The 72,089-nt window shown below is 35.6% G+C and overlaps 3 protein-coding genes across 4 annotated transcripts; 2 read left to right on the forward strand and 1 right to left on the reverse strand.

Moving 5' to 3' along the window:
* Positions 1-16,120: 16,120 nt before the first annotated feature.
* LOC145123646 (uncharacterized) lies at positions 16,121-23,096 on the forward strand. 2 transcript variants are annotated; one of them, XM_079058852.1, is made up of 15 exons: positions 16,130-16,516; positions 18,436-18,705; positions 18,843-18,922; positions 19,105-19,205; positions 19,816-19,938; positions 20,020-20,089; positions 20,308-20,394; positions 20,488-20,553; positions 20,678-20,770; positions 21,016-21,072; positions 21,493-21,621; positions 21,886-21,976; positions 22,276-22,364; positions 22,450-22,643; positions 22,741-23,096. In XM_079058852.1, exons 2-15 carry the CDS (start codon positions 18,510-18,512, stop codon positions 22,823-22,825), a joined length of 1,461 nt encoding a protein of 486 aa, XP_078914978.1. In that variant the 5' UTR covers positions 16,130-16,516; positions 18,436-18,509; the 3' UTR covers positions 22,826-23,096. The 2 variants fall into 2 exon arrangements, with proteins under 2 accessions (XP_078914979.1, XP_078914978.1); XM_079058853.1 differs by lacking the exon at positions 22,741-23,096 and having other exon boundaries at positions 16,121-16,516; positions 21,886-22,001; positions 22,450-22,588.
* A 94-nt stretch (positions 23,097-23,190) lies between these two features.
* LOC145123647 (uncharacterized) lies at positions 23,191-24,921 on the reverse strand. Its single transcript, XM_079058854.1, has 5 exons — positions 24,469-24,921; positions 23,920-24,099; positions 23,713-23,839; positions 23,520-23,633; positions 23,191-23,428 (listed from the first exon to the last, which is right to left on the reverse strand). Exons 1-5 carry the CDS (start codon positions 24,799-24,801, stop codon positions 23,313-23,315), a joined length of 870 nt encoding a protein of 289 aa, XP_078914980.1. The 5' UTR covers positions 24,802-24,921; the 3' UTR covers positions 23,191-23,312.
* A 10,353-nt stretch (positions 24,922-35,274) lies between these two features.
* Positions 35,275-38,124, forward strand: LOC145126112 (RING/FYVE/PHD zinc finger superfamily protein). Its single transcript, XM_079061526.1, has 7 exons — positions 35,275-35,518; positions 36,078-37,000; positions 37,102-37,165; positions 37,246-37,352; positions 37,443-37,533; positions 37,680-37,727; positions 37,917-38,124. The coding sequence occupies exons 2-7, from the start codon at positions 36,189-36,191 to the stop codon at positions 38,016-38,018; spliced, it is 1,224 nt and encodes a 407-aa protein (XP_078917652.1). The 5' UTR covers positions 35,275-35,518; positions 36,078-36,188; the 3' UTR covers positions 38,019-38,124.
* The last annotated feature ends 33,965 nt before the right edge of the window (positions 38,125-72,089 follow it).

Below are 72,089 nucleotides of genomic sequence, written 5' to 3' on the forward strand. Positions count from 1 at the left end.
GCTTTTATTAAATTCCCAATCTTAGTTACTTTAGGAAAATGTGAATAAGGTGCTAATCCATGAAATTACACTTTACACTTTGTTTAAGTCGTTGGTGGAGCGTGTGTGGTTAACCGGCACACTAACTTGGACTTAACAAGGTAGGTAAAGGGTGACTTAAGGTTTACCATAGCATCGGCGGAGCGTGTGTGGTTTACCGGCACATCGATTGAGTGATAAACCTTGAGGGTACCAAGTGATTTGCATGGTTACTTCACACCTCGTTTTGTGATCCTCGGTATCCCAGTCACAAAACTTGGAGGGCACACTAGAGATTGAAACATGTCTTTGAAAAGTTCATTGAATCTCAAAAGAATCTAGGAATTTCTAAGAACCAATTAAAAACCTAATATCTATATTTCGTTTTTCATGGTGGAAATTGGTGAATCGTCATTCACCTACCTTTCAAATATGTTATAGCTTGGATTACGGCATACCTCTTCTAAGTTATAATATATTGTGATTGGATTCTAGCCTTAATATTACATTTGGGTGTTTTATTAAGGACTCTCTTAATATCTAAACTAATCTTGTTCTCTTCTTTCAGATGTCTTCAAACAATGCTGCTTCTGGCTCTAATCCTAATGGCTCCTTTACCCTTATGAACTTGTGTGGGAAAGTCACTTTTGATGGATCCAACTTCAATGAATGGATCAGAAACATCAGGATGATTACCCGCTACGAGGACAAAGAATATGTCCTTGACAAGGAGCTTAAGGAGATTGGTGAGACCACTGCAACTCCCCAGGAGATCGCTGACTTCCGGGCACATGAAAGGGATGCTACAAAAGTGGCATGCATCATGTTGGCCACCATGACAGCGGAACTCCAAAAGTCCTATGAGGACTTCTACCCTTTTGAAATGCACCAAGATCTGATGGAAAGATACCATCAAAGTGCACGACAGGAGAGGTATGAAATCATATGCTCTATCATAACAACCATGATGAAGGACGGGGAATCCGTCACGAGCCACATGCAGAAAATGCAAAGGTATGTGGATCGGTTGCTGAAGCTTAATGTGAACTTCCCTGAGGAGCTTGCAATAGATATCATTTTGCACTCCTTACCATCGTGCTATGATCAATTCCGCATGACATATCACATGAATAAGGAAGAGGTCACACTCAGCAAACTTCAGGGACTCCTCAAGACCACAGAAACAGGTCTTAAGGGTAAGTCGGTTGTTAACACTCCTACTCCAAACTCCGCCCCGGTTTTGGCAATCGGGAAAGGTAGAGGGAAGAAGAGGAAGATCTCTTCGAAGGGTACCAAGGCTAGGACCCTTGATGGCTCTTCTTCAAGTGGAACCAAGAAAGGTTTTATCACTCCTTCTTCTGACCCTAAAGAGGCTGAATGCTTCTATTGCCATGAAAAGTCACATTGGAAGCGGAACTGCCCAAAGTACCAGCAAGATGTGAAGGATGGGAAAGTTAAACCCAACCATGCAGGTATTTACACTATCTTATCTAATAACTCACCCCATTATAACTCTTGGGTCCTTGATACCGGTTGTGGTATTCATATATGTTCTGATTTGCAGGGACTAAGAAGAAGTGAGAATGTGGAGCATGGAAGAATAAACTTAATCATGGGGAATAGGAAAGCTTTACCTGTCACCAAGATTGGAGTTTATACTTTATCGCTAAGTAGTGGGTTTAGTTTAGATTTGAATAAATGTTGTTATTCGCCAGAAATGGCAAGAAATATTATTTCCTTTCATGCATTGTATAAACAAGGTTTCACCTTTTCATTTGATAATGAAGTTGGTTCGATTAATGCTTTCTTTAATAATGTTCTTTATTTTAAAGCATTACCTTGTGATGGTGTGTATGAAACTGTATATGTGGTTGATAACTTAGGAAATAATGTATTGTGTATTGATTCTGTTAATGATAATAACTTGGATAAAGCATCATTATGGCATTGTCGTCTTCGACATATAAGCAAGAAACGCATAGGCCAACTCCAAAAGGATGGAGTCTTGGAGTCATTTGACCTAAAGTCAGATGATAGTTGCGAATCATGCTTACTTGGAAAAATGACAAAGTCACCCTTCACAGGTTCTTGTGATAGGGGTGAAGGTTTGTTGGATCTTATACACACGGATGTGTGTGGGCCCTTCAAACATGCCACAAGGGCTGCTAATCGTTATTATTTGACTTTTACTGATGATTACAGTAGATATGGATATGTCTACTTAATCAAGCATAAGTCAGAGACTTTTGAGAGGTTTAAAGAGTTTAAACAGGAAGTCGAGAATCAATTGGGCAGGAACATTAAGATGCTTCGATCCGATCGAGGTGGTGAGTATCTTAGTTCAGAGTTCCTCGACTATCTTAGGGAATGTGGGATTGTCTCACAATTGACACCTCCCACGACACCGCAGTTGAATGGTGTAGCTGAGAGGCGTAATCGAACCTTGTTGGATATGGTTCGTTCCATGATGAGTCGAGCTTCGCTACCAATCTCATTTTGGGGGTATGCCTTAGAGACTGCCGCCTATATCCTTAATCTAGTTCCCACAAAGAAAGTTGCCAAAACTCCTCATGAGATGTGGACTGGTAAAGTACCCAAACTAGACCACATTAAGATTTGGGGTTGCGAGGCTTTCGTGAGACGCGAGACTCATGATAAGCTCGAACCTCAAAGTGAGAGGTGTATTTTCATCGGATACCCACAGAAATCCTTTGGTTACCTCTTCTACAGACCTAGTGAGAATGTGGTCTTTGTAGCTAGGAGGGCTTTCTTTCGAGAGAGAGAGAGAGAGAGTTCATAAGCCAAGGAGACAGTGGGAGGCAAGTTGACCTTGAAGAAATTCAAGAGTCAAGTGGTGAAGGAACTTCAAACCCTAGCACTCAACTTGAGGAGGAAACTCCTGTTGAGCCAATTGACAAGTCTGTACCTCTGAGGCGTTCCACAAGGGTTAGGAATGCACATGAGCATTATTATGGATTCCATATTACTGCGGAAGGTGATACACTTATCAGTGATGAGACACTGATAGGTCTGGATGAACCTAACAGTTATGCGGAAGCCATGGCAGGCCCTGAGTCAGCCAAGTGGAAAGAGGCAATGGACAGCGAGATACAGTCCATGTATGACAATCAAGTTTGGAACTAGGTTGAGAATATACCAGGTCGTAAGACTATAGGGTGCAAATGGATCTTCAAGAAGAAGACCGACATGGATGGTAATGTACACACTTATAAGGCAGGACTGGTTGCAAAGGGTTTCTCACAAACTCCAGGAGTTGATTATGATGAGACCTTTTCTCCAGTGGCCAAGATTAAGTCTATTAGGGTTCTGTTAGCCATAGCCGCATTTCATGACTATGAAATATGGCAAATGGATGTCAAAACCGCTTTCCTTAATGGAAAGTTGGTTGAGGATGTTTACATGAGTCAGCCAGAGGGTTTTTTCAACACAGAGTACCCTAATAGAGTGTGTAAGCTCGAGAAATCCATTTATGGATTAAAACAGGCACCTCGCAGATGGAATCTTTGCTTTAATGAGAAAATCAAAGAATTTGGCTTTTCAAGGAGTGAAGATGAATCTTGTGTCTATATCAAGGCTAGTGGGAGTATAGTCAGCTTTTTGGTACTGTATGTGGATGACATACTACTCATAGGAAATGACATCCCAACCCTGCAGGAAGTAAAGTCCTGGCTTGGGAAGTGTTTCGCTATGAAGGACCTTGGAGAAGCTGCCTATATCCTAGGGATAAGGATTTTGAGAAACAGGAGTAAAAGATTAATTGGACTTAGTTAAAGCACCTATGTGGACAAAGTGTTGAAAAGGTTCAACATGCATAACTCCAACAAAGGAGAGTTACCCATCCAGAGTAACGCCAGATTGAGTAAGACACAAAGCCCTAGTACTGAGGCTGAGATAGCAGAAACGGGTCGAATACCTTATGCTTCAGCTGTAGGATCGATCATGTATGATATGACGTGTACTCGACCTGATGTAGCCTTTGCTTTGAGCATGGTTAGCAGGTATCAGGGGAACCCCGACAAGGCACACTGGACTGCGGTAAAGAATATCCTCAAGTACCTACGGAGGACTAAGGACTGGGTCCTTACCCTCGGTGGCAGTGAGGACTTGAGAGTTGTAGGGTACAGTGATGCTAGCTTTCATACTGACAGGGATAATTTCTGCTCTCAGTCGGGCTGGGTCTTTACTCTAAACGGAGGGGCAATTACTTGGAAAAGTTCCAAGCAGGAGACAGTGGCTGATTCCACTTGTGAATCAGAGTATATAGCAGCAAGCGAGGCATCAAAGGAGGCTATATGGCTAAAGAACTTCATCGGAGACCTTGGAGTTGTACCAGCTATTAAAGAGCCAATGGAAATTTTCTGTGATAGTGAAAGTGCAGTTGCCTTAGCCAAGGAACCAAGGGATCACGGGAGATCCAGACACATCGACAGAAAATACCATTTCATCAGACATCGAATAGAAAAAGGAATCCTCGTGGCAAAGAGGGTATCATCGGATGAGAACCCAGCAGATCCCCTCACGAAGGGACTGACTCGGGCTAAGCATCTCCAGCATGCTCGGAGCATAGGGCTGAAGGATGATACTAGTTTTAGTAGTTAGATAATCTTGAAATTTGTAAAATGTAATTGACATTTGATGATAAATAAAAGCTGTTATTTATGAGTAAAGTGTTGCTATCTCTTGTCAATCGTTTACTATTATTTCTTTTTGCATGTTTTGACTTCCAGAATAATTATGTTATGGTTTATATCATATTATTCAAACTCTCCACAGTCGGTCATATGTTGGAAGTAGATATGAATCAAGACTGTCATGGGTTGGCTTGTAGAGGTCTAAGATGTTAGACAAAGCGGGGCTACAACACTCATGAGTGCTCATAAGTTCTGAGTATTGGATTCAACCCACGCTCACTTGTATCACTTCATGGAATTTATCTCGAGTAATCGTGAGACGGTAATATCATATAAGTCTTCAAACCTAGAGATATGATTTGTTGCCTATGAGTTGGTTATGCATTGATTGCACGAAAACGCATTGGTAACTCGATGTTATAAACTGTGCTTTTGTGTGTAATTCAACAAGTAGTAGAGCAAACATATGAGTCGAAGTTTATCTGTTCCTTCTAGGATTAGAAGCGATATCTGGGCCCCTCGATGATTTTGTTTTGACCTATGTATCGGGCCCGGTCAGAACTAAATTGATGTGTTCAGTTAAGTTCTATGTCAAACAAATCGGAAATCGGGAAACAAATGCTGGACAATAAGCAAGACCATGTTCCATGTATTTGTCCGGCTGATATCTAGAACAGAGGATTATATGATCACTTATCTAAAATGGCGCTTCATAGTTCAACAGAGTTTAAAGAGCTACGATTGCTGATCGGTTCCTGAAGTCATACTTGCAACGATAGTTATTAGACTTATCCAAGTGGGAGACTGTTGGATATAGTGTCTAAGTCCATAACTATATTTGGTATGTACTTGACCCGACCCGGCATGGTCCATTTGGGTTGCACTTCACCCAAATAATTTATAGATAATCGTTTGAGAATAGTATAAGTTATGATTTATTAATATATTATAAGTCCTAATATATTAATATAAAATCATATTATTTAATTAGTATTGATCTATAATTAATCTAGAATTAATTTAGAGATCAAAAGTATGACTAATTAAATATGGGCTCTTGTATTTATATAGTGTGGGCTAATGCTTATTTGAAATGGGCTAGGCTTGCATGGAAAGTCCATGGATACTCCATGGAGCTTTAACCCATGGATCTCATGGAAATGAAAAGACATGGGTATTAGGGTTTACATGAATGTAACCCTAATCCACCACACTATATAAAGGAGGCTTTGGTTCTTGAAATCACACTAGTTGTGGTGAGTAAAGTAAGAGGGCCGATTTCAAGAAAGGTGATTACTATTCTCTCAAAATTCCAAGTTTGTGGTGATTTGTGATTTCCATTTGAGGCATCCACACTATTGGTGCTAGGCTCTAAAACTCCAAGAAATCAACTACAACTACAAGGTAAGTAATTCTACTAGCTTTATTTGATTCAAGTTCCCCATGCCATGCTAGATAGGATAAGAACCTTGGAAAAATAATTATTTGCATGTATCTTAGTCAAACATAGATCCAAGGTTTCTAGGGTTGCATGTACACCATAGGAGTGTTAGAATACTCAAAACCCATCAGTTGGTGCTACTCTTTCTTGTAGACCTTCTTAAAGGTCAATTTTCACAAACTATTTACAAATGTTATATTATCAATGAAATAGGCATGCATTTTACTTCATTAAGTGTTGCTATCTGTTATGCAAATTGTTTACTTGTTATAGTAATTTTCATTTATGAATTACTTGTAAATTTCAATAACAATGAGACTTGATACATATATAAAAAGGCATTCCATTACGTAATGCCCGATTCATAACTCTTATCAAAGACTTATCGTCATTCCACCCTTAAACTTTATGGCAAAAAAATGCCACCATGGAAATCTAACAGGCGCTTCAACAATACATCAGCGTCACCGCCACCACCACCACCTCCACAGATGGACTCTGTCGTGTTCTAGGCTGCTGTAACAGTCGTTGTGGTTGCCGCCGTGTCCCAAATCAGCAGTAACGGCAACGGAAGCCGAAACGGAACTAACAGTTCCAATCAAGGCGAAAACCAAGGGCACCAGCGAATATGCTCCTACAAAGAATTCATGAAAAGCAAGCCCATGACCTATCATGGCGAAGGCGGGGTCGTTACTTTGACAAGATGGTTTGAGAAAACTGAGTACATCTTCGAAATCTGTGCATGCACGGACGAATTCAAAGTCAAATATGCAGCGTGTACATTTGCGGACTCGGCTTTGTCGTGGTGGAACGGCCACGTTAAAACTCTGACCCTAGCTGTGGAAAACGCCATGAGTTGGGAGGACCTGAAAGTTATGATGCTCGAGAAAGATTGTCCAAGGAGCGAGATGCAGAAACTGGAACAAGAACTGTGGTAACACTCCATGAAGGCCTCCGATATTGCCACCTACACTGCTCGATTTAACGAACTGGCAACTATGTGCCTAGGAATGGTCACCAAAGAGGCCAAGAAATTGGAACGTTACATTTGGTAACTATCCCCTCAGATCCAGGGAATGGTCATATCCGCTAACCCGAGCACCTTCAACAGTGCCAAGCATTTGGCACAAACTCTTGTCGACCAGGGAGTTCGTCAAGGCATTATAACCCCCACGCCCGAACAACCAAAGCGGTGAGACAACAAGCGGCAGTTCGGAAATAAGAAAAAGGGCCAACCCGCTTAAGACCCCGCCAAGAAACAACAAACTGTGGCCGTCCATGCCATCACCGCCCTTACCGCCCCTGCGCCAGCCAAGCAATAGGTTGGGACTCTTCCGAAATGCGACAAGTGCAATTACCATCACCATGGAGCCTGCCAAGAAATGTAATGTAACAATTGCAACAGGAAGGGGTATACCGCCTATTTCTGCAAAACAACGGCACAACAAACCGCCCAAGCCTCTAATGTTGGGGTAAGTCGAGCATGCTACGGTTGCGGTGAGACAGGGCATTTCAAGAAGGAGTGCCCGAAGGCACAAAATAGAAATAGCGGAACCATGGGATGGGTTCTAGAAATGGGGCATGAGGATGTCGTGAGGGACCCCACCGTGGTTACTAGTACGTTTCTCCTAAATAACTCATACGCATGCATACTTTTCGATAATGGTGCGGAGAAAATTTTAGTGAGCCACCAGTTTAAACACTTACTCAGAAACCCAATCGTTAAATGAAACATTCACCGTAGAAATGGCCAATGGAAAAACAGAAAACATTGAAGATATATACATAGGATGCACTCTAACTCTAAACAACCATTCCTTCCAAATCGACCTAATGCCGGTCACAATAAGAAGTTTTGACGTTATCATTCGCATGGATTGGTTAAGTCCTCACCATGCCAATATCCTATGTTACGAAAAGGTCGTATGCCTTAACCTACCAAGTAGCGAAACCCTCGTCATTTATGGCCACAAACCCGACACAAATCTACAAATCATCTCTAGCATCAAGGCTCAGAAGTATCTACGCAAGGAATACCACGCCTTCTTATCCCACATAGTGGATGAAAAACAAGAAGTGAAAGACATCAAGGATATTCCCGAATTCTGTAACTTTCCCTATGTATTCCCAGAAGACCTTCCGGGAATACCCCCCGTACGCCAAGTCGAGTTCAGAATCGACTTGATTCCTGGAGCCACTCCCGCAACCAAAATCCCCATACCGTTTAACACCGGCTGAAATGCAGGAATTGTCCAGTCAACTGAATGAACTGCTGAGCAAAGGATTCATCAGACCGAGCTTCTCACCTTGGGGAGTGTCGGTCTTGTTCGTGAAGAAAAAGGATGGATCATTCCGCATGTGCATAGACTATCAAGAACTGAACAAACTCATTATTAAAAACCGTTATCCCTTACCTCGAATCGACGACATATTTGATCAACTGCAAGGATCGAGTTACTTCTCAAAGATCGATCTAAGGTCGGGGTACCATCAACTGCGAATCCAGGAGGGAGATGTTCCTAAAACGGCATTCAGAACACGCTACGGTCACTATGAGTTTTTAGTGATGCCCTTCGGTCTAACTAATGCGTCAGCAGTGTTCATGGACCTAATGAACCATGTGTGCTGACCTTACTTGCATAACTTCGTAATAGTATTCATCGATGACATACTAATCTATTCATGGAGTAAGGAGGAACATAGTCAGCACCTACGGAAAGTCTTGGAGACGTTAAGGGAAGAGAAACTGTATGCGAAATTCTCAAAATGTGAATTCTGGATTCGAAAGGTAGACTTCTTGGGACACGTAGTCAGCGAGGAAGGGATACACGTGGACCCTTCCAAACTTAAGGCGATAAAAAACCGGGAAACACCAAGAACACCGACAGAGATACGCCAATTTTTGGGCCTTGCTGGCTACTACCGAAGATTCATACAAAACTTCCCTAAGATCGCAAAGCCGCTCACTACCTTGACACAGAAGGGAGTAACTTTCAGCTGGGAGAATAAACAAGAAACTGCCTTCCAAACGCTTAAGCAAGCCCTATGCAGTGCTTCAACCTTATCTCTCCCAGAAGGGACCGAATATTTTGTGGTCTACTGTGATGCATCCAAGCAGGGCCTCGGATGCGTGCTCATGCAACGAGGGAAGGTCATTGCCTATGCCTCAAGACAACTTAAGACTCATGAGGTCAATTACACCACGTACGACCTCGAATTAGGAGCAGTGGTGTTCGCCCTGAAGATCTAGAGACATTACCTTTACGGCACTAAATGCACCATCTTCACAGATCATAAGAGCCTTCAATACATTCTCAATCAAAAAGAGCTCAACATGAGACAACAACGATGGTTAGAACTACTAAATGACTACGAATGCAAAATTCGTTATCATCCAGGCAAGGACAACGTAGTAGCAGACGCTCTAAGTCAAAAAGAATACTCGGGCCACCGAGTAAAATCATTAACCATTACCATCCATTCACAGCTGTCCACACAGATCAAGGAGGCGCAACTAGAAGCCTTGAAACCCGAGAACATCGCAGGTGAGGCCTTGCGGGGAATGGATAAAAACCTTGAAGTCAAGGATGACGGAGCTCGTTACTTCATGGATCGAATCTAGACACCGAGATTTGGTGGGTATAGAGACGTTGTCATGAACGAGGCTCACAAAACCGAATACTCCGTTCATCCTGGTTCGGACAATATGTATCTGGACCTCAATAAACTTTATTGGTGGCCAAACATGAAGGTAGAGATCGCTACCTATGTGGGCAAGTGCCTGACTTGTGCCAAGGTCAAGGTAGAATACCAAAAGCCCTCGGGTTTGCTCCAGCAACCGAATATACCCGAGTGGAAGTAGGAGCGGATAACCATGGACTTCATAACCAAGTTGCCCAAGACAACGGGTGGACTTGACACCATCTGGGTGATCGTTGACAGGTTAACCAAATCTACACACTTCCTACCAATAAAAGAGACTGGCAAGATGGAGAAGCTAACAAGGACTTACATTAAAGAGATTGTACAACTACATGGGGTGCCAATATCCATCATCTCCGACAGACATAGTAGATTCACCTCACAGTTTTGGCAATCCCTACAGAAGTCCTTGGAGACCAAACTCAACATGAGTATGACTTATCACCCTCAAACTAACGGGCAAAGTGAGAGAACCATTCAGACGCTGGAAGACATGTTGAGAGCATGTGTGATAGACTTTGATAAAGCTTGGGATACCCATTTACCGCTCATCGAGTTCTCATACAATAACAGCTATCATACTAGCATCAAAGTCGCGCCATTCAAAGCCCTCTATGGGCGCAAGTGCAGATCACCTCTATGTTGAGCTGAGGTGGGTGACACGCAGCTAATAAGGGGACAAGTGCCTAATAGCACACTCACTGGCCCGAAGATCATACAGGAAACCACAGAGAAGGTCGTTCAAATCCGTGAACGATTAAAGGCATCTCGAGATCGGCAAAATAGTTATGCAGATAAGCGACGAAAACCCTTGGAGTTTCAGGTTGGTGACCGCGTGCTGTTAAAGGTCTCACCCTGGAAGGGAATGATTCGTTTTGGGAAACATGGGAAATTAAATCCAAGGTATATCGAGCCATTTGAGATCCTTGCCAGAATCGGCCCAGTAGCTTACAAACTTCGACTACCACAAGAACTCCGTAACGTACACCCCACCTTCCACGTGTCCAACCTGAAGAAGTGTCTGTCTGACGAGACTCTCGTAGTCCCACTCGACGAAATCAAGGTGAACGAGTCTACACTTCGTAGAGGAGCCTGCGGAAATCATGGACAGGGAGGTCAAAAGGATGAAACAAAGTCGCATACCCATAGTAAAGGTCCGCTGGAATGCCAAGCAAGGGTCTGAATTCACCTGGGAACGAGAAGATCAAATGAAACAGAAGTACCCACATCTTTTCCCTAGCCCATGAGTACCCACTCCAGTACTAATTTTGGGACTAAATTCCCTCTAACGGGGGGATGATGTGACAACTGCCAATTTTGGATCCACCAGAAGTTAAACGAGCCAACAAAAAACAAGTAAAGTCAACAAGTCAACGGCTTAGAACCCAAACCATTGTGACTTTGGTTGGTACCTAGACCGAAATCACCATGTGATCTCGGTTGGTACATGGACCGAAATCACTAGGTGATCTCGGTGGTACTAGACCGAAATCCCTAGGATCTCGGTGGCTCCTTGGACCAAAGTCCCCATACAATCTCGGTGGCTTCTTAGACCGAAATCACATGTGATTTCGGTAAAAGTTTGAAGATTTCGGATGGAAAGGAGTTGACCTTGTGACTTGATAGATACATCAGTTCCCCATAAGAATTATTAACCAGCATATAACAATGCTATTATCCCCCAAATATCAAAGTAAACATCATTTCACCCTCCCTCCTTATCTTGGCCGAGAACACCCACAAACCCTCCCACCATTTCCATATTTCTTTCTGTTGACTCCATATTCTCTCAAGAATCAAGTCCAAACTTCTAAGGGTTAATTCTACAAGTTGATTGCTAAAATTTTGGTAAGTAGTTCTTGCTAATCTAGTGTTTTTACACACTTTCATGTTAGTTCTATCTTATTTACACACATTATAATGTGTTAAAACTCTTAGGATAATATCATCTTCAAAGATTTCATCAACCACTTTCAAGTGTTCTAGGCTTGGAGATCTTCACAATCATCTCTTTATCTAACCACAAAGACACTCAAGGTGAGTTCATACCCCCACATTTTCGAGTTTTTCATGTTTTAGGGGGGGGGGGATACAAGTAAAGTTTGGTTTATCACACAAATACTTGCATGTTTCATCTCTATGTTAAATATAAAACATTATTTGCATGAAATATTGATATCACTATTTTGTAGACAGTTATTTGTGATATAATGCAAAACTAACAAAAACAAAAGATAAACTATGCTATATAATCATAAGAAAAGTTATTACTACAAAACTACAAGGATTTTGAGACTTTTACCAACATATAGTTTTCTAACAAAAAAGGGTTACATTCTAGTTATTTCACCATTTTGTGGGAAACAACCCAAAAATATGATGTTTTAACCATACATTTTAAAACTAGACAAAAACATCGTTAAAAACGGGGCAAAAGCTCGAAATGGGCTTTTACATACAAATTTCTCATACCTGTGTTGGATGTAAGTTTTTATGACATAATCTTATATAGACACCTAGACAAGATAATTACTATGTATTTATATAAATGATTATATAAATAGTCTTAACAAACAAACATAATAAACTATAATTGGTATAGTTTGGGAGTCACAAACACTACACTATCATTACGGAAGAAACATATAATTATTTAAAAGTATAATTATTTTTACACTATGTAACCACTATGGAAGAGTAATGCATTCATTTACAAGAAAAAGGGTTTTCAGTGCACGTAGACCGGTTGATACAATTTTGTGAGACATTTTGGCTTCATCGTACCCACCAGTACACACTAACTCATGAATTATAACCAGAGTCTCTTGTAGGGAGAGCGTGACACTTGTGTATAGATCTATACGAGATTGACAACCCCGCATATGAGCTGTTAGCTACAGTTAGACCAGCAAGTCGAGGGTGAAAAATATCTAACAGTTCCGACGCCTGAAGAACGTCTTAGCAGGCCAACTAGTAATTAGCATGGTTATGATAACTCACATGGGGTATTAACAATACATTTGGTTTATGTGGTTAACATACATTCAAGTAGTTTTATATAAAGATAAAACTTCATAACACTATTTTCCCGTACAACATTACTTACATCTTAGTCTTGGGTTTAAGATTTACAGTTCATTTTTAAAGAAAATATTTGATTTTCTGAAAGCACACTCTATCATTTTTTACAAGGAAAAGCTACCGATTTCTCTCATACAAAATGCTTATGAACTCACCAACATAATTGTTAACACTTTTCAAAATCACTTGTATTCTCAGGACATCAGTAGACAGGTAACCGATACGGTTTTGTGGACGGGACGTCGCAGCGTTACGTCATTTATTTTTGGTCATATGTATATGGTATCAAGTAAACAATGTTTTGGATACAATCTAAACTTATTATTTATCAATATGATGGTTGCAATGCTTTGATCACTACTATTCATTTGTTATGATACTGTACATGAAAGTCATCCACCCCAGACGTTTCCGCCGTTTCTGGTGTGGGGGTGTGACACACCTAATAATATTAACTTGATGATTTCTTTACTTCTATTTGTAAATTTCATAAACGAAAATAACAATAAAATGAAGATGCATAGTGAGCTGGGGTAGTCCGTCGTCTACAGAAAGTGCACTTATCTGTTGATGTTCAAACCGTTTTAAGTGCAATTGCGTCACAAACCCTTCGATGGAAACGTAACCTAAAAAACAAAAAAACAGGTTAAATATCAAAAAAAAAAAAAAAGATATGTTCCTGGCATTTTCGATAATAAAAGTTAGAATCCTAAATGAATATACAAAGCCAAGCCTTTAGCTTGAATACCTAACAAAAAAATAACTCATAAATATTTGTAAAAAGCAGATCTGAGAAAAACAGCACAACAAAACAACAACGAAAAGACAAATGGTGGTGTTGTATGTGTGTGCTGGTGTCGACGGTGAATAGATTAAGGTGGAAAAAGATGGGTGTAACAGCGTCGATTGGCATTGTTGGTGATGGTGGCGGCTAGTTGTGGTAAGTGGTATCGTTTTTAGGGTTTTCAGAAAGGATGAGCGAGAGAGAGGGCATCTCTGTATCCGGAGATGGGAGGGTGGGTTATTTTTAAGTTAAATAGATAGGGTTTAAATGAAAATCCAAGTTTTATGATGTGTGATGCATTTTGTGTTTCTTTAAGCATAATGGTTTGTAACTATTGCTTAAAACATTATACATGTTTTTGATTGGTTTAAATCAATTTACATGAATCACTAATTATTAATCTAAACCCTTCAAGCTTGATCTAAAGGTCAATAATCTCTCTCTTTGTTTTTAAGATGTAATCTTAAAATTTTATGGGGTCCATAAACATATGTATGCATTATATATATATATATATATATATATATATATATATATATATATATATATATATATATATATATATATGATAGAGATCCGGTAAGAAATTTTTTTTGGTAGGAAGGTAAGAAGTTTTTTTTCTACATATTTTTTTGACGAACAAAATAAATGAATCACTAGATGATTCATTTGTAAGATGATTCACAAGAAAAAATTCCCAAAAAAACATCTTTATGATTCATTTTTAAGTAAATTAAGAAAAAAAAATCATTTTTATGACAATTTTAATGAATAACAACAAAATCAGTGTATAAATGAATCATCGAGATGTTTTTTTGAGAATTTTTTCTTGTGAATTATCTTACAAATGAATCATCTAAGGATTCATTTTGTTTGTTCGCGAAAAAAATATGTAGAAAAAAAACTTCTTACCTTCCTACCAAAAATTTCCTTCTTATTTGATCTTGACTCTATATATATATATATATATATATATATATATATATATATATATATATATATATATATATATATATATATATATATATATATATATATATATATATATATATATATATATATATTGATAGTTATTTATAATTGGGAAAATGTCATTGTAACACAATCAATTACTCTCATTTATCTAATTTGGTCACTAAACTATTTTTTTTGTTGTGCGCAATAGGTCATTATAATTACAAGTTACCTGTCAATTAAATCACTTTCGTTAATTTTTAACGGATACTTGATTACCGAGCCAAGTGGAAGTGTGACGTTTTGAGGAAGTTTAATGACCTATTGGGTAAACTAAATAGTTTAATGACCAAATTAGGTAAATGAAAATAGTTGAATATTCTATAGTGACGTTTTTCTTTTTTTTCTGTTTTTTTTAATGTTTTATCTTTTTAATAACATTAATTAGAGCAGGTCACACCTACATATTCCTAACATTCTTCTTTTTCTAGTGAACGCGACCTTCAACATGAGTTCGGCCAACACCACTTTCTTACTTTCTTTCGTTCATTCTTCCCTTCTTACCGGTTGAACATAGACGGAGAACAAGCATATATGGCCAATATGAGGGAAGACGAAGTAGAAATAAATCAATGTCAGGAAACCCTTTACAGAGTCGAAGATGGGCGGTGACAGTCTCTAGCGACCGATACGGAGTAGAGAGAAACGATGAAAAGAGAGAAATGAGAGAGGCAGATTAGAAGAGAGAAATGAGAGAGGCAGATTAGATGGCGGTCTATAGGTTTTCAGTTGGTTCCAAGGACGATATAGTTGTTCCGGAGGTGGTGAGCTGTGATCTAAAGATTTAGGGTTCTATCTTCTTTAATTGATACGAGAGAGTGAAAGATAACGTGAGAGATGAGAGGGTGAGATGGTCGGGGGTCGGGAATGGACTTATATATCTATTAATTATTTAATTTATTTTTTATAATTATTAAATATTAATAATAATAACTAAAAAAAGAAAATGCATATTGTAATATAGTGTTTTCATCTCTACAAGGGGCGAAAACGCAATAAAATCATAACTAGAACGGTGCGGAAGGCCAAACATGCAATTTTCACCAAATCATAGATATTATTTCAATAACTTATTTATTTTTAAATTAAAAATGTTAATAAACAATGAAATTGTAGGTATTTCATAGAATATGGGAAAATTTTCTATATTTTCTTTCTATTTAGATATTTATCCTTGCTACTCATATAAAAAATTTTATAATTTGATTTCTCTTTTGTATTATGGATCACATACACTCCATAGCCTAAGAATTCATTCCATTAGCTTGTATATATTCTATTCGGTGTATTGCATACCAAACAAACATATCCCTCTTACCGTAGTCCAATAAAACACCTATCAATATAACCAAACGATGCTTCGGTCCTGACGTGGCGAAATGGGTCTGCATCATGAATGTGTATTATTAAATTCGCCATTAACAGTACGGTGGATGGTTGTTGTGGGGGACCCTTGAGTCGCGATAAGTATATCCCTATCCTCTTTCGTCTTCCACCCCCACTCCACAACACCCTGGCCAGCAATTTCTTAGTGTAAATTCATCGATCAATCAACATTTGAGGTTTCCTAATGTTAATCCCATGATTGCGATCGTTGCTTTTGCTACCTAAATTCAAACATTTAAATAATTGAGAAAAGAAAAACACCCAAATTCCCATTATCCTTTCCCTCTGTCTCATCCATCTTCAAGAAGCACCAAAGCTTTAGGGTTTCTCACTTTTTGACCCATCAATTGATAAATCTTCCAAATTTCCAGCTTTCGCCTATTGCAGAGTTGAATTGAATTCTGGGTTTTGGAGTTTTCTGAAATTTTTGTTGCTCAGGTTTGTTGATGAATTAATGTAGTTTTTGGTTTCTTCCATGCACAGTTTTGGTGATCAATTTTACTCGAATTTTGATTAAAGAATGTTAATCATCCGAAAATTAGTGTCACTGATTGTGGGTTTTGAAAATTTTACTTTGATCAATCAGCGATTCACCCTGTTCATTCCTGTTCTTGAATTTATCTAGCTTTCTGGTTTCTTGCATGCATCTTGATCTTCAAAAAGTATATTCAAACTTGACGTTTTGATTAAAAAAAAAAAACTTTGCTAATTAGTTTAATCAATCGCTAGTCTTTTTGGTTTCGTGCATGCATTCAATAATTTATTTAAAATTTTGAAATCAGGATCCAATGATTCTGGGTGATTTGGTGTTTGAATTTTAGTTAGTTTGGTCAATAACCTAATTCGGATTTGTTCTTGAATTTGTGTAATTGTTGGTTTCTTGCACGCATAAGATATTTTTCTATCTTTTTTTTCAAGATTAAGAACCTTTTCGTGATCATTTTTCATGAAAATTGGGTCAAAAAAATAAAATAAACTGTTTGACCTTCCAAATTTTAGTATGGGGTTGAAGGCTTTAAAATTTTGGTTTTGATCAATCACCCAATTGAGGTTTGTTCTTGAATTTCTTTAATTTTCAGTATTACAGACTCCTTTTTCTTTAAAATTATGAACTTTGTGGTGATCAATTTTCTTGAAAATTAAGAGATTAAATTCTCCAAACATCAATTTTCACTTATTCTGGCTGCATGTATCCATATCCCGATTTTCGTCAAGATTATTGACTTTTTGCATGTCGAATTTCTTGAAAATTAGGTGAAAGAAGTCAACTGTTTGATCTCTCATGATTTTGTGTGTGGCTGTTTTTTAACATGTATTTAATTTGATCAATCATCCATCGAACAAGCATTCTTGAATTTCCATGATTATTTATTCCCTGTTTGCATCCACATATTTCAGTTTTTGTTGACTTTATGGTCAAACTTCTTGAAAATTAGGTAAAAGAAGTCGCTTTTTAATCTTTGATGATTCTGAGTGTTTTAGTTTTTTAAAGTTTCAGTTAATTAAATCAATCACTAAGTCCAAGGTTGTTCTTGAATTTCCAAGTTTTTGTATAAAAATATTTTATTTATTATGAACTACGTAGGATCAATTTCTTCAAAATTCGCATAGAAATCTCTTCACTCTACCAAAGCTTAATTTTTGTAATTTAGATCGATCTCACAAATCAAACGTGTTCTTGAATTTCTACAATAATTGGTTTCTTGATTGCGCCCATATTTCCTTTTTCTTAATTTTGAAATCATGAACTTTTCGGTGTTCCAATTTCTCTACAGTGTTCTAGAATAAAGTGATTGATTTGATCCTTTTAAAAATTAGAGTTCATGATTATGCTACTTTCTGTCAATTTTATGGGTCTAATTCTTCACGATTTTTTAAATTTCAGTGATTATACACCTAGGAATATAGGAAAAGGTCGAATTTTTTTAAGCTTTTCAAGGTACTTTTTTAAGATTAATTAATAAATACACAATAAAAGTTAAAACCAGATTCTCTATGAACTACTGAAACTTATGTCCTTTTTTTTCCTAAAACCATGAGCCAAACATGTTAAATTACCATATTCTCCCTTCTCCCATAACCAAAGTCCACATATGACTTCATAAATTCGAAATTTACATCCATATTTTATACTTCATAGCTGATAATATTTTCTTACGTAATACCCTTTTTGTATTACAATGCAAATTCGAAGCTATTTCTCTACAATTAAACATAATCTTTATCGATTTTTAAGTTACAATTCGATCAATTTGACTCTAAAAGTCAAAATAACCTCTACTTTTTAGAATCAATTACTTTGATATATTCCTAAATCCTAATTTATGCCTATATCTTAATCCCCAACTTGTTTGCAGAATTTTGGCGTTACTTAAAAAGGCTCTACATTAACATTAACATTTGTAACTCTACATTAAACCATTCATTGAAGATGAGGAGAGCTTTGATCAAATCTTCAAGACTGATTGACTCACAATTTCACTATCATGAAGCAAAAAGAGTGTTATCAAATGCAAACCCTAGATTATTTTATCTAAAATATGATACTCATACATATAATTGTGGACACTCATCACACATTTTTTCAAGAGCGATGTCTGCTGATGCTGCTAAAGTAAATTATGAAGGTTAGGAAATATAAAACCTACTTTGATTTCTTTCTATAATGTATTCAAATCAATCGAAGTACATTGCAATTTATTGCATTAATCACTTCATTATATGTGATGAAAATCGATTGATAAATGTGTTGTATGAATAACAGAGGTGAAGAGAAGTGGACCTCTTGTGGAATATGAACGCAGAATCAATGCTGGAGAACTTGAAGATGGTGATAATTGTCAGGTACATAGTTTCCTTTTTGGGAAAAGTTCCAAGTTGAAATGACGTATTTACCCTTTATAACTATTGCAAATAGCTTTTATTATGTCGATGTGGCCCAAATTGAAAATCGTGAGATTTCTTTCTTTTTGTCTTTGTTGAAGCGTGAAGGGTATTTTAGGTATTTGACATATATTGTTTTGCAGATTGGAACCTTAAGAGAAATTCAAAGACTCTATGAGGAACTGGGTAACTCTGCTCATGTGTGTCATTTGGATCTTAATTCTGATTCTGGGAAAAAGGCGAGGTATTTTGGTTTTTTCTTATTAAATCATTGTAAAAAAATAACTAATTATAGCATTATAATTTCAATCTTTTTTCTTATTGCCTCATTACACTTTAAAAAAAATCCACCTAATTATAGCCGTGAAAATTACTTTGTATTTATATAACGTTGCCAAAATTGGGTAGATTTTTCAAGGGTCATAAAAAGACCTTATATTTTATGTTTTTTCCGAATTAAACCTCAAATTTATTTTTTGCCTGAAAAAGACCTTGTATTTTTTTCATTTTTTTCCGAAAAAGCCCTTGACTTTGTCTTTTTTCCGGAAAAAACCCTCAACCTTCTAACTCCTTCCAAATAGACCCTCAACTTTTTTACCTTTTCTCGAAAAAAAACCCTAACATTTTACAATTTTATTGGAAAAAATGGCTAAAAGGGCCGAATCGGAACAAATGAGAAAATACAAGGTCTTTTTCAGGCAAAAAAAAATAAATTTGAGGTTTAATCCAGAAAAAAAAAACACAAAATATAAAATCTTTTTATGAGATTAGCTGATTTTTAAAAGTAGAAATGAAAGTAATTTGTTATAAATGATAATGAATGAATAAATAATTTTTTTCAAATTCAATTTCAGGAGTAGGTGGTTATGGTCACGTTTTATGCCTCAGTCTTCAGTGTCACCAGTGAAAGGACTTTATCTCTATGGAGGAGTTGGAACTGGAAAAACCATGTTGATGGATTTATTTTATCATCAATTGTAAGAACAAAATCACAAATTGATAAATTCGTTATGTTGATTTTCAAATTTGAATATTAATATGTATTTGCATATCATTAGGCCTTGCAATTGGAGGAAAAAGAGGATTCATTTTCATGACTTTATGTTGAATGTTCACAGCCGTTTACAGGTCAAATAATTACTTTTTTGCCCTTTGGTGCCTCGAAATTGATGAAGATGCTTTACTTTTCAAGAAAAATACAACAAATAACAATCGCCTTGAACTTTGTAGACGAATATTACATATGGAAAAAAATTTAAGATTCATTTTGATGCAAAAACGATATTGATTTTGATTATTTAAAATAAATTATTTGACTTCAAAATTCAAATTATTTTTGAATACAGAGGCACAAAGGGGTGTCTGATCCCCTTGAAGTTGTTGCAGGCGAGATTTCTCATGAATCTGTTTTGTTATGTTTAGATGAATTCATGGTACGTTACAACTTTCTCCAAAATGTCTAAAATACCCTTAAAGTATTTTCATTTTTTAAGTCGACTTATTCATTTCTTTATTATTATTATCAGGTTACTGATGTAGCCGATGCTATGATATTAAACCGCTTATTTAAACATCTTTTCAGCAATGGTGCTGTAAGTGATTAATATTTTACAAATTTACATTTATCTCTTTTTATAACCATGTGATTATTTATTTATTTTTTTGTGTGAAAATAACTGAAGTTTAATTTATTGTGTGTTGATGATGCAAGTATAGATACTTGTTGCTACATCTAATCGTGCTCCAGATAACCTTTATGAACGTGGATTACAAAGAGATCTTTTTCTACCCTTCATTTCCACACTAAAGGTAAACTCAATAATTTACTTGTATCCTATGAACCTTACAAGGTTTGACTATGGTAACAGTGTTAATAAAATATCGAAAATACCCTTCAACAACGATAAACAAGAGGTTCTCGTGGAACCGAGTCGATATGACCGGTTTTTTAATTGAAATGTTTTGAAATTCTCAAGAGATGTAGAAGTTGTAATTTGTTTCGATTTTTTTGCTTTCTTTTGTGGTAATTTTCATGTGATGTCTCATGGATGCAGGATAGATGCATAGTACATGAAATCGGTTCATCTGTAGACTATAGGAGAAGAACCTCGGTAAAATGCCAACTCTTTTCACCTTAAATACTAGTTTTGTTACACATGATTGGACAGAACAAGTTGACAGTTGACGGTTCATAGTTTGATAGTTTGACTGTAAAAGTTTTACAGTTGACAGTTTGACAGTTGACAAGTTGACAAGTTGACGGTTGACAATTTGACAGTTTGACAGTTGATAGTGACAAGTTGACAGTTTGACGGTTGACAAGTTGACAGTGACCAATGGAAAAAAGTACAATTTTTGTTACACCTAAAAAGGTGGAACAACGTGGGAGAGGGACTTATTCTTTATCTCTCGTATGTGAAAAAAGACGTGAATGCCCTTCTTGTCAAGTCTCATTTGGTCATGTCATGTGTAACAAACACACACCAAATGCTTAGTACTTTCTATATCTTTTTTTTTTTTTGAAAATGAAGGCGGAAGAAGGTTTCTACTTCATACAAAATGGTACATCCGGTTTCCTTATGCAAAGGTTTAAAGAGTTGACAGGGGAACATACGGCTCATCCTCAAGAGGCTGAAGTTGTTATGGGAAGGACACTTCAGGTTGCATTTGCTGAAAATAAATGACTTTTTTGCCCTTGCCCACTTTCACTTTCTCATCTTAGAAAATAAAATCACTCGACTAGTTTAGCATGTACTAGATGATGTAATGCACATTGCTCATCAAGGGAAAATAAATCAAGAAATGTCATTTTTTCCGAAATGTCAAATTCATGGGTAGAAAGTGATCATAAAAATAAATAAATTTAGTGTTTTCACTATTTATGTAAATGTCTAAAATACCCTTTTATCATGTGTGGTGGATAGGTACCTTTGGGTGCTAATGGATGTGCATATTTTCCATTCGAGGAGCTCTGTGACAAACCTCTTGGTGCTGCTGACTATTTTGGATTGTGTAGTAAGAAAAATTCTATAGCATCTAGGTTTGCTTCATTTGTTTTGAATTCAAAAAAGGTATAGTTTGACTTTTGAGGTCAAACTAACTATTTTCGACATTGAAATCGACAAGGATTCTTAAAATTTGAAGATTAAAATAGGCAGCCACATCAAACTTTCTAACAAATACCACATAATGGAGAAACTTGGATTCTAAAGTTGATAGAAAATCTCTATGATTTTTGAAATTGAATGTCAAAACGGTTGACCTCAAAAGTCAAATGTTATGTATAATTTGAACTAATGAAATTTCAATTGTAGAGAATTTTCACACCTTGGCTTTGGATGGTGTCCCAATATTCGGGCTACACAATAGGACCGCAGCATATCGGTTTGTCACATTAGTTGATGTTAGTCTCTCTTTTCTTGTCTTTGGTATCAACTCATGTATACCTAATTGTAAAATGACTAAAATACCCTTCAATTGTTTTATAGGTAATGTACGAGAATAAAGCCCGGTTGATGTGTACAGCCGAGGGGACTCCATTTGAAGTTTTTGAAAGAATCGTGACGGTTGCAGATGCTCATAACATAGCACCAAGAACCTCGTCAAGGTCAAGGAAAAATGACGATTTTGACCTTTGTGTTGATAACGAATTGGGCTTTGCAAAAGATCGCACCATTAGTAGGTATGCCTTGTTATGTCATTTAACATATACTGTAATTTCCATGTCTCACATTGACATCTGTCTCAGTCTCAGTTAAATTTATCAAATTTTTTTATAGGTTGACAGAAATGAATAGCAAAGAGTATCTTGAGCAACATAGTGAAATGATTGGAGACAACAATGAGAATGTGGTGCATGCATAAACACAAATGATAGTGAACATTATTACAAAAATCATAATTGCAATTCAAGATGTTAACTTAGGAATAAAGGTAGCCATGTTTGATCAATATTCGATTGTGTATGATTAATAGGTGGGCCTTTAGTTTCATTTGTAACATTTACATGACCTAATTATGGATCCCATTTACTTGATATGCATAAATGAGAGTGGGATCTTATGTATTATAATACATCATTTGTAATTTGAAGTGTTTTGTTGACGAATATTGTAAGTATGTTTATCCTTAACAACTTGTGTAATTAAAGTCTTAAAAACCCAAACCCCAAATGTTGCTCTATTTAAAGCAAAAACAAGTGATTGATCATCAAAAGTGCAAGATAAAAGTAACAAGAAAACATGATGATTTCAATTTTCAACACCACAAAACATGTAGAAATATCATATCTTCTGGTATAAGTCCTCTTATAAACATGTGGAAAACATGCATATATCTTCTTCTTATTTTTCTATCTCTGAAAAGAGATAGAATATGATCCAGTATTTGGATCTTTCACAGCTTTAAAATTGTCTACACTCATCCCAAATTTTCCCAATATCGAGTCACCCATATCTTTCAACTTCCCTGAAAATTTAATCAAAGCGGATATTTCATATTTATATAATTTGTTTTTGTTAAAATAATAATATATTTAGGGAAAGTTTATAATAAATACCCAACATCTCTTCCTTCATCTTTTCACGTTTTTGTATTGCTAGTGGCTCTAAACGGATAATGGTTCTCTTACATTGGTAGTTCGAAGGATCCAACTCCAAGATTTTCTTCATATCTAACACAACAAACCAAGGGTAAATTTGTCATTTACTCATATTGGCTAGTACAAGGGCTTTTTCGTAATTTGTACTTACCAGCAATAGCCTCCTCATAATTTTCAAGCTTTTCATGAACCTCTCCTCTTCTAAGCAAAGATTTCATGTAAGTAGGATTTATTTCCAATGCTTTGCTGCATTCTTTAATTGTATCCTCATACTTTCCCTAACGTATAATGAAATATAGAATTTAATTTAACAGTGTATAAGAAAATTAATAGAGGATGAAAAAAGTAAAGAATTTACCAGTTTAAAGAAACATGTAGCACGATTATTATGACATATTGACCTAATTTCTGAAGAAGAAGACATCTCAGGTGCAAGTTGGATTGCATAATCATACTTTAATAATGCCTCTTCATATAATCGTTCTCCAAATAACTTGTTTCCTTCAACTTTTGCTTCATTCATTTGTGCCAAAAGTTTCTGCATCTCGAAGGTGATAAGAAGTAAGATGAAGTTATTCAATTTTTAAGGTGATCCAAATGACTGATATAGTAATATCATTGCTGAAATGATAATAAGCTAAAGATCCAAAGCACTGATAACATAGAGCCACAAATCATAATCAGTCAAGTAAATTTAACTGAGGCCAAATACGAATTCGCACATGTAATCTGGGAATGCTTCAAAGCATTGCATAATCATAACATTCTATGTGATAAAATTGAAACGATAAGCAGGTATATAAGAAATTTCTCTATGATAACCTAGTAATTATCGATTTAACTCAAACGAAAGCTTAAACCCCAAAATGAACACAAAACGAGACTTGAAAAGCAAGAAACAACTAACCTGCTTGAATTCATCATCATTGAGTGCATCTTCATAGGTCGGATCCTTCGACACCGTAGACATTTCTTCCGATTTCTGTTGTTGATGTTCATGTTCAACGGCGTACGATTTATCAGAATTGTCAGAAACCGTATCATCATCGCCAACTTCAGTCTCGCTTGCGGTTTCGTACCCGTCGGATGCGTATCCGGCGGCTGTTGCTTTATCTCCACTGCTCGAAACTACTCCATCAACATTTAATCTGTTGCTACTGTTCGAATCTACTCCGGTGGTGGTTGAATTTGAGGGTTTTGATTCGATATCGGTGGAAGGCAAAGGCTCAATCGCGACCATTTCCGATCGTCTTCCGCAAACACACAGACAGCAAAAACCTCAAAAGCGAAATCCGTTGGCGTCTGATCAGTGATCACAGTCACCGGCGCAAAGTAGTAAAAAGATCGAAAATTGCAATAAGATATTTTTCACGATTTTATCAATTTATATAAGAAAATATTCTTTTAAAATACTACACTTTAGATTTTTTTTTTTTTTTTTGAACAACTACAATTTAGATTTGTATCATTTTATATACATGATGTGACTTAAGATATGAAAATAGGTAAAAAGTTTGGTATATAAAATAGTCAAAAATGGAGTAAATTTGATTAAACAGTTAGAAAAAATATATTATTTATATCAATAAAATAATAAAAATGTTTTGTAAATATTTTTGCAATTAACTTGAGAAACATATTGTAATTAATGGAAACCAAAAGCTATTAATAAAGAATTATTTACCTTATTTCCCAATGAAGTGTAAAAAATATTTAGTGGGTATCCGATTGTTTAGCTTATTGTAATTTTATATCTTTAATAAGTTTATGTTTATATTAAATTAACTTTATATCTATTATGTTATGGTTTGATATAACTCATAAACATTATGAATTAGTTGTTTCGATTTTGACTTAAGGGGTGTTTGGATTTTTTTCTATTTAAAACAAATTATGTTTTGCTATAAATAGTTTATTGGCTTATGTGGTACCATAACACAATTTTAAAAAATGATTTAATTAACTTATACAAAATCAAAACACAATAAGTTGGCTATCTATAAGTCAACACCATTAAGTATAAGACTTATATTCTCACACTATGAGGAGCTATAAAACAAGATTCACATTGTTATAAGGAACTAGTAAGGTCATACCACCCTACCATTTGACTTGCCATATTTCCTTCTATAGTCATCTCGCCATGAGACATCATTTTGTTCCATTCCAACTATACAACATTACATATTATATTATTGTACGAAACACATTGGAATTTCCATATTATGTTACACCATGGTATGACTTTATAAATGATCCAACATAATCATACCATAAAACATATGAGGTGGCTAATATTGCCTTGACATCATACCAATCATGTTTGATGTCATGGTTTCTAACTTAATATCCACAACTTATCCTATTTTTTCCTAAGACCTATCTGAATCATCCCCACAATCTTACTACTACTTTCCATCAAAATTTCAATTTACCATATTTGAAAAGGAAACTACTCTTAATAAAATCTTGAAGAAGTCAAAAATATGTTAGAACAACACATTGATAAATGTAACTTTGTGTCTTTTATCACGAAGTTCATAAATAAAAGTTAGTGTTTGACGTTCACAAAAATCAGGCAGAATAAATCACTATTTAGTAACAACAGTATGGTTATCCCATATTAGATGTCTATACATACATGAGATTTTCACACCTTCGCGAGCATATGAAAATTTAGATCTCAATTGTCCTATAGAAGGCATGAGATGCATGAACAATAGAAGTGCGTCTAGATACATGTACCAACATGCAAATGGACATGTAACACCAGCAAAATTAGGGTCAAAAATTTAACTTTTATAAAACAATAATTGGGATATACCAAGTGGTATATATCGTAACGAGGTTTCCAAAAATATAAAGAACACTAAAATCCGAGTTATAACGAAGAAGTTATGATCATTCTAAGATTCCCGACAAAACCGGCAATACGGATAGACGTAAAAACGTGTGAAACATCGATCTTTTGCTATACTTTTCATACTGTTGTTTTAACTATCATATGAAGTTGTTTATCATGCAAAACACCTTACAACACAACTTTACCCTCTTGGGATACAATATGTTTTATAAATAGAAATATGTTTTATTTATACGTTTACATACTACATCATATCAAGGGTAACCATCTTTGTTAAACCATTTTATGCATTCAAAGAACTTATGATTTATGCTTTGTCAAACATTATGAAATAGGATAAGTATTTCATACAAAACTATCATTCTAATATAGACTTAGTTGAAAATCCGTGAGACATCTTCAATGCTACCTTTTTGCGAAAAGGTACAACTTAAAGTCCTGACGATTATAACCAGAGTCTCCCGTGGGAGAGCGTGTCAAATGTGTATAGATCTATACGGGAAGTCATGATCCCGCGCCCTGATTGTTAGCTACAGTCCTTTGGGTGACAGTTTGGTCTAAACGATATGACGCCTGAAGACCGTTGCCACAGGCATATTATGTTTAGTATGGTTATAAAACTCACCGGATAGACAATTATTATGGTATTATGCTTTTATGAACGAGTAGCTATTAAAACTATTCTTTATCTGACAAGTGCGATCTTCGTATAGCTTTATTATATAAAACTATGCCTCAACTTTTAAGCATGTCGGTTGCTTGCGATTTTCGGTCTTAGAGACTGCCTGTTACGTTAGGAAAATAAGGGTTTTTCCTGCATCTAAAACAAATAACTAATAGGAAAATATGGGATTTTCCTGGTGCAACTATTTACAATTCACAACGCGAACATTCATATGCATTTCATACTTTTATAAGAAAATAAGGGTTTTTCTTGGAAAACACAACGAATCATATCTCATCTATTAGGGAAAATATGGGATTTTCTGGATCTAATACATTCATTTTCAACACAACGAATCATAACTCTTTTCATTTGAAAATAAAGGATTTTCTGGAAAACATACACGAACTTTGGAATGGCATACATTTTCTCAAAACCGCTTATGAACTCACCAACTTAAATGTTGACACTTTCTCTTTGAAATAACTTGTATTCTCAGGAAATCGCTAAACCAGGTTAGCAACAACTTTTGAAGACTTACGCTCAGGCGTTAGTTTAATCTTTTGGATATCATATTGTAATTTCTTTTGCAAACATGTAACACATACAATCATGTAAACTTTTCAAATATATTTATATTATGGTGGTGTGTACTTTCTTTACTATTCATTTGTTATGATACTTGACATGACGTCCTCCGCCCCCGAACGTTTCCGTCGTTCTGGTTTGGGGATGTGACAGATTGGTATCAGAGCATTGTTTATAGCGAATTAAGTATATCAAAACCATTTTTGGTATACAACTATAAACATAACTGGGCAAAAACACTCTGAGTAAGAGTCATACTTTTAAAAAATTAAATTTTATTTAATTTTTGGTAAAGTAAGCATGCATTCATTTCATGTTAATAACAGTGTCATAAACAGATCAATATAGAAGTATTATAAATAAATTGTGCAGTGCAGGTATGCCTTGAGATATGTAATCGGAACTAGGATGAATATAGCCTGATCAACTATATTTATCCAAGAGCCGACTAACGTATGCCAGGGAGTGTCTGCAGTGGACAACAAATTTAAAACTTACCAAGAGCATATCATTAAGAATACTATGGGAGTATTTGAGTATCTTCAACCGTCAAACTTAAGGGTAAACCTTACATGCTTTAGCTTATAGTCAATTATTAACCCTATTCTCGTATAGACTCAATGGCTAGATTCCCTCACCCCGACGACCCCTACCACCCTAATCATTAAGTGAACAATTTATAGTAGAAATGGTCAACGGTAAAACAGAAGGCACTAAGGAAATATACTTAAACTGTACCCTAACTCTAAACGATAATCCCTTTTCCAATCAGCCTCATGCCAGTCTCGATTAAGAATTTCGATGTCATCATAGGCATGGACTGGCTAAGTTCTCATCGTGCGGACATTTTATGTTACGATAAGGCCGTTTGCCTTAATCTGCCAACCGGCGAAACACTCATTATCATGCAACCCTCGACCACCAAAACTAACGACCTTCCATTTTTAATTCTTGGCAGCGTGATGCCTCCTCGTCCAAACCTAAGACCCAGGCCGAACACGATACCAACACCACCTCCACCACCAACTTATGATCCGGCTATGGTCCAGGCTGCTATCACAGCAGCAGTAACCGCCACCCTCTCGCAAATAAACTCCAACGGAAATGGAAGGACAGGAAGCAGCACGAATCATTCCAACCATGGCACTGGTCATGGTCAAGTAAGGGAATGTACTTACAAGGAATTCTCCAACGCAAAGCCAAAAACCTTTAATGGCACCGGGGGAGTCATTGCACTGATGCAATGGTTCGAAAAGACCGAAACGGTCTTTGAGATCTGCTCTTGTCAAGAAGCGAGCAAAGTCAAGTTCGCCGCTTGCACCCTCACCGACTGAGCCCTCACCTGGTGGAAAAGCCATGTGAAGTCCGTGACTCTCACCGTCGCCAACGCCATGAGTTGGGAGGACTTGAAAGTTCTACTACTGGAGGAATACTGCCCAAGGGGCGAGATACAGAAGCTAGAGCAAGAGCTCTGGAATCTGAAGATGACTGGGTCTGACCTAGTAGCCTACACGGCCAGGTTCAACGACCTTGCTGCCTTGTGCCCTACCATGGTCAACCCAGAACCGAAAAAGGTTGAGAGGTACATTTGGGGGTTGTCACCCCAGATTCAAGGTCACGTCTTGGCCTCCAACCCTATCACTTTCAACAGCGCTAAGCGCCTGGCTCAGCGACTCATCGACCACGGAGTCAAACAGGGTATTGTTGTAGCTACTGCCGATCCATCAAAGGAGGTACAGGGCCAGGGGAGGCCTTGGAACAAGAGAAAGGGGCAAACTCTTCAGGGGGACCCCAAGAAACAACAAGTGATAGCGACTCACGCTGTCACTGTTCCTGCCACCACTGCACCCACAAGTTCATACAGTGGGAGATTTCCAAAGTGCAACCAGTGCAACTTCCACCACCACGGTCCTTGCAGTGACTTCCAATGCACCAGGTGCAATAAGAAGGGGCATACGACCCGCTTCTGCAAGGAGCCAGCCCAACAAGCCGCCCCCACTGCTAACGTCGGAGTAAACCGCTCTTGCTTTGAGTGCGGAGTCACGGGACACTACCGCAGGGACTGCCCGAAGGCAAACAATAGGAATACCGGCGGAAGGGGCCGAGTGTTTGCAATGGGACAGGATGAAGCCGTTGCAGACCCCACTGTTGATACGGGTATGTTTCCCCTCGATAACTCTTATGCATGCATTTTGGTTATTAGTGGAGCGGAGATGAGTTTCGTAAGCCATAGATTTAAAAATCTACTCAAACAAACAACCTAATAATTAAGCAAAACCTTCATAGTAGTAATAACAATAGACTGAAAGCACTGAAAACACATAAGTAGAATGCACTATCCCACTAACGAACACTTTTACTGATCGACTTCACAATTGAGCGATAAGAAGTTCCCAAATAGCCACTAGAAGTGGATTGGCTTGGTCTTCGCCATACCAATTGCACGTACTATAAAAAGATCCTTCGCGTTAACCACCGACTAATGAAACTCTATCAATTTATAACGACAAACCCGACACAACTCCCAAACCGTTCCTAGTTTCAAAAACCCATAGCACTCATGTGAGGAGTACTATATCCTTCGCGACCTTCCCTAAGTATTATCAACCGACTATTTAGGAATAGCACACGTACGACGAGTCAAGTTAAAACCCGAAGGCTAGGAATGATTACGGTTAACCTATCACTACAAAGTGTGTATGCGATTGGTATACACAAAGCGATGATAGACGGACCAGGTATGAATTCAATTATGAAGTTCAAGAAAAAGCCGACCTATATTACTAGTGAACAATACTAACATTTAGAAGAACATAAGTAAAGAAACCCGAATCCACACGACCTATACCGGTCAAATCAACAGACAGGATAATGAAGGTCCGTTGGAACACCCACACTAGAATCTAGATTCACTAGGGAACAAGAAGAGCAAATGGAACAGAAGTGCCCACATCCTCCCTCAAACAATTAAAGTCCTAGTAGAAATGTGAATTTCGGGACGAAATTCTCTCTAACGGGGGGATAATGTAACACCAGCAAAATTAGGGTAAAAATTTTAACTTTTATAAAACAATAATTGGGATATACCAAGTGGTATATATCGTAACGAGGTTTCCAAAAATATAAAGAACACTAAAATCCGAGTTATAACGAAGAAGTTATGACCATTCTAAGATTCCCGACAAAACCGGCAATACGGATAGACGTAAAAACGCGAAGTTCCGATACAATAGTTTTTAGCCTTAGGTATCTAAATGAAAGTCGTAGAAATCCCAAAACCGTAAACTTACGTAAAAAGAACGCCCAAATCTGACTTCGTATGAGGAAGTTATGATTTTTCGAAGTTTCTGACCTAGCAGTAGACAGCTAAAAACTCGAAATAGAGATCGAGCGGTCTTTAGCCGACACAACCTAAACGAAAGTTGAAGTCCCCGACAATAGGAGTACAACGGTATAAAGTCTGACGAAAATGGACATCAGACGAAGGAGTTACAGAATTTAAACGGACTTTTCCAGGTCCGGCCTGTTAAAAATAATATAACTAAAAATAAAGTCAAAATTAGCCGACCAAGTCTAAACGAGAGTTGTAGAGTATATTCTCACCTACGCGTGCATATAAAGAACGTCGAAAACGGAGCTCGTATGCGAAAGTTACGGATTTTACAAGTTCGAGGCCCGAAATCCGAGGCTGTCAGGTCTGCCACGACGTGGCACCCAAAAATCTACCCTATAAATAGCAGCTTAAGGGTGTCGGGTTTGGTGCTCATCTCTTTCCGTCTAAGTGCTGTTACTCTGCGAAATTACCTCGATAAACCATCCCGAAGCCCCGGTTTTCACACTCAAGTCCCGAAGGAAGTTCTACACTCTCGAGAGTCCCGAGAATCCCGAGATTTTCCCGCGTTTTCAGCTCTTCCTGTCGAAGTTCTGCTCGATTCTTCTCTCGACTACTTCAATCAAGTGAGTTCATACCCCTACAAACACACTTTAAATACGTTTTTAAATGCTTTTAAACACTTTTAAGGGGGGGGAATACAAGTAAACACACGGCTAATATCGTGTGAAACATCGATCTTTTGCTATACTTTTCATACTGTTGTTTTAACTATCATATGAAGTTGTTTATCATGCAAAACACCTTACAACACAACTTTACCCTCTTGGGATACAATATGTTTTATAAATAGAAATATGTTTTATTTATACGTTTACATACTACATCATATCAAGGGTAACCATCTTTGTTAAACCATTTTATGCATTCAAAGAACTTATGATTTATGCTTTGTCAAACATTATGAAATAGGATAAGTATTTCATACAAAACTATCATTCTAATATAGACTTAGTTGAAAATCCGTGAGACATCTTCAATGCTACCTTTTTGCGAAAAGGTACAACTTAAAGTCCTGACGATTATAACCAGAGTCTCCCGTGGGAGAGCGTGTCAAATGTGTATAGATCTATACGGGAAGTCATGATCCCGCGCCCTGATTGTTAGCTACAGTCCTTTGGGTGACAGTTTGGTCTAAACGATATGACGCCTGAAGACCGTTGCCACAGGCATATTATGTTTAGTATGGTTATAAAACTCACCGGATAGACAATTATTATGGTATTATGCTTTTATGAACGAGTAGCTATTAAAACTATTCTTTATCTAACAAGTGCGATCTTCGTATAGCTTTATTATATAAAACTATGCCTCAACTTTTAAGCACGTCGGTTGCTTGCGATTTTCGGTCTTAGAGACTGCCTGTTACGTTAGGAAAATAAGGGTTTTTCCTGTATCTAAAACAAATAACTAATAGGAAAATATGGGATTTTCCTGGTGCAACTATTTACAATTCACAACGCGAACATTCATATGCATTTCATACTTTTATAAGAAAATAAGGGTTTTTCTTGGAAAACACAACGAATCATATCTCATCTATTAGGGAAAATATGAGATTTTCTGGATCTAATACATTCATTTTCAACACAACGAATCATAACTCTTTTCATTTGAAAATAAGGGATTTTCTGGAAAACATACACGAACTTTGGAATGGCATACATTTTCTCAAAACCGCTTATGAACTCACCAACTTAAATGTTGATACTTTCTCTTTGAAATAACTTGTATTCTCAGGAAATCGCTAAACCAGGTTAGCAACAACTTTTGAAGACTTACGCTCAGGCGTTAGTTTAATCTTTTGGATATCATATTGTAATTTCTTTTACAAACATGTAACACATACAATCATGTAAACTTTTCAAATATATTTATATTATGGTGGTGTGTACTTTCTTTACTATTCATTTGTTATGATACTTGACATGACGTTCTCCGCCCCGAACGTTTCCGTCGTTCTGGTTTGGGGGTGTGACAGGACATGTTTCCAAAAACTAATACTACCCTCTGTCCATATCATTTTTTTGGAAATGGGAACAGAAAAAAGGTAGTGGTTCCTGTAAGGTTCACTCGAGTGATATCATTAACCATAAGGTTTAAAACTTTTATGATGATTCAATGAAATCATTGGGTTAAGGATTTGGTATTTGGGTATTGGGGAATTAAGCGGATAGGCTTAATTATGGAGAACTAATGTATGATATATTGTTTTGGACATCCATGAGTACGCTCCATGTTAGGATGTTTTCGCATTAAAAGTAACTTGTTTTTCTTTTTAAAGTCCATAGTTGGCCATGGTCGCTAGTGCAGTCATGATGTTCAACTAATATGTTGTTTTGGTGACATTGATGAGATTGAATGTATCTTAGCTGAAGAACCAAAACCATGCATATTCATTATTGATGAATATTGGAATTGACCCACTCTAAAATTATACTTCATGAATATTTTTTATTAAGTTAATCTAGACAGATGATTATGAGGTGTACATCCATAGGATTTGTTCCTCCAATTATTTAGAGTTTGATATCATATAGGCTGTTTGATGAGTAAATAAATTGAAATGTGCGACCATGCCCAGATTCGACTTAATGCACTCGCAAAAATAAGAACTCCTGAGCATGTTACTTTTCAATCCATGAATTAGAGCTCTATATATAAGAATGGAGGGATATCTAGACTAGGTGAATAGTTGACCACTAAATGTTAGTGGAAGTTTTGTGGATGACAATGTCTTCACATATATTTAGAGACAATGATATGTTTTCATACATTTATTATTGTCGGTATATGTTCTGGTTTCTGTTGTTCTTTTGCATATACGGGAATATGTTAGATTTAATGCTCATAAAAATAAAATAATAAACTTTTGTTTCGGTTTATACGTGACATGTGTCCAATACTTAAGGGGATAAAGGAAACATAAAAATAATAATATGTATAGTGTATTATTATTTATTATTTACCAACTAATAATAAATAAGAATTAAGAGTTTGTTTGTTATTTATTAAGAGACAAAATAATTTAACATTTATTTATTTATTTAACTAATAAAAGGTTTTTATTAACTAGTTATGATTAAATTATTAAGAGTTAATTATAAGAGCTTTGGACTTTATTTATTAGACAAGAAAGATGTTTGAGAAAAAAACCATAACCATCATAAATAAAATCTCTCTCTCTCTCTCTCATTGGTAGTCTAGTGAATATTGTTCTTGCTCTTGCCGTGTCGATCAACCATAAGGGATTATCTATATTGATATTATGTCTATCATATAAGATACAATTCTAAGCACATCATGGGTTGATTAGTTGTTGGTTTATATTGTTATGAATAAATCCATGCCTTTCAGATTGATTGGAAATTTTTAATATGTTAATGTATATGTTGTTTGTATTTTTATGTATGTATTTCTACATCAATTCCCCAACAATATCATTATTAACACAATGATATACAATCCTAAGTTGAATATCTCTTGTTTTATAGTTTTAAAGCTTGATTTTAACTTCCACTAGGAATCACATTAGCTTTATATCAAGATCATGATCTAGACATGAATTGATGCATTAATTTCACCAAACTCGTTTATGATTGATGATTTAAACTCTATTCAATATGCGAATTGATGCTCTAATGAATTAGAAACCAGTCCAATTCAAATCGCAAGTTACAACTTCCATTTAAGCGTTAAAGGAAAACTCATGAGTTCATAACGATTACAATTGGAGTAGGAAGCTTTTTTAATTGAACTTATAACCAACAAATTTAATTCTAACTGATTTGATATCTACTCTTTTGTAACACGCATCCAAGAACTCAATTCTTAACAAATATAAAAGAAATTATATAATTATACTTTGTATCTAAGATTCAGTTGAAAGTTGAAACCACCAAAAACCCAAATTAAATTTTAAAATTTAAATTTGTCAAGTTTGATTGAAATTGAAATTAAATTTCGGTTTGGATAATCTAATGAAACTGAAAACCAATAATTCGGATCAAATAAAAAAAATATAAACACATTAAAAAAAGTAGCAAGCAATCTCGGTCATTATATAAATGAAAACCAATGGCCGAGATTACAAAATGGTTAAGACCACAAAAATCATGGCCATAGGATAAATTTGATTAAAAGCTGTAAATAGTTCATCTATTCACATTTTTTTTACTTTTATAACATTGTAGTTTGTAATTTTGAAATTAAATCTACAAATGTTGATGTGGAAACTTTTGAACAAAAAGAAAGCACCAGGAAAGGGGAAAAATAAATATAGAACATCTGAGAGGTATCATGGGAATAGGAAAGTAACGAGAAGGAGGGGGAACAGAAAAGTACAAAATTTCAAAGTCTAAGAAGAAGAAGAAGAAGAAGAACTAACAAACGGTTGTGGGTTTAAGTTTTGATTCCAGTTTAAATCAATCTCGCCTTCCATCTCTTTCTAGGTAAAGTTCTTCAATTACATCGCTTCAAGGACTTGTATTTTGTTCTAATATCTGGATTTTATTCGAAGATTACATGCTGTTAGTTTCCTAAAGGCTAAAACTGTTTTATTGGATTATTACTGCATGTATTAGGTTTTATCTTAAGATTTATGTACTCGGAATTTGTGTTTGAAAAGGGTATAGAGTCGTGTAGTTTCTTGACTTCATTATATGATTCAACTGATATGATTTCGCTTGTGTTTTTGGTGAAACTGAATCCATGGTAGTTTCGATATTTATATTGAAAATCCCTAATCTTCGATTTCTAGGATAATTGTCTTGAATGTATTAGATTTTGTGGAGGATTCATATGAATCTGGGTTAGAAGAAGAAGAAGAAAAAAGAACCTAGGAAAGAGAAACTCACACAAAGGGCAAGATAGAGAACTTGTTGATTCGATTGAACAGATTCCCTGTTCTTAAATCTGATTAAACATGTATTTCAAATTGAATATTTTGTAGATCTAGATAAACTTTAAAATCTCTTTATAAGTATGATCTTTGTTTTTCTTTATGATTAGGTCACACATCTGGATACAATTGGACACAAAGTTCAAAAAGCTGCTAATTCCCAAAAGACATACTCAAAGTCTCAAATGGATTAAATCAATCAAATCTTCATCATTCTTGTAATGATGTTGATACAAACCTCCATTGATGCTCATCTCTCTTCTCTTCATAACAATGGAAAACAAGAAATCCTATGTGTATGGATCCAAGATAATGATCATAAAAACAAGAATGATAGTTTAAGTTCTTCCCAAATATCAACCGAAATTAACATGTCAGAAACTTCTAAACCTAAACCTAATCTTGTATACAAACGCCGAATCATTCACAAAAATACCATTTCTACCCCTACCCCTACACCCACCCTTGTTTACAAACGAAAAAAAGTTCAAACCATTTGTTGCTCATCATCAAAATCAAACATGGAAATTGGATCTTTTCCTTTAAAACAACAACAAACAGATGATATTGGTGAGTGTTCATCTTCAGTTGTAATGAAAGATACATCAGACACAAATTCATGCTTCAAGTTTCTTGAACACCATTTAGTGCTTCAAAGATTCAAAAGATTGAATGGATTGAAAGGAAGCTGTTTTAATAAAGTAAAAGATGTTGAAATTGAAAAGGGTATTTGTGGTTTGAGGGTATGTAAGGTTTGTGAAAAGTCAACGTTGACTTTGAAGATGCTGATTTGTGATCTTTGTGAAGAGTCTTTTCATATGTCTTGTTGTAATCTAAAGAAGGTTCCTGTTGGTGATTGGTTTTGTCATTCTTGTTTAAGAAAAAAACTCAAGAAAATGGAGGGAAAATCGCCAAAAGGTTATTTTGGTCCAATTGTGGATATGTTAAGAGATGTTGATTGTTATAAGTCGGATGCTCGTATTGGTAAAGATTTTCAAGCAGAGGTTCCTGATTGGTCTGGCCCACTTATCGAGTATGTGTTTCTATTTATTTTACATATTTACGATTTTTCCCTTGTTCTTTGTTTCAACTAGTATCAGTATAATGGAAGATTTTAGCAAATGACTCATGCAGCCAGCTTAATGATTACCACAACTTGTCTTCAGAAATAAACCCTTCAGATTCTGCTACTTATCAAGTAATATTTTATTATTCTTTTCTTTTTCTGAGATAATAATAATAATAATAATAATATAATAATAATAATAATGATTGTAGGATTGGGATTCCAGCAAGCTTTCTAGACTCAACTGTATTGGAAATTGGATTCAATGTAGAGAAATTGTTGATCATGAAAATGGAATTGTTTGTGGAAAATGGAGAAGGTATTCCTAATGCAAAGTATTTGTGTTCAAAAAGGGTATTTTGGTAAAAATACTTACTGGGTCTATTTTTTTTTGTATGAAATGTTACAGGGCTCCTCTTTTTGAAGTTCAAAGTGATAATTGGGAGTGTTTCAGTTCTGTGTTGTGGGACCCAATCCATGCTGATTGTGCTGTTCCTCAGGTATATATATATATATATATATATATATATATATATATATATATATATATATATATATATATATATATTCATTCACAATCATAATCAATTAGGACTTTTTGTTTCTCTTAAAAGGGTAAAATAGTCTTTTTTTTATGCTTTTTCAGGAGCTCAGTACTGATCAAGTTCTGAAGCAGTTGAAGTATATAGAGATGGTATTGATAACAGAACAAGTTGTACTTTGTTTGACTTTGACTTTGACTTTGACTTTGACATGTATCTCCACTCTTGATTTGTTGTCTGTGCAAAAGACGTAAATGCCCTCTACAAACGTGTGTTGATGTATTATGTAAAATCCTTTGATATGAAATTTTTATTTTACTTTTTTTTAAAAAAAAAAATAGTTGAGGCCAAGGTTATCAGCAAAAAGGTGGAAGTTGAGAGTTCACAAGGGTGTAGATGGAGAAGAGCATACAGGGGACACAAGAAATACACAAAAGTCATAGATTTCATGTATCTAACAAATTTTATGCATATATTTTGTTTTTTGCTAACTTTACTTGGCAAGAATTTTGCCATATTATTCAAAGAATGTGTTATATGGTTGATTAACATTGAAACATGCTAACAAAATGTTATATTATAGGTCCCACCTCCAAACTTTTTATGACACAGAATTACTTAAACGGTTTGAAAATTTTTATATAGACATGTTTAAATAGCAGGTTTAGGGTTTAGACTTGTAAACATGTAATATATTGTCGGGTTGAAACAATAAATGGATTGAAAGAGCTTGATGTTTGATCACAATTTTACCCATTTAATTTTTGTGTTGTGTCGTGTTAAAACGTTGTTTAGTCTATGTTTGGTATATGCCACAGTCAGCTTATAAGCTAATTTATTTTTCAATGTTTTTTTTATTATTTTTTTTAAAGTTGTAATGTTTTTAGCAAATCAAACATTTGCTTATAATATAAACTAGCTTTTTAAAAAACTACTTAGACTAGTTTTTTAAAAACTTTGTAGAGCATTTACAAATTGCAATTGTACCATTTATTATTATTGAAGTAAGTGGATGTTTGGTTTGTAGAATGTTTTTGGAATGAATGAAATCTATCAAAATAATCGGAATTGATTGAAATTGGAATCTGTTATGCATTTAGTTGGCATGAATGGAAGTTGTTCTTCTGTTTGAATTGTAGATTCGTTAATGAATTAAAAAGTAATTTATATAATATTATCAATATTCCATTTTACTCATTTTTTGTAACTTATTATTATTTTTAATAAAAATGAGAAAACGTTCATTAATTCAACTATTACCTATTTAAACCCACGTGGACATGTTGGCGTAGGCGTAAGCAAATGGGAGTTGGTATAGGTGTCGGTAACAACGTCGACATTGGCGTTGACATGGGCATAATGGCGTAGCATATGGGCATGGGCATGTAGGTGTGGTTTTGGGGCAGGTGGGTGGGTTGGGGAAGGGGTATGTGGGGGTGTTTGTGAAGGTGGAGTTGGTGATGTGAGAGATAGGGAAAACTGCAATAAAGTCCCTACATAATGGCCTCATAATCGATTTAGTCCATATATATATTTTTTATTCAATTAAGTCTCAAATACCGGTAATCGTATTCAATTTAACCCTTTGACCCGGTCAACAGGTCATCCAACGTTCAAAAATTACATTTTTGGTCCAGATTTCAAATTTTATTACAAATTCGGTCCATAATTTACACTTTTGGCCCAGATTTTAAATTTTGTTACAAATTTGGTCCAAACTTTACCCTTTTTGCCCAAATTTTAGAATTTTATTATGAATTCATCCTAACTTTAGATTTTTTACAAATTTCTTTCTCAAAAAATTGTTTCTAATATGTTTTTTCTTTATAAAATCATATTTATAAAAAAAAAACATATTTTCACATAAAAATCTTATATTTTCTATATAAAAACGTTTTTTAAAAAGCTTTTTGTATATGAAATATCTAGTTATAAAAATATGTATTTGTTAAGTATATAAATATATACAAATCCGTTTTTATAAAAAATGTATACAAAAACGTATTTTACAAAAAAAATGTATACAAATTCGTTTTTATATAATACGTGTTTGTATACATTTTTTTTGTAAAATACGTTTTTATATACATGTTTTTTTATCAAAACGGATTTGTATATATTTATATACTTAATAAATACCTATTTTTATAACTAGATATTTCATATACAAAAAACTTTTTATATAGAAAATATAATATTTTTATGTGAAAATACGTTTTTTTTGTATAAATATGATTTTATACAAATCCGTTTTTATAAAAAAATGTATACAAAAAAGTATTTTACAAAAAAAATGTATATAAATCCGTTTTTGTATAATATATGTTTGTATACATTTTTTTTTTGTAAAATACATTTTTGTATATATTTTTTTTATAAAAATGGATTTGTATATATTTATATACTTAATAAATACCTATTTTTATAACTAGATATTTCATATACAAAAAACTTTTTATATAGAAAATATAAGATTTTTATGTGAAAATACTTTTTTTTTGTATAAATATGATTTTATAAAAAAAAACATATTAAAAGCAATTATTTGAGAAAAATAGTTGTAAAAAAAAACTAAATTTAGGATGAATTCATAATAAAATTCTAAAATTTGGGCAAAAAAGGTAAAGTTTGGACCAAATTTGTAACAAAATTTAAAATATGGGCTAAAAGTGTAAATTTTGGACTGAATTTGTAATAAAATTTAAAATCTGGGCCAAAAATATAATTTTTGAAAGTTGGATGACCTGTTGACCGGGTCAAATGGTTAAATTGAATACGATTACCGGTATTTGGGACTTAATTGAATAAAAAGAATATATAGGGACTAAATCGATTATGAGACCTATATGTAGGGACTTTAATGTAGTTTTCCCGTGAGAGATATGATGATAATATTTTTGATTGGATAACTATGACTAAGATAAAGATGAGGTGAGAGAATATTTTTTTCTTTATAATAAAATAAGAAACGAAATTTAAAATCTTTGCCTTTAACTAAAGAAAGACAAATTCCATGAGATTTTTTTGATTTTGTCAAGCAAAGACAGTTTTAGTAAAATTTAAATTCCAATTTCTATAAAAAAAATTTAATTTGTAACACTGAGTATAAGGTAAACACTTTTTCTGAATCTCTGATCAAAATTTTGAGTTTTAACCCTGGTCACGACGTGAGCACTTATGTGTCACGACGTGACCACGTCGGAAGAAATGTCCATATCTTTAGGAGTCACGACGTGACCACTTATGGATCATGACGTGAGACCTGTTGCGAACCTAACCCTAAATTCAGGGATTTTTCCCGTAAAGGAAGTGAGGGCTAGGGTTAGCCCACCCTCAGCCTCTATCACCTCCTAACACTCCCCCTTGAAACCCTAATCCTCCATAGTTGATTTTGAGCTCCATTTGGGTGTTTTGTAGACAAGAAGAATGAGAGAGAGAGAGAGAGAGAGAGAGAGAGAGGGAAAGAGAGAGAGAGAGAGAGAGAGAGAGAGATTGGTGCATCAACTCAACATTCAAGCTTCACCATCATCCATTTTCACACCTTCTGGACCATTGTGAGTTTCCAAGTTCAGTGCTATATGAGTCTATAAGCTTATATCTAGGTTTTTATGCACTATCTTTCATGCCTAGGCTTGATATAGTGATGGGGGTCCATAAAGTGGCCAACTTTATTGATCTCCAGTGTCCCTTTGATGAGATAAGTGTTGGATCTGAAGTATATATGGTTAGGTTTTTGGATTCTTGCATGAGATCCTAACCCCATTATTTTCTTGTTTTGCCCTAGCTTGTGTGTGGGACATGCATGTCCAAAAAGCTATGATTTTTATGGTATTCTTGGATAAAGGAAGCCTTATAGAAGGTCTCAATTGCAAGGCTTAAGGGATTAAGTGACCTTGGAATGTTGTGACGATGGAAGAATCATGATTATTCTATCTTATTAGGTCACGACGTGACCAATAGATGGTCACGACATGATGACTGACTAAGTGACTGTGACAACCGTCAAATTTCGCTCAAGTCAAAGTCAAACAAAGTCAACAAGTCAAACCGGTCAACTCCATTAACCCTTGTATGTTAGGGTTTACATTATACAATTCGCTATTTCAATGAGAAAACATCATTTGAAAAATTCATGTGTTTGATTTTCCTTAGCCTTAAAAGTGCTAAACAACAAACCAAAGCGATAAAACACTATTGCACAATCATCGGGATTGTGTAAGACACTAAATCATGGCTTAACGGGGTTTATGGACCTTTCGTTGCGAAGCCGGACTCTCAAAAAGATCACAAACGAAACCTCTCACAATCTCTTTCACTCAACCTCTCTCTATTAAAATCTCTCCCAAATCTCTCCCGAATCTCTCCCAAATCTCTCTCAAAAGTTCCTTTAATTTTTTGTAATCATTCGGGCCATCCCGACCCTTAACTGGGTCAAAAACCACTTGAAACGGGGTAAAAACGGGTAAAATAGGCTTAAGGACCCAAAACTGAAGCTTCAGGACCGAAGTCCCTGTCATAAAGGAAGACGACACACATTTATCTGTCGTAACCTTACGACTCGCGTGTTGATGACACGCAATGAGTATCAAGGAAGCCCCTGTCATAAAAGAAGACGACATGCATGTTTGCGTGTCATAATTTTTCCGGTTTTTCGACTACGACTTCGTTTTAACTCCGTTTTTCATTATTTTAACGTGGGATTTTCACCCAAAACTTTATTTTATAAACTAAGGCCCCAAAATATATAAATCTCCAGGGTTTTTAGAAAAATGTATTAAAAGAATTGGTGGTTGGACTAATTATTGAGGGAATATTTGCTTTTCCTTATTTTATGACAAAAGCAAGCCACCACCACCTCACTCTATGATCATCCACTCTTTCCCACTACTCCTTGTCACCTTAGTGGACCTTTACACCCAATCTCCAGCTCTTCCCATGTTCTAAGAGCTGGAGGATTGATCCTCTCTCCTCATTCTCCATAAAGTTCTTTCATTCTACACTTAGCAACCAAAGGACACTCTCCAAAATTCTCTCATCTTTTCTCTCAATTTCAAGAACTTCAAGGCTTTCTCCAGGGATTTATTCCTTCAATTAGTAAGTATCTTCATCATTCACATAATTATTAAACTCCATTCTACTCAAATCATTGATATCTTACACAAATTCCATCTTATTCGGTGTTAGATTCTCGAATCATCAAGACATCTTCTTAGTGTTCTTGGGTTGAACACTTCCTCTATCTCACTTTCATCTACTGAAATCACATAAGGTGAGTTCATACCCATACATTTACATGTTTTTCTTAAGTTTTAAGGGGGGAATACAAGTAAAATCATCAAGAACACAATTAAACTTTTTCTAACAGATTACATCAGAAAAGATGGACTTTAATCACGGACTGTTTTGGTCAACTTAAATATTTTAGTTTTCAAAACTGTTCCAGGTGCAAGTAGTTCAAACTCTTAGCTTTAAAATGGCTACTTGCACATCTCCATATGATTTTTCTACAATTTATGGTGATTTTTACAAAACTGCCTGTCATTTCAGAGGCAAACCCGGACCAGTCTGTGATTATGAACATTTTCACCTCTGTTAGAGATCACTAAAAATCATGGTAAAATTTACGAACAAACTAGACTCATATTCCAAACTCTCAAAATTTGCGGATTTGGATTTAGAGCTTTGATGATTTTTTTTATAAATTTTCTAAGAACAGTAACAGAAACTGTTTTTCAACGAAAAGTTGTTGTTAATTTCATTTCACCTTGTAACATGTTGAGCAAGGTGTATATCTTTATGTGATTATATGTTATTGCAATATATGACATTTTATCTTAATATTTAGACACACATCAGTTTACAAATGGATTTGGTCATATAAAATATAAAGAATAACAAGTGATTATAATCAAAGTACAATCGATACATTCAAACATTTAATAAACTATTTTGAATATAGTTTGCATACATTACCACGTACTACCCTTGGTTGATAAACTATAATAGGTATAGTTTATGATACATTACATAACAAATACATTTAATAAGGGTACATTTATACAAAGGATATTTTCATTAAGCAAGGTACGGCCATACGGTACCAAGTTTTCATAACACGTAATTCCGTTAATGACTTTGTGAGACATTTACTTCAAATTACCATTAAGTCCTGTATTGTAACCAGAGTCTCCTTGAGGGCGAGCGTGATACTTGTGTATAGATCTATATTGGGTTTGACAAACCCACACCTAAGTTGCATGCAACAGCTAGACCGGCAGGTCTGGGGTGACAAATGTCATAACATTTCCGACGCCTGAAGAACGTCGTTTCAGGCCAACTAGGTCATAGCATGGTTATAATAACTCACATAAAGTATTAATAAACGTTGGAATTTACGGGAACTTCATTAAAATTTAATGAGTTTATGTCGATTTAAACTTGCATTGTTTTACTATAAATATGACAAATTACTTGTACATTTCGGTCTTTGGGTTTTAAGACTACATTTACACATTAAGGAAAATATTGGATTTTCTAACACAAATACTACTTTCACAAACAAAAGGCTTTTAATAATACCAAACAAAAGCTTATGAACTCACCAACCTTTGTGTTGACACTTTTTCAAACAACTTGTATTCTCAGGAAATCATTAAACAGGTAATCAAGTGCTTTTGAGGATGGGACGCTAAGGCGTCTACTATTTCATATTTTGTCAACATATTGTAATTGATTCGTAAACATGTAATTCATACAATGATGTAACTTTTTCAATTATATATATGTTGGTTGTGTTTGCTTGAATTACTATTACAATTGTTGTTATGATACTACACATGAAGTCCTCCACCCCCGGACGTTTCCGCCATCCTTGGTTTGGGGGTGTGACAGATTGGTATCAGAGCACAGTTTATAGTGAATTAAGTATATCAAACCACATAAGATATACAAACTATAAACACAATTGGGACTAATAGTCTCTGATTTGTGCATTTTTCAAATAAATATACTTTTAGAAAATAAATGATTTTTTTATTAAAAGTATAAATACATGCATACATGCTCATATAGTGTCATAACTAGAAGAACATAAAATAAAAGAAGAGGAGTTGTACATTATGGGTATGCCTTGGTATATGTAAATCAAGTCTGGGAAGGATATAGCCTGATCAACTATATCTGTCCGAGGAGTGACTTACATATACTGGGGGATAGTCATAATGGGCAACAAATCTATCAACCTAACTACACCCTACAGAGAATACTTTAAGAATCGAATCTAAACAGCTAAAAATACTATAGGAGTATTTGGTGATACTATAACCAACTTATGTGAAAACTAAAGACCTCTATTAGTAGGCCTATGATAACTGAGTGCATACGCCAAGGTTATACATAATTAAAGATATTATAGACTCAGAATCTATGACTATTGCTCTACTTCCTGTTCCTTGTTTGGTTGTGGACTTAGAGTAGAGTCATTTATTCGAAAGTCTATTCTATCTCAAATTATGTATAACTGATATGCACTACGTGATTATAGACGTAACTAATAAGGATCACCCCTATAAGTAATTATAGGATTAGGCGTCTATTAATTATCTCTTCTACCCCTATTCTCGCAGGAGCAACATGATGTGTAAATTTTAACGCCCGTACAAAACCTACTTCTACCCACTACCATAACTCCATCTCCAAGACGTTAACAGTAACACCAAGAATAGTTCACTAAAGTGCGAAAATATACATGTGTATATAAATGGTAAGGATATTTACTAAAAGGTTTATCAATGAAATAGGCATGCATTTTATTTCATTGAATCTCACTACTTGGTATTACAAACAATTTACAACTGGTAACTCTAAGATTCTTTAGGTGTACCTCGAAGTTATGTGTAATTAAGGAATGATTGACCTAGAAATGGTGAGTCCGCCTTAGGACCTGTTCCTTGTTTGGTTGTGGACTTAGGGTAGACTCATTAGGATCAACAGTCTAATAAAATTTAATTACACATAACTGGGGGCATGTCAAGAGAATCTTAGGAGTGGATCAGACATGGAACAAATCACAAGATTATAATCAAGTTATTCCTACTAAATTCATAAGTCTATTTATATAGACCTATGGTATAGAGTCGTCGGCGTAGTCGTGTCGGCAATCTAAAATATGGCTAAATACATAATACAAACTATAATACCCAAATTATACAAAATTTTCTGCATTAAAAATCAATAGACAAATACATAAAATGAAACAAAAAAAAAAAAAAAAAGAGTATCAAACTATCAAGAGAAAAACACATACAATGTAGATTAAAATCCACTAATGATAACAAAATGGCTAAAAGAAAAGGTAAGGACTAAGGATTGTTAAGTCCTCTCTTCTTATAAATAGCTTTGAAGCAAGCTAGCCTAAGCTTCTTTGTTCTTTCTGTCAGTTCCATACCTGGCAATTTCTCCATCATCTTCTTGTGCCCTGCTAACGTCTCTACCTCCTCCTTTAATCCCAACTCCTAGTTTTTTTAGGTAGATGCAATATATTTTTCGTGTGAGTTCATAAAATTTACAATGAGTTAAGTTTATGTAAATATAAATCAGAAATCGTAGTAAAACAATTGATTCGATGTGGCATATGCCTAGGGCCTATGTTTATGTTATAAAGAAACTAATAATTAAAATTTTAGAAAATACCAAAACTACTTTGGTTACCAAGTGCATGGATGCATGCATGAGTAATGTATAGAAGGTTATTATCGTAGTTTACCTTGGCATTTTGAATGAGGGATTGAAGGCTCTTAAGTTTTCTATGAGGCCATCTGTTTATGTTTAGCTCTCTGCATCTTTTCTTCAACAATGTTAACCCTATCCCTAGTTCCTTTGCTGCCATGGTTATCGGCATCTCAAAGTACTTCGCTATCTCTTCAAACTCCAATGGTCTCAATCTATTTGCCACCTTCCGGCCACCGTGATCAGTGGTGGCAGCACTAGAACTACCTGTAGCCTCACCACCGGATTTACAGTCTTCACTGAAACTAACCAATGGTAAATTACCATCCTCCCAACAATCCCATAAGCTTATGTCTTCAAGGGGATCAAGATCATGAAACTCATTTCTAGAAATGATGTTTTGATCTTTGTTAAGTACTGTGAAAACATTCTGATCGAGCACTTCATGCGATTTTTCCGACAACTCGAAATCCTGATGGTTGAGCAGGTCACCACTGCAAAAATCAAACCATGTTTTGATCAATATAAACAAAATCACTTTTCTGTGCGAAAGATGGTGTAATGAGTGACATTTATATATACCTGAACAGATCCTGATGATCAAAGTACTGAAACCGATCGAGGTCATCTATGGGGTTTTGATGATCTGCAGGCGGATCCATTTGTGAGGGAGAAGTAACGAATAACAAATAAAGATGAAATGAATGGACTTTGAGCCGTACCCTTCTTCTGTGATGATTTATATAAGGTAAGTGGGAGGAGTAATAAATAAAAAAAAAATAAAGAGGAAATGAATGGTCTTTGAGCCATAACCTTCTTCTTCAATTCACACACATATACGTATATGTTGCTGCAAATTAGGACTTTTGTGCCTCATGCATTTAATGCATCACATGCCTACTGCATATTCTTGACTTTGAAGCTACGTACCAGTTTCGAATTTCCCCAGTAGCACACTTTTCATTAGAAAGTACTCCAAGTCTTCACACATGCAAATTATGACTTGAGTGTCGCTATAGGTAACTAATAAAACTTTATTTTTTTTAACCCCTTAAATATCAGTACAAGCATCTAACATCGACATTTAAATTCTAAATTTCTTTTTATTACTAAAACTAGCATCTATTCAAGTCTATAAACCATGAATCTTGGGAACACGGCAAAACCCAAATAAGTCTTATCATCTATGTAAAAACTCAGGGTTTTTACCAGTGAATCTATCAGTAGCGGAGCTTGAACAATTAACTTGGGGGAGGGGGGCCGAAAATATTATAAACTGAAATTAAAAAAAAAAAAAATCAAAATCAAAATTTGAACAATAACCAATAACTCATTTAACAATAACCAAATCTATAAGTTCATAACTAGTAAATCAAATTGGAAAATCGCCAAATCACAAATGACAGCCAAATTAATAAGAAACTCAGTAAGACAGTAGTAACGCATAAATAGGCAACGGATTGACTGAAAACAGCAGCAGCAGTGCAATACGCCAACACCAACAATCAACAATCTTACAATCAGAAAAGAAAGAACAGCTGAACAGGATATGGGTCTCGGGATTACATACCTGATTTCTGTGAAGTGTGAATAGGGATTTGGGCATTAGGCGATGGCGATTGGCGAGAGTGAGACCAGGCGACTGACTTAGCGAGACAACGAGAAACGAACAGCAGGCGAGATAGGCAGCGAATTGGGCAAATAGGGATGAATCGATTTTGATTTCTTGATATCGGGCTTGGTAACACTTGCCTATAACCCAAGTGGGGTAACAAAGTGGATGTTCATTTGAGTTGGCCCAGTAGGCAATGTGGGCCTGAAGAGCCGAGGCATGTTATCTATCCACTGTCGAGAGAGAAGAGTTTTTGCAGCTCTGTGAAGCCAGCCTGACGCATTGCCTCTTTCTCTAAGACCCAAGCCTAAGCTCAAGCCACATGAATCAACTCTCGACTTGGAGCGGGCAAGAGTATTGGACCATTCTGATTAGGAATCGGGAGGGGCCAAAGCCCAAGTTTGAAGATAGCAGGCTTATAACAATTTTATTTTGAACTACAATTCCTACTCCTGGCCCCAATAATACTACGCCCCTGGAATCTATGATGGCTAGTGTAAACGTTATGGTCATAGATCATTAAGATTCTATGGACTTAGAATGTGTGATTCCGCCTCATTCCCTGTTCCTTGTTTGGTTGTGGGCTTAAGGCGGGGTCACCCATCCAAAATGCCCTTGCAATCTTAATGATATACGACTAGTTTACGCCAATCGACTATAAAAGAACTAGTAGGACTTATAATGCAAATTTCGTCAAAATTTGTTGAAACATTCGTAATGATGGAACTCGCTAACTATAAAATATTCATAGTGGTAATACAAAGGATAAAACAGGGAGTATAAAAGCACACATAGAATACTCTATCATCCTAAAACAATAAACTCCTTTTAAATTGACTCAGCTCAAGTTACAATAAGAAATTTCCAAGGTCGTCATGTGACATCAGGCAGGTTGTTCCTCGCCATAATCAATTTCTTGTACTACGAGAAGTTTTCCACATCTTTTTCCAAACTCTTGAAGTCCCAGTCAAAATGCAAATTTCGGGACGAAATTCCCTCTAACGGGGGGATGATGTGACAACCGTCAAATTTCGCTCAAGTCAAAGTCAAACAAAGTCAACAAGTCAAACCGGTCAACTCCATTAACCCTTGTATGTTAGGGTTTACATTATACAATTCGCTATTTCAATGAGAAAACATCATTTGAAAAATTCATGTGTTTGATTTTCCTTAGCCTTAACAGTGCTAAACAACAAACCAAAGCGATAAAACACTATTGCACAATCATCGAGATTGTGTAAGACACTAAATCATGGCTTAACGGGGTTTATGGACCTTTCGTTGCGAAGCCGGACACTCAAAAAGATCACAAACGAAACCTCTCACAATCTCTTTCACTCAACCTCTCTCTATTAAAATCTCTCCCAAATCTCTCCCGAATCTCTCCCAAATCTCTCTCAAAAGTTCCTTTAATTTTTTGTAATCATTCGGGCCATCCCGACCCTTAACTGGGTCAAAAACCACTTGAAACGGGGTAAAAACGGGTAAAATAGGCTTAAGGACCCAAAACTGAAGCTTCAGGACCGAAGTCCCTGTCATAAAGGAAGACGACACACATTTATCTGTCGTAACCTTACGACTCGCGTGTTGATGACACGCAATGAGTATCAAGGAAGCCCCTGTCATAAAAGAAGACGACATGCATGTTTGCGTGTCATAATTTTTCCGGTTTTTCGACTACGACTTCGTTTTAACTCCGTTTTTCATTATTTTAACGTGGGATTTTCACCCAAAACTTTATTTTATAAACTAAGGCCCCAAAATATATAAATCTCCAGGGTTTTTAGAAAAATGTATTAAAAGAATTGGTGGTTGGACTAATTATTGAGGGAATATTTGCTTTTCCTTATTTTATGACAAAAGCAAGCCACCACCACCTCACTCTATGATCATCCACTCTTTCCCACTACTCCTTGTCACCTTAGTGGACCTTTACACCCAATCTCCAGCTCTTCCCATGTTCTAAGAGCTGGAGGATTGATCCTCTCTCCTCATTCTCCATAAAGTTCTTTCATTCTACACTTAGCAACCAAAGGACACTCTCCAAAATTCTCTCATCTTTTCTCTCAATTTCAAGAACTTCAAGGCTTTCTCCAGGGATTTCTTCCTTCAATTAGTAAGTATCTTCATCATTCACATAATTATTAAACTCCATTCTACTCAAATCATTGATATCTTACACAAATTCCATCTTATTCGGTGTTAGATTCTCGAATCATCAAGACATCTTCTTAGTGTTCTTGGGTTGAACACTTCCTCTATCTCACTTTCATCTACTGAAATCACATAAGGTGAGTTCATACCCATACATTTACATGTTTTTCTTAAGTTTTAAGGGGGGAATACAAGTAAAATCATCAAGAACACAATTAAACTTTTTCTAACAGATTACATCAGAAAATATGGACGTTAATCACGGACTGTTTTGGTCAACTTAAATATTTTAGTTTTCAAAACTGTTCCAGGTGCAAGTAGTTCAAACTCTTAGCTTTAAAATGGCTACTTGCACATCTCCATATGATTTTTCTACAATTTATGGTGATTTTTACAAAACTGCCTGTCATTTCAGAGGCAAACCCGGACCAGTCTGTGATTATGAACATTTTCACCTCTGTTAGAGATCACTAAAAATCATGGTAAAATTTACGAACAAACTAGACTCATATTCCAAACTCTCAAAATTTGCGGATTTGGATTTAGAGCTTTGATGATTTTTTTATAAATTTTTCTAAGAACAGTAACAAAAACTGTTTTTCAACGAAAAGTTGCTGTTAATTTCATTTCACCTTGTAACATGTTGAGCAAGGTGTATATCTTTATGTGATTATATGTTATTGCAATATATGACATTTTATCTTAATATTTAGACACACATCAGTTTACAAATGGATTTGGTCATATAAAATATAAAGAATAACAAGTGATTAGAATCAAAGTACAATCGATACATTCAAACATTTAATAAACTATTTTGAATATAGTTTGCATACATTACCACGTACTACCCTTGGTTGATAAACTATAATAGGTATAGTTTATGATACATTACATAACAAATACATTTAATAAGGGTACATTTATACAAAGGATATTTTCATTAAGCAAGGTACGGCCATACGGTACCAAGTTTTCATAACACGTAATTCCGTTAATGACTTTGTGAGACATTTACTTCAAATTACCATTAAGTCCTGTATTGTAACCAGAGTCTCCTTGAGGGAGAGCGTGATACTTGTGTATAGATCTATATTGGGTTTGACAAACCCACACCTAAGCTGCATGCAACAGCTAGACCGGCAGGTCTGGGGTGACAAATGTCATAACATTTCCGACGCCTGAAGAACGTCGTTTCAGGCCAACTAGGTCATAGCATGGTTATAATAACTCACATAAAGTATTAATAAACGTTGGAATTTACGGGAACTTCATTAAAATTTAATGAGTTTATGTCGATTTAAACTTGCATTGTTTTACTATAAATATGACAAATTACTTGTACATTTCGGTCTTTGGGTTTTAAGACTACATTTACACATTAAGGAAAATATTGGATTTTCTAACACAAATACTACTTTCACAAACGAAAGGCTTTTAATAATACCAAACAAAAGCTTATGAACTCACCAACCTTTGTGTTGACACTTTTTCAAACAACTTGTATTCTCAGGAAATCATTAAACAGGTAATCAAGTGCTTTTGAGGATGGGACGCTAAGGCGTCTACTATTTCATATTTTGTCAACATATTGTAATTGATTCGTAAACATGTAATTCATACAATGATGTAACTTTTTCAATTATATATATGTTGGTTGTGTTTGCTTGAATTACTATTACAATTGTTGTTATGATACTACACATGAAGTCCTCCACCCCGGACGTTTTCGCCATCCTTGGTTTGGGGGTGTGACAGTGACCTTGGAATGTTGACTTTGACCGTTGACTAAATTTGACTTTAGGTTAAATGGAGTAATTTGAGTAGTGGATTGAGGCTTGGTCCCTGTTTGTTGTACACGTGACCCGTAGATCTTGTATTTAGAGCAGTGATCAGTTCAACTATCTTTTGGACTTTGAGGTGAGTTTTCCTCACTGTACTCGTGGGTCGAAGGCACCAGTGTCAATCCACTAGGTTGTGTTATGTATCTTGGTATATAGAATATTGCTATGTTGTAGTTACCTATTAGATTGTTAAATCTGTATGATTACCTATGCTTACTGATTATTGTTTATCTGTTACATATGTCGACATATTGATGGTTCGATTGAGGCGGGAGGCCAACAAACTCGGGATGGTCGGGTTGAGGTGGTACTGGTTCGTGCGGTAGACCAACAAACCCTGGATGGTTGGGTTGAGGCAATATGCCAATAAAGTCTAAAAGGTTAGGTTGAGGCAATATGCCAACAAACCCTGGATGGTTGGGTTGAGGTTGTAGGCCAACAAACCCTATATGCATGTATTGTAACTGTTATTGTATTATTGTGTGGAGTACTTTGTGTTAGGTTTTGTACAAACAATCCTATGTGTGCATGCAACCCTAATTTGGATCTATGTTTTCACTATTAGATACACAACATTATGAACACATGGATAAAACCCTAATGTAGCATGCTATTTTCGAAATTCATATATAAGGTTAGATCACATACCTCTTGTTGTTATATTGCAATAACAACTTAAATCTTCAAACCCTTAGTCTTGAAAGCAAGCACCACAAGTGTAGTGCCTCTAATGGCTCACAAACACCACAAGCAATTGGAGAGGCTATAGAGAGAGAAGGGAGGAGGTAGAAATCGTCCTTAGATGCTCTAGGGATCAAGTGGACGAAATCCTAAGGCCTTAGGGGTCTTTATATAGGGTTGGGATTAGGGTTTCAATCCTTATCCTTATCCAGTTACTTGCCCACCAAGCAACCACAAGATAAGCCTTGAAAACCCTTATCTCTTGGACCTTGGACGATTTTAAGGATATCCTTATCCTTGAATTCATCCATCCTTTAACAAGGATAACCATTGCCCTATTTTGCAACTATCACATAATTACAATTCAGCCCCTCTAGTTTAATTAATTACACTTGATCACAAAATTAATTCCTAATTAATTATTGACCAATATTAATTAATCAAATATGATTTTTCCTTTAATATATTATTATTATAATATATTAATAAATCATAATAACCTCTCTCTCTATTTAATTTCTCCAGTCAAGTTGCTTTGGTGAAGGCAACCCAAAAGGACCATGCACAACCGGGTCAAGTATTTACCAAATATGGTTACGGGCTTAGACACTAATCCAACAGTCTCCCACTTGGATAAGTCTAGTAACCACAAATGTAACGTGCAACTCGATTAGCAATCGTAGCTCTCAAAGACGCTGTCGAACTCTGATCTCATCAGTAACCTGTCGTTTAGATAAGGGATCGTACAGTCCTCTGTTTAGATATTGTGCGGACAATTTTTACGGAACTAATTGTCCAGCAATTGGTTTCTCGATCTCAGATTCATTTGACATAGAACTTAATTGAACACATCAATTCAGTCCTGACCGGGCCCGGCACATAAGTCAAATCAAATCATCGAGCGGCCGTGATATCGCTTTTACCCTCTTAGGATAAAAGTAACAGATAAACTTCGACTTATATGCATTTACTTATCCACTAATCAGCTATACACAACAATGCGTTTTATAACATCAATTTACTGATGCGGTTTCGCATTATCAATGCACAACCAATTAGTAAATAATAAACCATATATCTAGGTTTTAAGACCATATGATATTATCGTCTTGCGATCACTTTTGTCACATTCCATAAAGTGATTCCAGCAAGCGCGGGTTTATTCCAATGCTCAAAACTTGTTCATAAGCACTCATGAATGTTGCAGCAAACCTTTGCTATGTCTAATACCATTTAGACAATCTACATACCAATTCATGACAATCTTCTTTCATATATACTTCCAACATATGAACGATTGTGGACCATTCGAATAATTCGATTATTCTTAATAACTCAATTATTCAGGAAGTCAAAACATGCAAATTGAAACAATAGTTAAACAATTAACACAAGACAGTAACTTTACTTATAAATAATACTCATTTATTTAATCATCAAATGTTAATTACATTTATCTATTATATGTTTCTAATACTATCTAATCTAAACTAATATCATCCTTCAGCCCAACACTCCTAGCATGCTGCAAGTGCTTAACCCTGCTCAGTCCCTTCGTAAGCGGATCTGCTGGGTTATCTTCTGATGATATCCTCTTGACCACGAGTTGTCCTTCTTCTACTCGATGTCTAATAAAGTGATATTTCCTGTCGATATGATGAGATCTACCATGATCCCTCGGTTCCTTTGTCAAGGCAACCGCTCCTTCATTATCACAGAAAATTTCCATAGGCTCCTGTATGGCAGGTACAACTCCAAGATCACCGATGAAGTTCTTCAACCATATTGCCTCCTTTGACGCTTCGCTTGCTGCAATGTACTCTGATTCGCACGTTGAATCAGCTACTGTTTCCTGCTTGGAATTTTTCCAAGTAACTGCTCCTCCATTCAGGGTAAAGACCCAGCCCGACTGCGAACGGTAGTTGTCCCTGTCGGTCTGAAAACTGGCGTCACTATACCCTCGCACCTTCAAGTCATCACTCCCTCCGAGGACTAAAAACCATTCCTTCGTCCTCCGAAGGTACTTAAGTATATTCTTGACCGCAATCCAATGGGCTCTGCCAGGGTTCCCTTGATATCTACTAACCATGCTCAAAGCAAAGGCTACATCAGGGCGAGTACAAGTCATAGCATACATGATTGAGCCAACTGCGGAAGCGTATGGAACTCGGCTCATTTCTTCTATCTCAGCTTCTGTGCTCGGACTTTGAGTCTTACTCAACTTGGCATTACTTTGTATCGGTAATTCTCCCTTCTTCGAATTTTCCATACTAAAACGTTTTAGTACTTTATCTAAGTAAGTGTTCTGACTAAGTCCTATTAGTCTCTTACTTCGATCTCTCACTATCCTTATTCCCAAAATATAGGAAGCCTCTCCGAGGTCCTTCATAGCGAAACACTTTCCGAGCCAGTACTTAACCTCCTGCAGTGTCGGGACGTCGTTTCCTATGAGTAGTATGTCATCGACATACAAAACGAGGAAGCTAACTATACTCCCACTGGCTTTGACATATACACATGATTCATCTTCGCTTCATACAAATCCAAACTCTTTGACTTTCTCATCGAAACAAAGATTCCATCTGCGAGACGCTTGCTTAAGCCCATAAATGGACTTCTCAAGCTTGCACACTCTACTCGGATGCTTCGTATCGACAAAACCCTCTGGCTGAGCCATGTAAACATCCTCAACCAACTTTCCATTAAGAAAAGCGGTCTTGACATCCATCTGCCATATTTCATAATCATGAAATGCAGCAATGGCTAGCATCACCCTAATAGACTTTATTTTCGCAACTGGTGAGAAGGTCTCATCATAGTCAACTCCGGGAGTTTGAGTAAAGCCCTTCGCAACCAATCGCGCCTTATATGTGTGTACATTTCCATCCACGTCGGTCTTCTTCTTGAAGATCCATTTGCACCCAACGGTCTTACGTCCGGGCACATTATCAACCAAATTCCAAACTTGGTTATCATACATGGATTGAATCTCGCTGTCCATTGCCTCCTTCCATTTCGCAGACTCCGGGCCTGCCGTGGCTTCCTTATAGCTTTTAGGTTCATCTAGATTTATTAGTGTACCATCACTAATATACGTATCCCCTTCGGTAGTAATATGAAAACCATATAACTGGGGTTGAACTCTAACTCTTTCGGAATGTCTTAGAGGTAAGGACTTGTCAATTGGTTCAACCGGAGTTTCCTCCTCGGGTTGAGTGCCAGCGGTGGAGGTTCCTTCATCACTCGACTCTTGAATCTCTTCAAGCTCGATTTACCTCCCACTGTCTCCTTGGCTTATGAGTTCTCGCTCTCGGAAAACCCCTCTCCTTGCAACGAAGACAACATTGTCACTTGGTCTATAGAAGAGATATCCAAAGGATTTCTGCGGGTAGCCGATGAAAATACATCACTCACTACGAGGTTCGAGCTTGTCGTGAGTATCTCGTCTTACGAAAGCCTCGCAACCCCAGACCTTGATATGTGCCAACGAGGGAGCTTTCCCTGTCCACATCTCGTGAGGTGTTTTGGCAACCTTCTTCGTAGGGACTAGGTTAAGGATATGGGCGACAGTCTCTAAGGCATACCCCCAGAAAGAGATAGGTAGTGAAGCACGACTCATCATAGAACGAACCATGTCCAACAAGGTTCGATTACGCCTTTCTGCCACACCATTCAACTGCGGTGTCCTAGGTGGCGTCAATTGCGAAACGATTCCGCATTCTTTAAGATAATCATGGAATTCAAGACTTAGGTATTCTCCTCCTCGATCGGATCGAAGCATCTTGATTTTCCTGCCCAATTGATTCTCCACTTCATGTTTGAATTCTTTGAACTTTTCAAACGTTTCTGACTTTTGCTTGATTAAGTAAATATACCCATATCTACTATAATCATCGGTGAAAGTCACATAGAGGCGGTTCGCATCCTTTGTGGTGGATCTAAAGGGTCCACATACATCGGTATGTATGAGATCCAACAAACCCTCACCCCTTGCACAAGAACCAGTGAAGGGTGACTTGGTCATCTTTCCAAGTAAACAAGACTCACACGTGTCATCTTCCCTAAGGTCGAATGACTCCAACACTCCATCCTTTTGGAGTTGGGCTATGCGCTTCTTGTTGACATGTCCAAGACGACAATGCCACAAACATGCTTTATCCATACTATTGGACAAATCCATGCATAAAACATCATTTCCTAGGTTATCTACAATCATAACAGTTTCATAAATTCCATTACATGGCATTGCTTCAAAATATAAGACACCATTTAGATAAGCATAAATTGAACCATTCTCATTATTAAAAGAAAATCTAAATCCTTGTCTAAACAAAGCATGAAACGAAATGATGTTTCTTGCCATTTCTGGCGAGTAGCAACAATTATTTAAATCTAAACATAAACCATTCCTAAGCACCAGAGAATATACTCCAATCTTGGTTACAGGCGACGATCTTCTGTTCCCCATGATTAGATTTATTCTTCCATGCTCCACATCCCTATTTCTTCTTAGTCCCTGCAATTCAGAACAAATGTGGTAACCACACCCGGTATCGAGGACCCAAGAAATAGCATGAGATGAATCATTAGATTTAATTGTATAAATACCTGCGAAAGATGGCTTGATCTTTCCTTCCTTGATAGCTTGCAGGTATTCTGGGCAGCTTCTCTTCCAATGCCCTATTTTGTGGCAATGGTGGCACTCTGCCTCCTTTGGGTTAGGACAGGGTTTAGCAGGATCAACTTTGGTCCCACTAGAAGAGGCACCATCTCGGGACTTAACCTTGCGATGCTTTTTAGACGAAGCCTTCCTCTTCTTTCCTCTTCCTTGCCCAATGGCCAAAACAGGAGCAGCGGGTGGATTGGGAGTGGGTGCAACTGACTTGTCCTTGAGGTTGCTCTCAGCAACCCTAAGGAGACCTTGGAGCTTACTTAGGGTGACCTCTTTCTTGTTCATGTGGTAGGTCATCCTAAATTGGTTGTAACACGAAGGTAAGGAATAAAGCACCATGTCGATAGCCAAATCTTCCCCAAAGTCGACATTCAGCTTGCGAAGACGATCGACATACCTTTTCATCTTTTGCAGATGCACGGTTAGAGATTCTCCATGACCCATCTTAGCGGAGATCATGTTAGTGAAGATCTCATAACGTTCCTGCCTCGCATTTTGATGGTATCTCTCCAATAAGTCTTGGTGCATTTCGTACGGATACATGTCCTCATAGGACTTTTGGAATTCAGAGTTCATTGTGGCTATCATGATGCAATGAACCTTCGTTGCATCACGTTCATGAGTCTCAAAAGCAGTCATTTCAGCCGGAGTAGCGATTTCTGGATTGATCTTCTCGAGCTTCTCATCAAGGACATACTCCTTGTCCTCGTAGCGAGCAATTGTGCGAATGTATCTTATCCATTCGCTAAAGTTCGTTCCATCGAAAGTCACCTTTTGGCAAAGGCTCATCAATGTGAATGAACTTGCAGCAGCGTTGTTCGTATTCGACATCTACAAATAGAAAGGACAAAGATAGATTAGAATTTGAATCCCTAATTATCACCCAACATGAAAAATTAGGGCTAGGACCCAACAACATTATTCACACATTAGAAAAGGGATGCCGTAATCCAACATGCAATTAATTTGAAGGTAAGTGAATGACGATTCACTAATTCTCCACATAACCTTAAGTTCTAAATGTATTGAGAATTCCTAGGTTTTGATGAGATTCATTGAACTTTTCAATGGCATGTTTAAATCTCGATATGCCCCTCTCGTTTGTGACTGGGATACCGAGGATCACAAAGTGGGTGTGAATAACCATGCAAATCTACACGGTGCCTTCATTGTAACAATCACCTATTCGATGTGCCGGTAAACCACACACGCTCCACCGAATTATGATAAACAATGAATCACCCTTTACCACCTTTGCTTAGAACCAATTTGTGTGCCGGTAAACCACGCACGCTCCACTAACTTCTTAGCAAGGGTGCAAAGTGTAATTTCATGGGATTGCATAAATTCACTTTTCCTAAAGTAACTAGGATTGGGAATTTTGAAAAAAAAATGTTTAGTTACTTTATATAGGTTCATTATACTTATTAATGAGGAGAGGATTGCCCTATCCTACCCGTTCGGCTAACGACCCTCCACCAGTCAAGCAAGCGGTGGGTGTGAGTGTACACCCATTAAGCGCCATTTTATAGGCAGCAACCTTATACCCACCTTATAGACCGGCTTCGTGAATGAGGCCTACTAACGGTAAGACTAGCATATTAATTATACATATATATATATATATATATATATATATATATATATATATATTTATTAAACTTGTAATAATATAATAGTATAGGGTGTATTTTAAACATTTCAAAAATACTAGGTTTTTAATCTCCAATTTAAAATTTTTCGAAATTTAATACCATTTAAATTAAAATTTTAAATATTAAAACTCTTGATTTAATAATTATCACAAATTAAACTATTAATTTAAATTATTAAATCATAAGGGATTATCTAAATCATGAGGATAATTACCATTTAAATTAACTTATCCTAATCCCTTTTATCCCTCTAAATTTCGAAAATAATGGGATGAGATAATTCAAAATCTTTAATTACCGTATTTAGCCATTAAAAGATAATTACAAGATATGGGATTATCCAAATCCCTAAAATTTAGGATCTTATCTTGGGGAAGGAGGCAAATTTCGAAATCTATGGCCTCCTAGGGTTTATTGGCTATAAACCCTAATTTGTCAAGTTCATACAATTGAATAATACTAATTGAAAACAACTTAACCTGTGGCTCTGATACCACTGTTAGGTTTTGTACAAACAATCCTATGTGTGCATGCAACCCTAATTTGGATCTATGTTTTCACTATTAGATACACAACATTATGAACACATGGATAAAACCCTAATGTAGCATGCTATTTTCGAAATTCATATATAAGGTTAGATCACATACCTCTTGTTGTTATATTGCAATAACAACTTAAATCTTCAAACCCTTAGTCTTGAAAGCAAGCACCACAAGTGTAGTGCCTCTAATGGCTCACAAACACCACAAGCAATTGGAGAGGCTATAGAGAAAGAAGGGAGGAGGTAGAAATCGTCCTTAGATGCTCTAGGGATCAAGTGGACGAAATCCTAAGGCCTTAGGGGTCTTTATATAGGGTTGGGATTAGGGTTTCAGTCCTTATCCTTATCCAGTTACTTGCCCACCAAGCAACCACAAGATAAGCCTTGAAAACCCTTATCTCTTGGACCTTGGACGATTTTAAGGATATCCTTATCCTTGAATTCGTCCATCCTTTAACAAGGATAACCATTGCCCTATTTTGCAACTATCACATAATTACAATTCAGCCCCTCTAGTTTAATTAATTACACTTGATCACAAAATTAATTCCTAATTAATTATTCACCAATATTAATTAATCAAATATGATTTTTCCTTTAATATATTATTCTTATAATATAATAATAAATCATAATAACCTCTCTCTCTATTTAATTTCTCCAGTCAAGTTGCTTTGGTGAAGGCAACCCAAAAGGACCATGCACAACCGGGTCAAGTATTTACCAAATATGGTTACGGGCTTAGACACTAATCCAACACTTTGGGGGAACTCACTAAGTTTTGCCTTACAATTTGATTTCATGGTTTTAGGTGCATGAGATTATCGGGGCAAGATGAAGGCATGATTGTACAAATCATCCTTGGATATTTTATTGATAGATGATTTTATGATACTCTGATTTATGACTATGTTTTTGGAAACAATGCTTTCATGTGATTTATGGATTATTAAACGATTTTAAATATGAAAATACTATGATTTTTGGGATGTTACAAAATTCGTGTATAGGTACAGAAGGGTAGTGTTTGGTATGATGAAATCTAGGAGGGAATGGAATGGTTCATTCCATAATAGAAAAAATCTGTTTGTTTTTCCTGAAGGAATATATTGTGTTGTTCCTCAAGTATATTCATTCCTAATTAGTTATGTTTTTTTTCTCTATTAAGCTGTTCTTTCTGTATTAAATGAAAAAGAAATATACTTATATAGTTCACCCGAATAAGTTATAACAAAAACACTCATATATAGCTTACTAGATTAAGGTGTTGCTTCTTTTTGACTTAATGAACTTAATATATATAAATTTAACACACACAAATATATAAAATGTGGTTTTTTAGCTAATACAAGCAATATGACTTAGTGGATTAAGTGAAAGGTTGGCCACTTTATGTATTAAGAGTTAAGACTCTCCATATTACAAATTACAATATTACCCTTTTATACTTTTTTTTTTATATATTTTGAATGCAATCTCCTACAAAACCCATGATCCCCAAGTTTATTGCCCCTTTCAATTTTAAATTTAAAAATCTGGCAATTCTTTTTTTTACAGTGTGGTACAAAGCAAGAGGGAAATTTTACCAATGTAATTGATTTTATTAAAAAAGTTTACTTTCTAAGCTTGTTGTAGTTAATTGATTTTATTAACAAAGTACTTTAAATTATATTTTAGTTTCTAACTATGTTGTAGTTAATTGTAATTATACTACAAAATATGATTACATTAATATCAAGAGGGAAAATTTTACCAATGTAATTGATTTTATTTTATTCTTAACCATGTAGTTAACTGTAATTATATTACAAAATATAATTACATTAATATCGAATAAACAGTGACTTATAATTTGATTATAAGAGTTTGAAACATACATTTATCTGTTATTTACTTTAACATAATTTTTGAACAAAAGGGTAAAATAATCATTTACTCGTACTCCGACACTTTATTCATAAAAACTTCGAATTTTAATTCTGATCATTGCCTCTTCAATGCTTTTTCAAGATCTATTTGTCGATCAAGTTCTAAAGCAGTTGAAGTATATGAGATGGTATGCTTTAGTTTTCTCCATTCCTGATTGATAACATAACAAGTTGTATTGTGTTTGACTTTGACATGCATCTCCACTCTGAATCTCTCGTTTGTGCAAAAGACTTAAATGCCTCTACCAATGTGTCATTATGCATGTTGATGTATTATATAAAATCTTTTGGTATGAAATTATTATTTTAGCTTTTTTGTTATTACTGTTGAGGCCAAGGCTATCAGTAAAAAGGTGGAAGTTGAGAGTTCACAAGGGTGTAGATGGAGAAGAGAATACATGGGATCCAAGAAATACAAAAAAGTCATAGATTTCATGTATCTAACAAATTTTTATGCATATATTTTGTATTTTGCTAACTTTATTTTGCAAGAATTTTGCGATATTATTCAAAGAATGTGTTATATGGTTTATTAACATTGAAACACGCTAACAAAATGTGTTACATTATCCAGTGTTTATGTGTTACATTGTTGATTAAAATGTTATGTCATAAAGGCCAAAATGGATGGGTCAGGTCGAGATACAAACTCTATTTTGCCCAACTTTGTTAATCTGTTATGAATAATTAATATATTAAAAAGAATATCACTACATAAATTATAATCTTTTACATAAAATAATTCATAATGTTTTACCGTTGGAATCATTTGAGAACATGTATTGCATGCTCTAAAGAATAACCAAAAAAGTTAGAATTAAGGCAAATTTACTATTTCCGAACATGGTTCTATAAAGACCATACTCCAAATAGGCACATGCATCAATATGTATTGCTTCTAGTAAAATTTTGGTGTTTCCATCCGTCAGGTTAAGATTGCCAACGATTGATTGCCATACATTTTTCATTTGTGGAGTGCCTGAATAGTTTCAAACAATTACTTATTAGTTTCTTGTTGGAACATGTTCTTCAACTCAATAAAAATCTCATATGCATCAAGGTTATCCATATCCTTTTCAAGGTTTGCGTTGGGTGACAACAAAACAAGTTAAGCACTTCAGAAATATATCAAACAAACTTCGGTAAACTTGAAAAATTAATACTTCTGAAAAACATAAATCAAAAGAAGAAAATATTTAACGTGGTTCGGTCAACGTGACCTACGTCCACAAGTGAACGCGAGAGAGGATTTTATTAATCTTCCAAGAACAATTACTATCACACACAAAGGTTACACCTCACTTGAGCTCTTAAAACGCAAGAAACTCTCTTGGTTACTAACTGCTCCAAAAGGATGTGCACCCAGCCTCAAAATGATTGCTCTCTTGAAATTAATGTGTACACACACTCACAAAGAATAATGAATAGGGATATGAGCATGTTTATAGGCAAGCATGGGAAACCATAATTTTGATGGGTCAGACTCATCTATATTTAGTCCATTAAGGGGATGCCCTAATTTGCAACCAATCACGGAGTGCCATGCAGACGCTTCTGGAACTTTCAACCTCATGAGCATCATCAATACATATGATGGAGCATCATTGTGACATCCCCATTTTTACGGCCAAAAAAGACTGATTTGTTTATGCTTATTTAAATATCAGAGTATCCTTTTTGAAGAATATTATTGAGGAATCTGTCCCCAAAAATATGATAAAGATATTATCATAGCATTTCCGAAGAAATGTATTTTATTTATATTAAAACATTGGGATGTCATCGTCAATACAAAAACGTAAGCATAAACAGACCTTACATTTATTTACACTAATGATTTACATCTCCTTTAATCTCTCAGTATAATGTATCTTCGCATCGATACCTGTGATACAAATAAACTGAGTGGATCAGGTTGGGAAACCTGGTGAGTACATAGGGTTTTCAACCCACAATAATATAGTTAATTTGTTTCTTCACATACTTCATGTCCAACAATTAACCCGATTACCCATCCCCAGTATCTTCTTTATTCTTAAGGATCTACCCTAAGATTCATTTATTCTTCAATATTTATTCCTAAGGATTTTCCTAAGGATTAGGCACGAAGTCCATCGCTTCCAGGGTTTATCTAACAGACACTAAGTCTATAGCTACCGATGTTATCTGCTAGGCACAACTGCCAATGCTATCCATTAGGCACTAAGTCCATAGCTGACAATGTTCATTCATAAGGCACTAAGTCCATAGTTGTTAGAGTTTTTAGAGTACATCTGGTGAACACATTGTTCAAAGGTTATCTATTAGGCACAACTGCCAATATTATCCATTGGGCGCAGCTGCCAGGATTTTTAGAGTACATCTGGTGAACACGTAGTTCAGAGGTTATCTATTAGGCACAACTGCCAATATTATCCATTAGGCGCAACTGCCAGGATTTTTAGTGTACATCTGGTGAACATGTAGTTCAAAGGTTCTATATTGGGCACATTTGCCAATATTATCCATCAGGTGCAGCTGCCAGGATTTTTAGAGTACATCTGATTAACACGTAGTTCAAAAACACCTACAGGTTACGATCCTGCTAGCGTTCCACACTTCCACTGGACTGTCTAGAATAGTCTGTGGTTGTCATCTATACTCTGCTAGATGACAAGATCAGCGTTAAAGTCAAGGCTTCTCATTATCTTTCACCTCTCAACATCTATATCATCTTTCATATTTCATCATCTATATCATCTTTCATCTACCCATCTTTACCCAATATATTTATAGGTATAAAAATACATATACAGTTTAAATCAAGTAAAACATGTATAAATCATTCATCTAGCATATATATATCAGGAACACATATAATAAGCACATATAGCATGTATTATTATTAAATACTTCATATCTATGTGTAAGATGAAAGTAACTACTCACTCACTTGTTAAAGTGATGACTCGAAACTCAAACAACGCTTCACTTCTAGCAACTGTCTTTTCCCGTGACGGAACCTAGTATTATTATCACTAAGTTTTAGTCTAATATTTATTGCGACTAATTGTTAGTCTAGATTCATCATTAAATCAAAGTCTACTTTCATGATCTATCAAGTAAGGAACAACTTGGTAGGATCATATTGGAGGTAGGGTCTGTTTGGTATACTAAGTATACTGTTTGGAAATCCCACTTTAAGCACCTCACTAAATCACAACCTAGACATCATCCCCATAAGTAGATTAATCAGTATAACGACTTGGAATCACTAATAAATCTTGTTTATAGGTTCATAATAACGATAATGAACTTAAACAAAAGTTATACTTAAAGTATGGTAAGCATAACTCACTTACTGGGGGTTTAGCGAGGAGTCGGGCTCTGCACGGGCAGAACTTCTGAGCCGAAATCTCTTCTCCTCGGAGCTTTCTGGCGCTCCGGGCTTCGCTACTAACACCTATGAGGTGCTAGAGAAAAGGTATTGGGGCCTTGGTGGTTTGGTTTGTAGATTGAGGTTTGACCTTTATTTGGTGTTAGATCGTTTGCGGGTCTAAACGGTGCAAGTAGTTGAGAGTGTAGTTGTACTTATCTAGTTTACGATTAATGTGAGTTTTCTTATTATACCTCGTGTGACATTGTATATCCTTTGTACGGTAGGATATAGGTATTTTTAGATTACAAGTATTCTAGTTGATTAGGATAATTCCTTAGCATCTATGTTCAATGTAGGGCACTTGGTGTCATGGTATGCTAGATTGGTAGGGTCTTGCTTGTTGATTGTATGATACTGATAAGGATCATGAACGTATAAGGTAATGGTAGTATTGCTCATTCATTGAGTGGATACCCTATGGGCTGTGTGTAGTTTGGATTAGATAGCCTAAGAACTCTTGGACTAAGCCTTATTGCAGTGTTCTTATTTGATTTATTGCTTTTAGGTAGGATCATTTGTTCAAATGTCTATCTTATTTTAAATATGTATGATTACATATTCATAAGGCGATCATCGTTATTAGTATTGGCCTCGGTATGGATATTTTATGACTATGATTCGATGGTTACATGTCGGCTGAGAGCCGGTGGTAGTTGGTAGCTGAAAGCCAGTAACGGTATGGTGTCATTGTGCTAGTGGATGGTATGCGTGGTTATTATGTATGATGTATGTATGTTGATAGGATAGTTGGTGGAATGAAGCTAGAGACGTGAACTTTGCTTGTATGCGTTGTATGTATGGTGGAATATGTGATATACTAGGGAACTCACTAAGCTTCATGCTAACAGTTGTGGATTTAATGTTTTTCAGGTTGTTTGTGGGAAGGGTGTGGCATGACTGTACACTCGTATCGATGTTACTTGGTTTCCGCTATTTTGTAATTTAACTTTGTCATATCTTATGCTTTTCAAACCATTGGATGTTACTTTATTTTTTCAAGTAAAGAGTTTTTAAATGCTAAATCTATTTTTAAATGAAAATTTGGTAAGAAATTTGGGACGCTACAGTCATATTAGCTAATTAAGATAAAGTCATAATGATTACAATTAAGTCATTAACAATATTAAGTACTTTTAAACCATATTATCATGGAAATAAAAGAAACATATTAAGCACTTACCTATTAAACACTTTTCAATACAAACCAATAACAACTATTTGTTAAACATTCACTTACAAAACAAATTAAGCACTTATCATGAAAACAGAAACACATTAAGCACTGTATCAATTAATCACTAACCACTTATCATGAAATTAAATAGAAACACTTTAAGCACTTTTCACTTCATCTTATCTGTACTCAAACTAGTAAACCTAAACAACTAACATAATCATATACATTTTATACATCCAAAACAACCACTCAACATCTACAATTACATAATCAAATATTCTAAATACATAAAAACATCACCTATTCAAAGACAAAACTAAAACAAAAGCTAGAAACATTACGTGTTCTTCCTTTTGTGGAGCCCAGATTATGGTGGTCGGCTATACATGGTGGTCCTCCGGTGGTGGTTGGAGGTCATCAGAAAAAACCCCAAATAAATAAAAAACCTTGCTTGAAACTCCTACATTGGTGGCCAGAAGTAGCTGGTTGCTGGAACGCGGTGTTGTCTTTGGTGGTCCTCTAGTGACTACCTTACCGAGAAATAAAGTAAAAGAAAAAAAAATGAAAATCTCAAAATCCAACCAAAAAAATTGTGATATCGGAAAATAAGAGTGCTATATAAGTTATATGAGGTTGGGGCGAAGGGGAGTAGTCGGAGGTGTCATTGGTGGAGAATCGTTGTTGGAGAGGTCTAGAGAGAAATTATGAGTGCGGCACTGCAAATGAGGGTCGACTGACCTATTCTGTAACATCCTAAAAATCTCAACAAATTTAAACTTTTCAAAACAACCCATTTAATAATAAAAGTGTTTACAAAACCACTGTTTCAAAACATGATTTAAAATCAGAGTCTCCGAAGATCAAATCAGTAGTAAAACCAAGGATGTGTACGGTCATGTCTTCACCTTGCCACAACCATCTGAAGCACCTAAAATAATAAACTGATAATGTAAGCACAAAGCTTAGTGAATTCCCCTAAAGTACCATCACATATACATAACAAACAAACAACATGCATACAGAGCCTTTAGCCTGACTAGAACGTCGCACCGGCCTACAGACTATCTGGTACGCTCACAGAACCTTCAGTATGACTGGTATGCCTCACTGGGCCTTCAGCCTAATTGGAACATGCTCCCGAGCCTTTGGCATGACTGGAACGCCTCGCAGGGCCTACAACCTATCTGGAACGCGCCCGAGCCTTCAACATGACTGGAACGTATCGCAGGGCCTACAGCCTATCTGGAACGCTCGCCGAGCCTTCGGCCTGACTGGAATGCCTCGTAAGGCCTACAGTCTATCCAAAACGCCTTGGGTCTCTTGGTCTTCATCACAAAGCAAACAGGACCACCACAACCCAACCTATAGCACCCCAAATTTTTTTCAAACTTTAATATGCTATGGTTTTAAAAGCATTCGAGTATTAACCCACATTTAACAAAAACCGGCCCGACAAAAAAAAACTTTATAAATTAAAACATTGGGTGTTACCATTAAGCATCAATAAATCCATAGCAAGCAAATAAGAATTACATCAATACAAAATAATAAGGAACTTCTCAAGTTTCAGTCCATTCTCTATAACTTGACTTTTAACTTCCATCTATAATCGTTTCTCCTTAAAGGTAACCTGATATACATGACATTAAAAGAGATACGTAAGACAATAATGTCTCGTGAGCTACGTGGGTTTGTGACCCAAAACATTTATCACATTTTTACCAAAAACATTTCATCTTTGCAAAACATATTTTAGACCATAAAAATTTTCAAGCATTTTCAAGGAAAACTCATTTCATTCACTTCATATCTTATCATTTCATTTCATTTCAAAGCCATATTTCCATATTTCATTTTCTTTTATCATTAAGGGCTAATTCCGGTATTAAACCGTTGCCATTTTTATACTTAGGATCTATGTCCAATAAAGGAACCACTCCCAAGTCTAGACCAAGGTGGAAAGAACAAATCAATCCACCAAGGCATCATTTCCATTAGGACATCTATATCGCGAAGGGGAGGCGCCACCCCGATAGATTCCTCTAGTGCCTCTTACGACGTATCATGGCCCGGACATTTTTCATTTCATTACTTTCCAGTTCCTTTCATTACTTTCCATTCATTTTCATTACTTTACATTTCTTATCATTACTTTTCATGCTTTACACATTTCATACATTAGTATCATAATACTCGTTTCAAAACATTTCAAACACATTATCAAAATATTTGTTCTTCTAATACGTTATTTACTTTCAAAAACATACTTTCCTTCAAGGCATTCTTTCAAAACATTCTTTCCAAAAGCATTTACCACTTTCACTTCAAAACGTTTCATATATCAAAATATTAGTATTTCATTATTATAAAAATTATTTTGCCATTTACCCCAAAGTGGGAAAATGCCAACACGTACTCACCTCAATCACATATAGGTTAGCTAGTGCTCTTCTAGTTCCTTTCCCTATAGCAATCATCTTCAAACACAACCTACACCATATATGGACATAAGTCATCAAAATGACCAAAATACCCCTAAAAGGTTCAAATACTAAATTTTATTGTTTCAAATCATTCCTCATCCAATAATATTAATGTAGGAGAAAACCGTGCGTAAATCCGAGTTCGTATGCAAAAGTTATGAAGAAAACAAGAAAATCTCCAAATCAGAGATTTACGCGGGCCGTGTAAATTAAATCATGCATTTACACGGGCCGTGTTTTCATGTCTGCACACACACAAAACTCGATTTTTCTCATAATAACACCCTATTTTGCATAGTTCTTGAAGACCCTTTTCCCATTCACTTTGTACCATTTGTATAGGTTCTCACACATGTTTAGGAGGTGTTTTATCATCTTAAAACACTCCACTTAATCCATTAAGTGTTCATTGAAACCTTAAGATAATGATGATCCTCAAGTGTTTAGAAGAAGGATAAACTAGTCGATTTTTCACTTGAACATTCCAAAGCTCACAATGCTTGTTCCCAACTTATTGAACACTCATATAAATGTTGTCAAGCACATAAAACCCCATTAATCTCATTGAAAATTCTCAATCTAACTATGGAATTCTCAATTCCATTCCATGTTCCAAAATTGCCCTTGGGTCATAAAAATCACTAGATATGTATTTTTGCTAACATTCCATCATGTTTATGTTTCACTATCATCTCTTGAGTGTCAATTCATGTTCATGAATATCATTCACTTCTTATATGCCAATCATTATGTAATTATCAATAGATTTCCAAAAATGCCCTTATGGCCAATTGTTCCATAAATTCAACTATAGACCACTCAGTCCTTCATGTTATTGCATTGAAATCATATTGTTAGTATCAACTCATGATTATGAGTATCATATACTCATCAAATGCTCACATTCCAAGAATTTCATTTTATTCACCACAATTTCTCACATAACCATCTAAAACCCATCTTTATGCTTGATTCTACCATCATTGATGAATTTGAGCATTATAATTGGATTTGTTGCTATCAAATATCATCTAGGTCATAGAATCCAATCCCATTTCATTATCAATTGCCACATCTCAATTTGGATTTTCTAGGGTTCACGAGGGTTTTCACCCAAATCCTCAAATCCATCAATAGGATGATTGGATTGAGGTTGGGATCATAAGAACAACTCAAGGGAGGTTAGAAAACCAAACCCTAATCATCTATTGAGACAAAAATCGACATTGGGGTTCAGTCACCAATGATAAACTCGAAAAATAGAGGTAGTTGAGAAGGATTTATACCTTCTTAGCCTTTGATTGCTTCCCTACTTGCTTGGATGCTTCAAAACTCCACTTGAATCAAACCCTAGGTGTCAAGGAGTGAACAATCGCCATTTCACATCCTTCTACTTCCTCTCGTCGATCTCATTTTGCTGAAAATGAAGTGAGTTCATTCTTATTTTCGGATTTTACAGATTTAGTCCCTCTAGTTTACAACTTTTGTAAACTTTTCCATTTCTTCATTTCTTTTCACATTTGTCTAAAATAGGTTGACATAACGAGTCCGTGACCATACCATTCTTAACATTCCTCATCCATTTAACCTTGGTGAGTCAACCCTTGGTCAAACATACTTTTCCAAATTTACATTTTGGGTCCCTTAACTTTGAAATGTTAACATCTCAACCATTAGCTTTGCAAGCTTCATATCAACTAATGATATGGTTATCATTTAAATTATTTAATTATGTAAATCCTCCTTTATTTATATATCTTAATTAATTTAAGAACCTTATCTTAAATTTTAGGATGTTACAAATATCTACCCCTTAAAAGGATTTCGTCCTCGGAATTACTTCGTGATCCATCTCATTAGATTTTCGTCTTGTCACTTATCAATTTCCTAGATGGCTACAACACCTTGGTCATTTTTTTTACAATTGCAATCCGTTCTAATAATTAATAATGCACTATTAGGGGTTATAAACCTTCTTGGTCACTTTTATCCCTTTGTCACTTTTTAAACTTGTGGACAACATCATGCAATAAGGTTATCCAACCTTAAGTCAACATTCATCTATTTCCTTACATAGGGTCTAACTTGACTAAGAACATCATTTCGTGCTTAAGCATGCCAATATTATTTCTTCATTTTCTTATACTAATCATTCCTAGTTCATTAGACTCTCGTATACCCTTAAGCATAATATATGATGCTTACACCATAGCACATCACACATTTCAATCTAATTTTACTTTTAAACTTTCACTCCATCATGTTTTACACTTTTCTCTTACTAATACATGTAAGTTTCTTCCCAAAGGTATTACTTTAAGATCACAAAAAAAATGACACGTTATCCTCAATAAGGTATGTAAGTCAATTTATGCTAATGATGCTTCCCTTCAATGTCATCAACAAGATAATCCAATCATGTATACCTTTCTTTTTCTACTACCTTTGTACCAATGAGTACCATCCAATTCAATTCCATGTATACTTTCTGAACCTTACCCCTATCTCCTTCGTTCACTTTAACTAACATGTCAAACAAAATCTCATCTCATGAGTTAATGTGTTTCTTAGATCTAAAATCCTAAGCACACCATGATAAGAAGCTCTAAAGCACATAGTGTTATTTTCTACTCAACTTTCAAAATCTTGTTAGGTCTGAATGATCTCGTCACTTGTAACTCGTTTCTTCCTAACTATCTACCCCTTAAAAGAAACGAAGGAATTTCTTTTAAGGCTAAATCACAAGATGATCCTCATTATGCAGCTAGATGTTTTGTTTATTTCTTCATGGAAATCCGTTGCCTCACGTGTACTCCTTATGGACCTTGAATTCCACCTTTTTTTTCCATTGATTGCATAAAGCTTCCATAATAGTTTCAGTATTCTCGTGTCCCTCAACATTTTTGTTCGAGTACTCAGCTATCCCATTCAACACTTTATCAGTTTAACTTCTCAAGTATCATGATACTTTACTTCTTTCTTTATCTTGTCCCTTTTTATGAATACACAACCAACTTTTATATCAATTGATTTTCGCGTCCTTTGGTCACAGTTAGAGTGACCCATAAATCTCTAAGGCAAAGTCATGTCTTCTGTATTTACTCATAATAAAAGATCTCATTATCATAAATCTATCCACCTTTGCCTGATTGTTGATTCCAATTAGTAGTAATACTCAAATCTAGTACTCAGTTGTACTTGAGGATGCTAGGTCCGATCCATCAAGTTGTATAAGTTGGAAGCTCTAAATCTTGTAACCATGATTTATTCATTTCACTCGTAATTCCAAGCACCATGTGTTGTTCTTACTTAGTCTTTAAAGTGTTGTGATCTCTTGTAACATACCATCATCACACTTCCATCTCCTTCTTAACATATAACCCTTATAAGAAATGAGGGCATTTCTTTTAAGGTCCAAGTCACTCTTTTATTCTTACACTGTAGTTATTCATTTCTCTAACTTGTCCATGGAAATGTCAAATTTTCCTTACTCATCATCATCATCTCCTTGACAGTCTTTTTATACGAACTTCAGGTGTTCATTCTTGTCCACACCTCGTCAGTACTGTAAATTCTTCTGATGTTTAATTTGCATCCTTTGATATTCCATCATGTGGAA

This window comes from Lactuca virosa, chromosome 7 (genome assembly GCF_052849685.1).
Source record: "Lactuca virosa cultivar CGN04683 chromosome 7, Lactuca_virosa_CGN04683_v6, whole genome shotgun sequence".
NCBI lineage: Eukaryota > Viridiplantae > Streptophyta > Magnoliopsida > Asterales > Asteraceae > Lactuca > Lactuca virosa.

Bases quoted from the DNA above. Each gene is read 5' to 3' on its own strand.
- LOC145123647 (XM_079058854.1), bottom strand. From the start codon at position 24,801: ATGGTCGCGATTGAGCCTTTGCCTTCCACCGATATCGAATCAAAACCC. The intron at 23,840-23,919 runs GTAAATTCTTTA...ATTATACGTTAG, and splicing joins CTACATGTTTCTTTAAACTG to GGAAAGTATGAGGATACAAT. The intron at 23,429-23,519 runs GTATTTATTATA...TTAAATTTTCAG, and splicing joins GATGAAGGAAGAGATGTTGG to GGAAGTTGAAAGATATGGGT.
- LOC145126112 (XM_079061526.1), top strand. From the start codon at position 36,189: ATGATGTTGATACAAACCTCCATTGATGCTCATCTCTCTTCTCTTCAT. The intron at 37,353-37,442 runs GTATTCCTAATG...GAAATGTTACAG, and splicing joins GTTTGTGGAAAATGGAGAAG to GGCTCCTCTTTTTGAAGTTC. The intron at 37,534-37,679 runs GTATATATATAT...ATGCTTTTTCAG, and splicing joins CTGATTGTGCTGTTCCTCAG to GAGCTCAGTACTGATCAAGT.
- LOC145123646 (XM_079058852.1), top strand. From the start codon at position 18,510: ATGAGGAGAGCTTTGATCAAATCTTCAAGACTGATTGACTCACAATTT. The intron at 20,771-21,015 runs GTAAACTCAATA...TCATGGATGCAG, and splicing joins CCTTCATTTCCACACTAAAG to GATAGATGCATAGTACATGA. The intron at 21,622-21,885 runs GTTGCATTTGCT...TGTGGTGGATAG, and splicing joins TTATGGGAAGGACACTTCAG to GTACCTTTGGGTGCTAATGG.